Source organism: Pelecanus crispus, chromosome 4 (assembly GCF_030463565.1).
Source record: "Pelecanus crispus isolate bPelCri1 chromosome 4, bPelCri1.pri, whole genome shotgun sequence".
Classification (NCBI taxonomy): Eukaryota; Metazoa; Chordata; class Aves; order Pelecaniformes; family Pelecanidae; genus Pelecanus; species Pelecanus crispus.
The window spans coordinates 50229267-50297137 of NC_134646.1; the positions used below are offsets into that span (position 1 = coordinate 50229267).

At 46.4% G+C, this 67871-nt stretch overlaps 1 protein-coding gene across 1 annotated transcript; it reads right to left on the bottom strand.

The window, feature by feature from the left end:
* Positions 1-7682: 7682 nt before the first annotated feature.
* ENPP6 (ectonucleotide pyrophosphatase/phosphodiesterase 6) lies at positions 7683-38742 on the bottom strand. Its single transcript, XM_075709609.1, has 8 exons — positions 38487-38742; positions 27356-27535; positions 20922-21033; positions 16270-16411; positions 15060-15239; positions 12588-12725; positions 8629-8752; positions 7683-7906 (listed from the first exon to the last, which is right to left on the bottom strand). The coding sequence occupies exons 1-8, from the start codon at positions 38740-38742 to the stop codon at positions 7683-7685; spliced, it is 1356 nt and encodes a 451-aa protein (XP_075565724.1).
* Positions 38743-67871: the final 29129 nt, after the last annotated feature.

Here is a 67871-nt window from a genome sequence, read left to right on the forward strand (position 1 = left end):
GGTCCTGTTTCATTTGCCTCAGCTCCTACACCATTAATTCCTCCATCCTCCTCATTTGTATTAATTTCTTAAGCTGCTCTCGCTGTCACATTTGTGCACTCACCAGCTGGTTTCCCATTTTTAATTGCCCTCAGAGGGCTTCTTCAAGAGCCACACCTGCTTTTGTATGGGCCTTAATTTGTCACTGTCCAAAGGGGAGCAGCGGGCATTTAAAATTCAGCCTCTATGACTGTGTTGTATTTCTTCAAATGTGTGATTAATTGCTGGGCCTTTACAGGCTGCATTCAGCTATTTCTTCATAAAATGGTCTTTCTTTTGCTGGAAAGCTCCCCACATCATGGCTATTAAATATCTTCTTGTCAGTGGGACTTGTGTTTGTTTATCCCATTTGTTCTTGCAGGAAGAGGCCATAGGAAATGCAAAGAGAAACCTCAGGGCTCTCTCCATTTTATTCTGTTTAGAGAAAATAAAAGAAGTTATTTGTCTTTGTCAAAACTGTTCTTATAAGGAAACATTTGAGATTAGGGCAGGAGGGGACTTTCCAGGTCATCCCATCCAGCCCCCACAGTGGTGTAGGCAAGCAGGTCCTATGATCCAGCTCATAAAGTGCTTGAACTCCACCTTAAAAGACATTAAATTTTTTTTGTCCCCCTTCACAGCTGTTATGGGAAGGCTGCTCGAAAACATTATTTTTAAGCACAAAGTGATTTGCTTATTAAATCCATGCTCATAGCAGCCCTCCATGGCTGGACAAGGGGTGCTTTCCCTCTCTCTTACAGCATCTTCTCAGCCAAGACGTGTGCGGGGCGTGGGATGTGGCCAGCCGGGGTTACCCCTCTCCCACTCCTGGGATCCATGGGAACAATCAATGAGCTGCAAGCTGAAAACCACAGTGCTACCTACTCTGGCAAACACAGAAACAAAGTCTTGCCCCCAAAAGTCCTGCCAGTATGGCGAAGACATGGAAGAAGTAGCAAGGGAGAGATTTAGAGATGGATGGATGGATGGATGGATGGATGCATGGATGGATGGACAGGCAATTAAGCACTTTTAAAAACAAAATTCTCAATTTGCCAGAGCCTCCTTGTGCCCAGAGGTCATGTAGAGGGTGGGAGGCTCCTCTCAGAAATCAGAAGCAGACCCCTCCTGACTCATTTTGTATGGCCATGGCCTGCAGGGGCAAAACTAACCTGAACAGGGGAGCACAAACCAGTGATTGCCAATGCACTGGTTATTTTAGCACTGCCGGATGAGCAGCACATTGGACCATGGAAGGAAGGCTAAAACTGCCTGTTACGCACAAGTGGCTCGGTTGGATACATTTACATGCAACGCAGTGGCTGGGAGCCCTCCCATGGAGGCAGCTGGGTGCGAGTGGCCGGTGCCACCTTGGCCTCCCTTTTTCTATCCGTCAAGGAAGCAATGCCAGTGTCTCCAGCTGATTTTGAGGCTTAATTAATATTCACCAAGTGATATAGGTAAGTGCTGAGTAATGTTTTAACGTATTATTAATTTCTCGAGAACAACAGAAGGCTGCTCAAGAGCCGTCAGCCCACTCCTGCAATCACAGAAAATTGGTCATGCAGGAGATGCCCACGCAGTCCCGGCGGAGGATACTGATGTTTGGGGGCTGGCTGCCTGCGACCCCTCAGTGTAGGGCATGGGTAGCTCCTGTGCACACACCAGTGCCCCTCACTCCTGAAGGCTGCTACAATCCTGATATTAAAATGCCTTGTTTGCTGCGGCCAAGGGAGGAATGAAAGGAGCTCCCCGGAGCTCAGCTGAGCCCTGATCCGTGCTGGCACGGGAGGTGGGCACCACTTCTCCCCTGCCTCAGCTCACCCTCCTCAGCCTTCCTTGCTGTCTCCTTGCTGCCTTTTATTGCTTTAATCAGAGTCCCCCTGAGCTGTTGAAGGCTCAGAGTCCTCCTGAGCAGCACTGCTGGGACTGCCTGACTGGAAGGTGCCACATTTAACCTAGAGCAAAGCTGCGAGTGAGAGCGAGTAACGGAGCAAGGACCTGCATCGCCGATCCCTGCCGCTCTCTGCCCCCCTCTTTTGCATACATATTTTGTTTCCCACTAGTGGGATCGGGCTTTAATAACAACAAAAGCAGCTCTAGATGCAGCACAAGTCCTCTGTATTTGGAAGTATATCCAGCTGATTGCTGTCAAGGATCATTAAGGGCCATGTAAACACCCACCTCTCTCTGAGGCCACTCACCCTCCTATGGAAAATAGGGCAGGAGCAGGCAGGAGGCTCACTCAGGATACTACATGGAAGCCGCAGGTTTGGGGGGTGAAGTGGGTGGGGGTGTGTGGGGTGTGTCTGTCTTGGCGTTGCAGGAGGGGGAATCAGCTATAGAGTAAAGGGCAACAGAATTAAAGGGGAGAAAGAGAAAAAACTGCAACGAGACAACACAGACTGAGAGAAAAGTCCCAATTCCTACTTTGCTCACTACAACCCTCCTGTCTAAAACTTACTGATTTCTTCCACCCCCTAATCACCCAAATTTTTTTGCAGGAAGGCCGCGTTTTCCTCCTGCTCTCTGCTAGGAGGCAGCGGGCGGTCGCGGGGCGCCCCCAGACTCCGCCGGGCGGCCGGCAGGGGGCGCTGTCGGGCCGTGGGCGGGGCCGTGGGCGGGAGCCCCGCCCCGCCCCCCCGAAAGCCGCGCTCCTGCCCCGCCAAACCCACCCGCGATTTCGGAGGCTGCACCCTTCGCAGCCACCGCCTTGCTGGCCGTCGACCACCGAAAAAAAGGGGCAGACAGGGCCGTAGAAGCAGCGCGTGGGGAGATCTCCACTCCCCGGTCCCGCAGGGGCCTTTCCCCCCGCGAGGGCCGAGCTGCCTCAGCCCGCCCACGACAGAGAAAATCCCGGTATTTCACTGCTGCTGCTGCTGCTGCTGGTCCACGTCCTCCATCACGGTGGCCATCAACCAGACGCCAGGCAGGGTTAGGGGGAGATCAGGGCAGGTCTGCTGGCTGCTCGCGGTGGTTTTCTGGTGAAGTTGGGCCGGTAGAGGGGAAACTGTGTCACCGATACCGAGTTGCCAGATTTGGGATAACGTTATACCAGTTTGCAAGCCCGTAGGGACTTCCATATAATTCGGATTTTATCAGAATAGTCTATACAGCTATAAACATCTGTACGAAGCTTGAGAATTACGGTGTCCAGTCAACTGTAATTCTGAAATGTTCTTATTTTTGAGCGCTCCGCAGTAACCTTCCTTTAACATAACTGTGTTTCAGTACCTACACCAAAAACGTTTTTCCATGTAGGTGAAAGTTGTCTTTCAAAACAGCTATTAAAGACTCATTATGCTAAAATGGAAGGTTTCAAACTTTTCCCTTCATTAGGCCATGTTTTCTTTAAAAATTCCCATTCAATTTGCAGCGGCTTGCCCTCTTGCCGCAGCCTTACAGGGAAAAGGTGTGTGGGGGGGGAATGTTACATGGAGCTTTTCTAATGCTTTTCGCTTCACAGTGCCCAGAACTCATCTGGTCTGCACCTCCCCCTGAGGTGTAGAGTTTGACGTCTGATGGATGTTTTCACTTGTACTGAGCAGTTAGGAGACAAGAAAGGTGGCCAGAACCACAAAAATCTCTGAATTCACCCCTTAGTTGATGAAGTCCTGGTACTTGTGGGGGGCTCTGGCCAGCATCTGGACGGATGGGAAGGTGACAACGTGGGCTGCATCCTGAGGGATGCTGGAGGGCTCATCTGGCCCTCAACCCGGCCAGTTGTACCATTCCCACGGCTCCCAAGCTCACTGGTAAAAAAGGCGCAGCTTATTTAGGTGGGAAAGTGCCATTTTTGGCACCGCTGTGCGGAGCTGACCGAGGCTGACTCCCACACTGTCCCCACGCAGGCAGGCCCTCAGCACCCTCCTTTTCACGGGACCCACGTCCATGGGACACAGGGGGAGCATCTCCGGGCAGACCTTGGCAGTGTTCCCAGTTCAAAGGTATTCCTGCTGTGAATTAAAGGGCTCATTGGTATACCTGCGCTGCTTTCCCAGACTTGGCTTCTCTTCCATCATCCCCTCCCTGCCCCTGTGGTCGGTTAATGCAAGGAAAACAAGATAAATTCCACCGAGTAGCTCTGGAGACTTATTTCTATTAAATCATGTTCCATGGGTTGACAGTTGGACTGATGATCTTAGAGGGCCTTTCCAACCTTAGTGATTCCTAGTTTTACTTTCATCAAAAAATAATCCAGCCACCAAGTCAGGAAATATGAAATTAATTATTACTCTACCCTTAATTGTTTTACTGGTGGACTTGGTAGTGTTAGGCTAATGGTTGGACTGGATAATCTTAAAGGTCTTTTCCAACCTAAATGATTCTATGATTCTGTGAACATTGTTGTTGGTTTGTGGACCTTAAAGTGGGAGTAGGGCCCCTTGTCCTTGAGGCCCTCAGTGTTGGTTTTCGAGGTCTCGTTGCCATCTGCACTGCCCCGTGCTGGGAAGCAGGGTGTACAGTGAGGGATCCGGAAAGCCCAAACCAGCTGAACCCTGGTACCAGTGACGATGCCCCTGATGTGATGGTAACAAGGTGGGCTTGGAGAAGTGGGTCTGCAGAGAGCATCCAAGGCTCGCTTCTCAGGAGAGCAAAATGGTTTGTTGTGTCCATTTGCTAGTGTGAATTACATGTCTGTGGATGGATGTCCAAAAGGTTAAATATTGAAATACAGCTGGAAAAAAGGACTGCATATACAAGCTACAGTATCTCGTGTCACCTATTTAATGTCCCTAATTTGCATGCTGACAACTTTGCCATTTCTAAACAATGTTATCATTAATCTTTCTGATGATTAATCAGCACAAGCTTCAAACACTGTTTATCACACTTTGATGCAGCAATCAAACAAAAAAGGCAAGGCGTTACAGGGGTGGTTTGGGTTTTTTTGTTTTGGTTTTTTTGTTTTTTTTTTTTTTCCAAAATCTTACAGTATGTACAAAAAAGATGCATATTTTTTTTTCTAACACCATTCTTAGAATTATTCACTCATTCACAATCAGTCATTGTATAAAAACATCATTCAGAAATAAGTTTTAAAATACACCCACCTCCATTGCATAGTATACAGAAAAACAGGCGAGAGTCAAGACACTTGATTTTTGAATGAGAATATGAACTGATTCAGAAGTACAACATTTCTGAGGAAGAAAGATGCACTTCTGAATAAAATAATCAGCTGTAGTTCTGAAGCTAATGAGCTTCTTGTAGGTTTACCATCAAATTTCCCTTTTACAGATCAAGTATCTTTTGAGGTGTATTGCCATGCACACAATGCTTGCATTAAGGACAAACAAATCCTACTGCAATTAGAAGATTTACTCTGCAGTATTTGCATGTGGACACTGACAAAAATGAGTTACACAAAGTGCTCCCAGGGATCAGCGTTGGTTTCGTGTGTCATGGCCCATCCCTGGAACAACTCAATGGACCTGATTTGTTATTTCCAGACTCTGCTTGTATGATTGAGAATCTGAATATAGCATTATACTTTTAGGATCTTTTCTTCTGTAAGAGGACCTTGGGTTCTGTTCAGTGTAAGAGTTAAAACGGCAGGCTGTGGAGGGATTAGCAGGTATTGACTGTTATCTATCCTGTTGATTTTCAAACAAAACTTGGTAATTTAGTCATTTGGTTATCTTGAATACTGATAATTTTTTCACTTTAGAAATGTACTGCAGTGAATTCATTGAGCCTGGTCCATTGAAGAGCAACAGGGAACCCTGAACAATAGGTGCTTGTTTTACAGCTACTTGCAAATGCTTCGAAAGCACTAAATTGCCTTTTATACTCAACAGTCTAATAACAAAGACTGATTTTCTCCCTTTTTTTCCCCAATTGATTTGATGGTTCACTTGAGCTTTAAAAACACATTACATAAATCTTTACAGCTATTACAGAAGTCTTTTGTCAAGTTTAATTTGGTGTGGGGTTTTTTTTTTCCCACAGTGTAATCATTCACCCTTAAACTCACTGTACCACACATACCCAGGTGGTGCTCGACTCCGGATCCACAGGAATAATAAGTCCTAGAGGTTTTATTTTGCATGGGGAGGGACCTAAATCCTTCCAAAGGCAGTTTGTCATGGAAAGCTCCTGGTTCAGAGGTATATCAGAAAAAGCGCTGAGCACTCCCAAAGGCATTGCCAAAGGCCACAGCCTCCCGAAGAGGAAAGGGCGCTTTGCAGGATCAGACCCTTACAGCCCTGTTTTAGATGAGCTTATTTCACAGTAGAAATTTAATGATGTAAAAAGAACACCTCTCTAATGACCCACCACGGCATCCATCCATCCATCTCAGTGTGTAACACTGTGACAACTAGACCATTTAACAATTAAGTGAAATTAATCTTCTGAGCTAACAGACCATGGTGGTGGCTTTGCCGCCAGCCCTGTGTTGAACATCGCCCCAAGGTGGATCCATGGCTGTGCTGGAGTGAGTGAGTAGGGGCAAAATCAGTTTTTTCAGGGATTTAATATATGTGCCATGTTGGTGTTTTCAGGATTACATCATCCATTTGACTTAATCTTCAGAGGCATTACCTCTGACAACAGTTCCATCCTCTCCTGCTATTTAACTTAGCTGTTAACAACTTTGTCATAGCCTGTGGCGGAAATAATAACTAGGATTAACTGAGAGGGTAGGAGATCCATCGGTGTAGACCTCTCTCCCCCTGCTGCAGAATAGAGGGGCATGTACGGCTCACTGGGCAGAGGTGTAGAGAGCAAGAGCTGGGAGAAAAGCAGTAAGTGTTGAAAAACCCTCAGAAATGCAATTGGGTACAAAACCCGCAAACCTGAGCCGATGATATTATCTCCACCAGGAAAAGCAGAGAGGCTGTTAAATGCCAGGCTTCCTCATCCTACTTTCTCCTGACCCCTGTGTGTCCAGATGCCGTTTCAATTTCCTCCTGGCTTTGAAGTGGAGGATTTCTATCACTCTCCCCTTTCCCAGCCCCTCCCCACCCCACTGCGGTCTGTGAGGAAAGCCTGGCCCTGGAGGTGTGCAGGGCCAGGGCTCACTCTGGGGAAAATGGAGAAGGAAAGGCTGAGAGAAGTAGGATGCTCTCACTGCTCTCCTGCCGATCCACCTCTCTCGGCATTATGATCACTCAGCAGAGCGCTTGGCTCTTTAAAGAGCGGGCCAGCATAGACAGGGCTTGGCCAGCCCTGTAAGGAGAAGGTGGGGCTCTGCTGGTGATGGAGCTGGAGATGGAGGAGTGAATCAGAAAAAACCCAGTTAAATGCACAGGAGTCTATCTCTGCCCCGAGCTTCTCAGTACCCGGAGCCAGGGTGAGCCTCTCAGTTAAAGATGCTGGGGTAAGGTGCGTCTGATGCTTGGCAAGATCCATGTGCACCCACCAGAAAATTCTGCGGATAGGTGGCTGGGATTCTGCTCCCATTGGCAGTGCTGTAAATCTGGAGTAGTAACCCCGACTTTTCTGGCTCTGTTTGGAGCAGCACAAAACCTGGCTTTATGTTATAACCACTGTAAAAGCAGGATAGGTCAGATTGGCGCCTGGTGGAGCATGATGGAGGAGTGGGGGACAGCACTCTATTAATGAAGTTATTATTCAAATGAAGAACTTAAAAAAAAAAAAAAAAAAAAAAAAAAGGAAGGATGGAGTTGCTGGTGACACTGACCGACATTGTTCAGGGATCACAGGAAGGAGATCCGCCCGGCGAACAGGGAGAGCAGAGCTAGCGCAAGGGCGCAGCTGCTGCACGGCGGGAGTGGTGCCAAGGGGGCCGTGTTTCGGAGCATGCACTCCACCCTGGACCAGGAGCCATTGTTGGGCAGCGGCTGTATTCCTGCCAGCTTACACATGATGTTGTAAATATCCACGGATCTGATGGGAGGCGCTCGGAAGTTGGATCGGAAATCTGCAGGGAAAATGGGCAGAGAGGAGTTGGCATCGTACGGCGGGCTGTGGGGCAACATAGCTCAGCAAAAATGTTTTAAATGTTTTAGTTCATTACTTTTACTTCTAGTCCAATTTTATTCTAAAAACTAAAAAAGAAAAATAATTAAATTGTTAAGTACAGGAGCTACTTTACTGTGTATGCTTGGTAGATTTAATAGCCTGAAATAGTTGTATCGCACACTCTGCTTTGCTTTTGCTCCTGTCTGCAGCTGCAGCCTGGTGCTCTGCAGTGTTTTCCACTGATGAAGCAGAAATCGGGGGTTTCACGTCTGCCCATCGGATAGGTGGGCAAGGTATGCTGCAACCTTCCCAAAGAAAGTGCTCTGCGCTAGTGAGTCCAAATCCACCGACAAAAGGAGGATTCATGTGTTTCAAAGAGAATTAAAAATTTAGGTGGGTCTTGGAAAATAGGGCAAAGAGTTACTGTGCTGGGATGTCAGAGAGGGGCTGACCAAATCCCTGCATGTTTCTCTGCCCTGTTTCTCCAGCTATAAAGCAGATATAGAGCTAGAAACCTTCCCAGCATCCTTCCATAGTGAGGAAATCCTGCCATCTATTTGTAATTTTTGGGCGTCGCAGAGTGCCACATCAGGGTCCTGACATGCCAAGAGCGCAGGGATGCTGGGGCAGGGGCCGTGGGGCTGCGAGGGGAGCGGGACACCAGGGACGGTGGCGTTGTACCTGGCCCATACGCGAGGAAGAAGGCTCTCATGTCCATGAGCTCGTTGTCGTAGCCGTGCCAGCCATTCTGCCAGGCCTCCTTCCTCCCCGTCCCGTTCTCCCAGAAGGGCAGCTTGTCCCTGCTCTGGGCGACAACAGCAGAGCGCGGTCAGCGCCCGCCTGCCGGGCTGCGCGGGGTGTGCCACGGGGCACCGTGGTGTGCCGTGCTGTGTCTCCATGCGCTGTACCACCCCGTCAGGCCCCCGTGCCGTGCCGTCAGCTGCTCAGGAGGGGTGACCCGCAGCTTTGCCATCTCAGGGAGTAGCCATGTCCTAGCTGAGCGGAGGAACCATTTTTGCTCCGTTTGACTAGTTCGCCTAAACAATACAAATATCACCCCTACTATATCCTTTCTAATTATTATTATTTCTTCTCCCTGCTTGTTTTAGTATTAAAGCAATGAGGTTCCTTCCAGGGAACGCAGGCTCAGACCTAAGACGGTCCCCTTTTCCCTGGCATAGACCACTCTCAGTTTTCTCTCCCCGCTCAGTGTCCATACTTTAATAGTTTGTCATCATAATTCTTGTTTTTCCTTGCCCGTATTGCACTTACGTCATACTTTTAAATTCCTTCTTTACTTTCTCCTGCTCCATATTAACAGCTCTTACCAGACTACCTTCAATAGTGCCATATCCTGGCTGACTTGGGAGCAGTGGTCCCTAGGGGCTGCTCAAAATGCTGGACCAACCTTCTCCGTGAGTTTCTCTTGTCCCATGCTCGCTAGGGATGGCAGCAGATGTGACACTCCAGATATCCCCAAAACTATGGCAGGAATTTCACTTAGATGAAGAACATCAGCTGACAGTTTGTTAGACCCCTGGCATTAATTCATCCAATGGTTGCAGAGGAGCTACGGTTCCCTAGAGCGGCCAGGTCTGGGCTTCACATTCCATCACAGGAGCACAGAAGATGCCCCAACAGAGTCTCCCACATTCCCACCCTGGGCAAGTGGTGCTGCAACCCCTGCTGATGGTGATGCAGATTGACCAAGGCTCCTTTTCCTTTAACAAACATTTATTTTGTCTGATTTTTGTTCTCCTCCTCTGCCCAAGAAGAAAATTGACTGGGCACAGGAGCACTGAGGATGGCAATGATTATGGCTACGAGGTGTGGCTCTTCCCACTGCTTTCCAGAAGAACCCCCAGAGTATACCTTATGTTTCTTCACATGTAATAGTCAGCAGATGTACCAGATAATTAAACAATTTTAGCTGACAAATTAAATCTCTTTCCTTGTCCCCATCTATTTCACTGACAGCTCTCAGAGCAAGCCAAGGAGAAAATAGACTCTTTCCCCTTTTCCTACCATAGCACCTCCTTACGCTGTGGCTCTGCTTACTGCAATTCCCGGGGACTAATTGTCACTGGGCTGCTCACCATTAGGCAACCTGTACAGCGTTTGTTAGCATCAGCTCCTGACAAGCCAAGTCACATCTAATTTGCGGTGTTTCTTTGGCAATATCATGACATTGCCAAAGCTACACCCCTCCAGAGTCCTGTCAAATGTCGCAGACTCAGCTGCTTCCCCAGGAATGTCCAATGCAGGAGAGAGATAGTGTGCCTTTCATCACCCACCCAGACACTGGGATATACCTACTCACAGCTAGATGTGCAGTCAAAGGCACAGACATTTCCATTATTTTTGCTGCTAGTTGGCTTAAAAAACATACTACTTACTTTCTTTCATAACTGCAGCTGAAGTGAGAGCTCGTGAAATGGAGCCGTTAACTGCAGTAGCTTGAGGGAAAGGGCTGTGCAAGCATCTCAGTGCTGCTCTTCTGAAGCATCAGGCTCTGCCTTACAGCAAACTCCACAAAGCCCTGGGGCTTCTCTGGGGCCAGGGCACCCCGACGTGCCTGCCTCAGCAAGCCCAAATGGGACAGAAGACTCAACAGAGACATTCATTTTTCATGCTCAGCCTAAGCCTGGGCTAGCGCTGCTCCTCAAAAAAATGAAGCAGGCATGTCTGGGACTGCTGACAATGGACTTTTCCCTGCATGGGCATGTTTAGAAGGTGTACAACAATTGTTCCCTAAAGCTTGGGAAAATACACTGGGATGGGTATAGGGTGAGCATGCTGCCCTGAGGGCTAACACTGTTGTTGCATGCAAGGAGAGCAGCTGGGGGAAGTTCTGCTCAAAGGACGGGGACCACTCGTTCATGTGGAGGGAACAAGATAATATTAGCAGACCAGCTTCAATACAGCCAGAGGTGCCTGAAATCCCTCCTCATCCTGCTTTAAGCAAAATGTGGATGGGCTTTTGTTCCCATGCTCCTTGCTGGGCAAAAACCCAACTTTCTGGATACATCCCCTTTGTCTCTAAAAAAAAAAAAAAAAAAAAACCCAGCCCCCAAAAAACCCCCTTTTTCAAACAGCTTATAGCTATCCACCAGCTGACAGAGAGTTAAAACACCCCATGAGCATGATAGGGAAGAGCTGAACATCCTCTCTTCAGTGGTTCGGGCAGGAAGTATAATAGAAGGCTCAATTATTGCTTTAAAAATATGACAGGAAACGTTCATTTTCACATCCCATTCACAGATAATGAAAATGTACCGAGGAGAAGGAAAATCTGACAACATTAATGAGAGGACATTCTTGAAAATCAGAAACAATGGGAAGAAATGGGCAGAAAGACAGAAATAATTACCACAGCAGCAGTGTTTGCTGCACTGTTATTAAGGTTTGTCAGAGTTTCAACTATTTTTTTAAAGTGCATTTTCTTTTTTTTTACAGAATATGTAAAAATGTTCCATGTTGAACTTCTGTACAATAGAGTTTAGTTTTAATTTTTTAAAATAATTTTGGCAAAAATGTTTCAGATTCCTACTTTACGCATCTGAATCTTAACTCTGGCTTTTTTTTTTTTTTTTTTTTTTTTAAACCAGGAATGTGGTGCTCACCCATCCTTACTCAAAAGCAATCGGGTTTTTTTAGAGGTGTATTTTTATTCAGCTGTAGAAATTATTATCCTAAGGTCAGGCTGGCTAGTGAGAAAAGTGGTGGCATGGACCGTCTTGAGCAAAGCCTGGTGAGCAGCAGCTCTGAGGGTCATTAAAGAAGACACTCAACTGAGTTACAATAATCTGCAAGGCAATGATGGGCAATGACTATGCTGGGACACTGGAAAAACCCAGGACTCCTTTGTTCTGCTGCCAAGTTACTGACTTAATGTACAGCCTTGGGCAAATCACTTAGTACTGCTCCTCAGTTTACCCACTTAGAAGATATATATGTAAGTTGCCTCACCCTCTGAGCTGTGGTGAGGTGCGGTTAATATCTGTAATGTGGAGATGCTCAGTAGTGATACCAGTACAAAATAATAACAACAACAACTTATGTAACAAAATGTCTTCATGTGCAAGTCTAATCAATTCTCTGCTTAACAAGCTTCTCAGATTTCAGTGTGTGCACTGGGTATCTCTGAGGAGTAAAACCCCAGTCTGACCCTTTTGAGCCTGGAAGACTTGGGAGAAATGGGACATTTTTAGGACAGAGTCTGGTGGGTAGGAAGCCAGGCAGAGGGAAAAGTGGCCACAAAGTACTGCTGAATGGAGGGATAGAAAGGTCTTGAAATGGAAACACTTTTTTTGTGTCTGAGATGAAGGTAGATGGGCTGGGGGAAGAGGAGTAAAGCCACAGAACTGGAATGGGAAATACAAAAACTCCTCCTGCTTTATGATGATGCAGAAAAAAGAACCGTCCTGACTATTTAACTTTGTCTAACTTCAGCATAGCTGCCATGCCCTCAGGCTCTTTTAAGAACACAGCAGTATTTGACATTAGTTTTGTAGTCAGCCCAAGTAAATGGTGTAACACTTTAACTCAATGCCCAGCATAGAATTGTGTATTTTTCTTATTGTTTTCATATGTTGCACCTTTTCACAGTCATGTCTAAGTATTTTGCTTCTATACTTTACCTCTACTATGAACCATCCTTTCTCGGCCACGAGAGTTAGAGGAGACACAAATTTTCCTTTTTTGTAGAAAAACCTGTCTGGAATATCCTGTTTGTTATAAACGTTCATGTGTTCCACAGCTTTCAATTTTTGATATATCTGCAAAGAAAACAAACGTTAGGACACAATATACCTGTAAAGAGCATATATGCACTTAAGGGTACATGGAAACACCTGAATTTGTAAAATGGCTAATCCCCTTTAAGGGCTAATCATCAGCATGTTCAAGCTGGGACTTTGCCAGTCCAAAGATGACAGCTGTGCAAAACCTGCTTATGTGGTTTAGGAGGTTCCAAAAACTTGGGTCATAAACACACAGGAAGGCACAAATTCATGTATTTTATATATGTATTTATAATACATGCACTCACAAATGTATGCATGTTAGTATATCAACCTACAGAGATAGACGAGCAGAAACCGAACCATCACAGGACATAGTAAGCTAAGTGGTGAAAGATGCTCAAAGGCACCATGTGGACGGGGTACAGATGCAGAAAAGGGATATTGTCTTTGGCCTGTGCCACTCATTTCCTCTTTGTGCTCGAGTGAAAAATTAATGTCACCTCACCTGAGTTTCTTACACTTAAGCAGCCAACCCCTATCAAAGGGATTGATGGTGCTTAGTTATCTGCTTCATAAGGGTGCTGTGAGATTACTCAGGCAATGCCAACACCTATAGCACAATGCTGTACAACTGGCTTATTAATATTAACCATACTGTCTAGAATATAATCACACAAATGTGGTTAAATGCCAAATTATTCAGAAAAATATTTTAAATACCTAAGGAAGATGTTCATATGCCATAAAGAAGGCAGTTATTGGAGTCCCCAGAGTGTATATCACTCTTTTGCTTGAATATAAATAACCTTCAGGAATAAACAGCTCAGTTCTGTACAGAAAGAAAGGTCCTTCACCAGCCTTTTAGTTAAGTCCCCCTTGTGTGTATATGTGTGCAAGAGATTTGCATTGATATGCCGTCGCCATAAGGATGGCACCAGGTTGTGATGACGCAACTCAGCCAGACCCTCCCACCATGACCTGGACTAGAGGGTGGTCCTGGTGTTTCTCCAGTACTTCTGGTGCTTCAGAATGGGATAACTCTTAAAGGTGATAACCACTATGTTACGATATGACCTAATTCCTGAACATGGCTCTTTGAAGTGAATTGAGAATAGAGGAGTCTGGCTACTGGGAAACAGAAAATCAACCTTATTTCATTTTAAAAAGCAGCACTCCAGTAAGAAGTCCTAAAAAGAAATGAAGGAAGAAAACAAAACCATGGTGCAAGTCATTGTACTTTATTCTCCTTGGGGATATTAGGCTGTTTAATGAGAGAGAAGCATGTGCTTAAGAGCTTTGTCAGATGAAACCCCATGTCTGCGTGAAGTCAAAATTTACACTTGATCTTGTTTGAAGGTCTGGGCTACAAAAATAGGGATCTCTGAGTTAAGGCCGAGGAGAGCATTTATAAACGCTGTGATCCCCTACAGAAACTCTGAGTGAATTGCTTATGCATGCCTCTAAGATAACTTTGAATTCTGGCACTAATTTGAAATGTTCATAATATCACAGCTATACTATTCCTGGAGAGCATGTTTGGGTGCAAATATTAGCAAATATTCTCTTAAAAAAAATTGCATAAGCTACAATATACTGGAACTGGCTAAAATACAATATAGGAAACAAAACTATTCACCTGGAGCATGGACTTCCCATTTTGTGCATCCACTCATCTATATTCTGAGGACAGCAATAATGACTTCTCAAGCATTGGTCTCTGGTTAAACTATAATGTACTAGTCTATTAGTTACAGATGCTGCATTTTCATTCTTTTCAAGTGGTTTCCAAATTTTTTTCTGCAGTGTTTTAATTTGTCCCTCAAAATGCTGTAGTTCTAGCCTTGGGCTTTTATGGTTGATTCAATCCAACACACTTACTCATCAAAATTCTTCAAAGGAGAATATTGTAAAAAAACATAATATTTTTATAATTCTGGTCTAATGGAGTTAATTCCTCAAACTCTATGGGAGTTTACTGGAATATGAATGCCTGACCTGCTCCAAGTAATTTGAATATCCCAGCTAGTCAATAAATCAAGAAAAAAAAAATCCTAAAGATGGATTTTGAGCTAAAAATCTTTTAGCTAATTGTCAGAAACACATAGTGGTGGTGTTTGAAAGCACGTATCTGTGCCAAATAATGGTGAAATGTCATGCTTTTTAATTTGCCTGGTGTGACTTTACTTCAGAAACCAGCATCCCCACAGTGTCACAGGATCCAAGTCTGACTTCTGGTGAGAGCCTCAGGTCGATTTTTACACACATCTCTGAGAGTGGGACTTGGATGTTATGAGCAAATAAAAGACACGATTGTCATAAAACACATGGAAACACAAAACTAAATAAATACAAATAAGCTGTACTTACCTCTGTGTGCTTCTCTGGAGCTGGCCAGAGGCTCACAACAGGACCTCGGTCCTTCATTTGTATGGTATCACTCATATTGATATAGTTTTTCAGCTCAATCACTTTGTCCGCCCAAGAGATGTCTGTCATCCCGTGATCAGAGAAGAGGAGGACGTTGAGGTCATGCTGAAGGCCCTTGCTCTGTGAAGCGAGTGCATGACAGCCATTACGGATGGGCAAGAGCTTCACACTGTCTGTGCCCACTGGAAAATTTTAATCCCCATTTGACCTCCGCTGATTTAGTGGAAGTTGGCCAGAAGGAGCGTGGCCGCAAACGCCCTGCGATGTGCTTTGCCACCACCCGTAATGGGGGACAACCACTCTCACTTGCTGCCCTGGAAGAGTCTGAGAGGCTAGTGCCGAAGAGAGATTTTCCAAAATAAATCCACCCCCCTGCTAAATAACCAGATGCTACATCCCAGTCCCACAAACCAGTTGTCCCAGTTGGTCTTAGACAGGATTTTATCCAACTGTTCTTCATCTGTAGGCCAAAACAGCTGGGGAAGAGCAACTGTGTCATGGTACCACCTGTGGCAGGGGCGTTTCTCTCTTCCCCTCCAAACACAAGCACTTAGCATTAGAGCTTTTATAATGTAATGAAATTGGAAATACATATTCCTCTCCTCACTGAAGCATATAAAAAACTCCAATGTGCATTTATCATTGTCAGAAATATTCACAGAATTGACACTTACCCAAAAGCTTGGTATCCTCCTTTTCTCACTGCAAAATCATTTAGATAAAGTTTTTTAAAATGAAGTTTAAAGTACAAAGTTCTGAATGGTGCCATAAAAACCACCACAAAAGTTAATTGTCTGATTCCACAAACCTTAGGAAGCAAGAGGTTTTGATTTGTTCACCTACCGTAAAGCCCAGCCAGCAACACAAGTTATAAACCAAGCAACATGTATATTGGTTTATGGCTTCCCAGGGCTATCGGTATAATAATCCACTAGGAGGATTATAACACCATTGATGAAAATAAAAATCAGGGGAACAGTGCCTTGACTTTCACATGATCTCGGTAGCCTCTGTTTCTCAGGAAATAAAAGTTTACAGCCAATGCATCTAATTAGCAGGCATTAAGTAGGCTCTCTGCGGTGCCACAAGGAGCAGTTTTAAAAGCCTTTTCCAAATGCACCCAGGAGCTGGGTTTTCAGACGCCACTCACCTTGATGAGCGTAATCATGTTGCTCAAGGCTTTGTCCACCTCCTTCAAAGCATTCTTCCGCTGCTGGGATGAAGGGCCGTAGTGGTGGCCTTCTACATCGATGCGCTCATAGTACACCGCAGCCATCTCAGCGCTGCCATTGCTGGAGGTGGAAGGGAGGGGAAGGAGTGAGAGGCTGACACACAGGGAGACCTCCTGGTTGCCGGCGTTATTGTCCTCACGGGCATGTAGAACCACAAAACCCCATTTTCTGCTTCCAGCCTGCGCTTTCCTACCCACTGTTGCATGGTTGGGCTTGTTATTCACACCTAGAGTCTCCCAAGTTTCTTGAGACTCCCATCGGAGGTGCCAGGTAGAGACTGCCATGTGCAAGCACAGGCTGGCCTGGCAGCCCTCTACTACCTCTTCAAATTAGGAAGGCGGCTTTTCCTTTAATGACAAAGACAGACCCAGAAGAAATACTAATTTCTGTGCTGAATGTCCTTATTAAAAGGACTGTGGGAATTACCAGTCAAATGTGCTTTAATTAAAGTTTGGCACTTCTGGCTTTCTCCTGTGTGAGGTCTTCCAAACCACTGAGGTCAACTCAGGACGGGGTCTTCCATGGCCTTGCAAGATCCCAAGTGGTATGAATTGGGGTGAGATGTTAGATGGGGTTTTTATTTAGGAATATGACCATAGGTAAGGTAAGGTAATCTTAGGTAAACTAAGGTAATCTCAGAGTTGCACATGTTTAGCTTATCACATGTTTCTGCACTAAATGCCCTCAGCCTAATTAGTGGGGATTGCGCAAATGACAGTGCTTAATTACTTTTTCATGACCACTTTACGGCTCATTGTAAAGCTCCCTGAGAGCAGCTGTGTGGATAAAATTGCAAATCTATGCTCATGAAGTTCAAACCCAGTCTTCTTCTACTGTACTTAATATATGACAGGGTGTGCCATCCATAATACATGCCCTCATCCAGATCAAGATCCCTACAAAAAGACTTTGTGTGATGTCCTGACAGGTCCAGCTTCTCCGATTAAAGGCACCCAAGTAGTCTGGTGTAATGAGGCAGAAGAGAAAAAATCAGAGGTGAGGGACTGAATGAATGAATTAGGGTCTGTCATTTGCATTTGTAAGTTTGCTGAAGGCCTCAGAGGAGCAGTCCTGTAGGAAGCTGAAGGTCTCTGCTGTGGTGGGAATTTCTCCACTGCTGGCCCTGCAGAACAGTGTTCTTACTCTTGATGATTTTAAAATCATTCAAATGAAGCAGCCCTTCCCTCCCCACCATTTCATTTTAAGCATTACTTTCCGTCTGTATTAGGCATAAATTAATTTCTGAAATTTAACCCTGTAATTTCTGTATTGCATACACACTCACTGAACCTATTGAAACAGCTTTCTTCTGCTGCAGTGCCTGTATTAAATAGCTACTTAGACTGCTTTGTGTCTTCTCACCTGTAACTAAATGATCATTTTGATCAAGATAGAAGCTAAGAAAGAGATTTATTGCATAAAACAAGTGGTCTTATTTAGGCTGTGGTGAGATTTCTCAGTGAGGGCTCAGTGCTGTAAGGATGAACGTTCAACTTTGCACATGACTTCAATGGGACAAGGTCCAGTTATGCAGCATGCTTAGGAGTTTGCAGGATTGGGTACAGCACATCCAGAGCTTTTAAGATTGAGTTTGACATAGTGTCCATTTTTTGCCTGTTTTCCTAAGAAAACTAGGCATCTCTGATCATGGCTTGCACAGGAGAAGTAATCTGTCTTTCTAACTGTGTGTTAGTCCTGTCTTCTCCCATCACCAGTAACTTTCAAAAGAAATGGCTAAGGAAAGCTTGCTGAAGAAAGCTGGATGGCATTGATGCCAATACCAAAAAGGGTTTTATATTTTATCAACACACTTTGCAAGTACTGTGCAAACTTCATGACAGCTGTCCAGGAAGGTAGGTAGATTACAACAGCCCTTTAATTATAGTTGTGGAAAAGGCATACAGGAGGTTTTAGTTTTACTTGCCAAAAACAGGTGCTTGACTTAGTTTTGAATATTTTTGGTCTAAATGATGGTCTCAAAGCACCTGTTTGAAGAGACTGGCAAATATTCCTGAAGGATGGTTTCCTTTGGTTGTAAGAGGAGCTCAGTGGCTCCCTGATGAGTTAGGTACCCTGCCCTTGCAGGATAAAAATGCCCTTGCATTGATAAAGCTCCCTTTGACCCTAGTGAAGTTAAGATAGGTGAGGACATTCCAGTGTCCAAACTCAAGTTAACCCCTAGCCCACCGTGCCACAATAAAGGGCTTACTCTCTCTACCCTGAAGTCCCAGTAAGGTTTGCTAATGGTGGGAGCATAAGTGCGGTTCATTAACTACTAACACCTGCCATTAGGGAAACTGAGCAAGGCACTGCTCCAGGACAGACTGCCCTTGCCACAGGCTGTTTTCCCACATATAGCTAGTGCCAGTCTCAGCCTAATGGGCTTTTCAATTAGTTGGGGTGTGGAAAGGAAACACACTGGATTTGCCAGCCTTTGAACAGCTTCAAGAGTCAGAAGCTCTTGCAAAAGAAGCAGATGACGATAAAATGCGGGTCAAGAATCTACCCAAAGATGCTAACGCCTGCTACATGAATACGCCTACAATAAAGGCATTTCTGAAGCTTTACTTCTTATGGGCTGGCCCAGCAGCACTGAAAATTGTTTGCTAAATTTTAAAGGACTAAACGAAGAGGATGCATGAGAGAAAGGATAAGGAAAACCTACCTGATTTTTAATCTGTTCATTCTCTACCCTCCTTTCTTACTGTAAGTCCCTGCAGTATTCACACCCACAACTGATTATTAATTTTATCAATGATTGTTCCTTTTTCCTCTTTCCTGCCTTGCTGCAGACAGGGCACTTAAAAAAAGGAAGCCAGGCAGAAATTCAAGAGGTATGGTGTGTAAATGGACACCAGAGACCTGACCTCCCACAGCTCCAGTACGATCTGTAGGATTTAGGCTCTTCAGCAGGGTGTAGCTGGTGTTTACAGCAGACATCCTGGTGGCAGGGATTTGATCTTTTCCTGAAGTCACCAGCTTTCACCTCTTGCAAGCTGCCCCACCAACAGTGTTGTGTCCCTGCCCTTTTCTTCTTTTCCACCGAAGGCAGCAGCAAGCAGCTTTGCGACTTGGGGTGAATTAGCTATTGAGATGTTTTCAATGGGCTCCAGCTACCCAAAAAAGCAGCTTGAAGGACTGGAGCTTTTAACAGTTTGTGCCTCACTTTTAATCATATTCACAATTACAAAGCTGCAAACTATCCTGAGCAGCCTTATGCACCTTGCTTCATAGAAACCAGGCAGGAAGCTTCAAGCATATCTTGACCCATCCCCAAATGATACCCAACCAAAAAGCTTTCTATGGTAATTCTGGGTTTCCACCAGAAGTCAGAGTTTGTGTCTGTATTCATTTTTCCATTCCCCTCTTTATTCACTGAATTAAAAGCATCACAGGAGCTCCAGAAAGCCTCCTATGACACATATGACCTCCTCATGTCACATGCAGATAACTTTCTTAAAATCTAAGTTAAATCATTTCAGGATCAAATGTCTCACATGTTCTGAGACAGCTTCTCTCTAAGCCCCATGCTGTAAATGACACCGTGATTTGTGAGCACCTGTACAGCAGGACCCAGTGTGCAACTGGGACCAACATCTCCAGCAGCGCTCTCATAATTTTGGAGCCTTTACTTCAAGTACAATCAATGCTTAGCATCTGAATACGAAACTTTTCAGATTCAAATAGCTACGGCAGTTCGCAAGTAGTAAAGCAGAAGTGTATCCTAGCATTGGATAAATTATGGAACCAATAAGATTTTAAAAAAGGAAGCTTAGATGTAGTTAAGGTAAGGCATTGGCTCCACACATGGCAGTGCAATCTTCCCTGATTTCACAACCTATGTGGAATTGTCCTTTGTTAATATTTGGATGAGAGATGGTGGAACTGGAAAGCTGGGTGTGGAGCATATGTTTTTGCTAGGAGTTGTCTGAGAGATACATTCCCATCATTCCCATCAGTTGGGCTAGATGATCATTGTAGGTCACTTCCAACTGAACTATTCTATTCTATTCTATTCTATTCTATTCTATTCTATTCTATTCTATTCTATTCTATTCTATTCTATTCTATTCTATTCTCATATTTGCACAAAATGAATGACTGCTCCAAAATCATTGTGCCTGAGATGTTCTAAAATGCAGAACGAGCCAAAGCATTGGTCTTGTAAGCAAGTGACTGGAGCTGAATTTCAGAATTTCCAAATTCCCAGGAGCTCTCTCTAAATCCAAGCATTTCAAAGTCTGCTCTTGCAGGTCATTGAACAGATACTCACAGACTAATCTTGAAGTTGTTTGAAACAGCAAATTAAACATAGTAAGTCAGGGTGTCTCCTCTGTGTTGTAAACTGCACATGAAAAGGGGAGTAGTTCTTTCTCTTTGATCTTAACGTAAGGGCCTATTTCTGTTACAGTCATGTTTCTATCACTATGAGTACTATAAAGCAGTCTCGGCTCCCATCTTCCTACCTGGGAGCCAGTCCTGAAAATCTCCCTAGAGCAAGGCTGATAGTAAACCCAAACACTCATCCTTGGGAGAGGAAACCCCACACCGCAGAAGTCTAGTGACATACCGCAAAGACTCGAGAGCATCGCTGATGGCATCCGCAAAGTTTTTGTCTGTTGGGACGCTGAAGTACTCACGGCAATAACTCGGTCTGACTCCAAGGATTTCGACCTCACAACCTATGAGCGAAAAGTGTGGTAAGCTCTGCTGTTTCACCTTGACCACAGACCCCACACTGTGGGGTCCAAGTTCAGGTTTGTAAATTCCCTGTGACATTACTTACCTTACACATTCCCTGCAGGAAACGTTGTGGTTGGGAAGGGAAAAGGGGAGAGAAGTTGGTTTGACAACTGCTTGTAGCAAACTGTTACATTGGATCCTTTTATTCCCCTCTCTAAAAAGAAGGTCTCTGTGTGACCTTCCCTCAAGAAAACTCTTGATTCTCTCATGGCAGATAGTTTCCACCTAAATCGCTAGCTTGTTTTCATTTTAACTACTGCAGCCACATAGCCTCATTTCCAGGCTTCCAACATAATAGATTTACATATTGTTCTCTGAAAGTTCAGCAAATACTTTCCAGTTAGACACTCTGTATCTTACGTCGTAATATCCTCTATAAACTGTATTTTATTATGTGATACTGGCAGTCCTCTATTCAATCTGTTTCCCAGGAGGTCTTATTAAAACAGTATAAAACAATTAACTCTCTTGGTAACTTGCAGCCTTCCTTGCAAAATACAGTCTGTTTTGTGGCCCAGAAATTTATGGCAACAAATCCTACAGGAGAACATGGCCCTGAACACACAAAAACATGTTTTTGTGGGTTTTTTTGCCCTTTTGCTCTCTGGTTACTATGCTGCTGAATAACATTAATATTTAAAAGAAGTGTGTTTTCAGAAACACTGGATTCATGCAAATTATCTTTCGAGAGCCCCAGAGTCATCCCATCATAGTTAGGCATTTTCTGGTGTATTCCTGGGAACAAGGAAAAAAAAAAAAAAAAAAAAAGAGATCTTTTGCAAAATGGCCTCTGTATACAGCAATACAGTCAGGTCAAAAAGGCAACTCTAAGCCATAGCCTGAATCTGCCTACATTTGGGTCCCTTTGCTTTTCCTTTGGGATGAAAGGAATAGGCATTAAGCACTGTCATAAGTTGACTTGTTGCTTGGGGGGGGAAGAGGGTTGCACAAGAGGTGTAAGTACAGAGGGGGCACTAGAGCAAGCAGAGCTACTTTCAGAGGTGATTTACAGTGGTTTGCTTACTGGGACACTGAAGTACAGAGAATTTGCCAGTGTCTTGCATCTCAGCCCGCATAAGCTCACATCACTGAGATGCAGTATTGGGACACAGGGAAAAGCACACTGCTTGTAGGATAAACTTGGCTGAAAGACTTATGATCGTGACTTCTCAGGAGTACCATGAAAGGTTAGAAAAACTTAAATATTTAAGCTTAGGAAATTTTAAAAAAATCTTCACTGATTTGCAGAAAGCCAGGTAAGTCAGATGGAGGTTATCCTTTCCAAAAGGTAAAGAGCCCTAGCACACATGACAGATTCAGTCTCTTCACCCAGTGGTCCATGGTAGCCGCTCCCAAGTCTCCACATTCTTTGTGTGTTTCAAGGGACCCCATCTATTATGATTAATTGTTTGTAAGAATAATTATTTGCAATAATAAACAGAAAATGTAGTCCACTAATTTACTTTTCTGTAAAAACATATTTACATAATTTTGAACCTCTAATACTTGTTTTTATAAAAATTGTGGGAGTGTGTGATGGTGCTAACTTTTCGTTCTTCCCCTGTAGCCACAAGCTTATATGACTTAATCCTCCCCTTTCTGCATGGAGATCCTTTAGTGTTTACTTCTCCACCATGAAAGTAATCTGCAACCTGGATGAACCAGCCTGCAGAGTACTTGACAAGAACTGACTACCCATACCATCCCACAGTAAAAACCTCTATACATCTGTAGACAGCACCTTCAAGAAATTGTGTTGTGCAACAGAGATGGGTCACAGCTGCTACCTAACAAAAATCATCAAAAAACCATATTCCATGAATGACCTGAAGTCATCTCTAGGTAGCAGGAGACCTTGCCCCCTGCCCTGAGGGCATGCAGCTTCAGTCTTTTGCATGATGTCCTGGGTGCTACCAGCAGCAAAACAAGGGCTTTCAGCTACCTCGGATGCTAGAGGTGATGCAGTACTCCTCTGTGGGCTTTGCTAGTATTTCAGGACTGAACTGGAGCTTCGGAGCCAATTTCTCCTCTGACAGTTGAGTCTGGGAAAAGATGGGCTCCAAAGCCAGGCAAGAAGTTAAGGATGCGTTTGGAAACACGTTGGAAACGCCTAGTATTTTAGTTCGGGTGGATGATTGCTTGTAGCCAATGACTAATATGATGATTTTGCCTCTTTCTTTCTCTTCGAATGCTGACATCAGATTATAATTTTCTCAGATAAAATTCCTCAGAATTACTCATGAGATAATTTTAACTGGAAGCATTAACCTCTTGGGGATCTGGGATATTTTAGTTGCTCAGATATCTTTGCTATTTCTAGACTGTCAAGTGATGAGCACGTCATAAAAGACTACAGAGGCAGCAACAATTAGAAATCATTTTGGCCACTAAATATTGGTCTTCAAGTGTGCAGTTCATTGGCAGTAACACTGAAAATTCAGGCTGCTTAGATACCAAGAGCTTCCTTTTTTTTTTTTTTTTGTTAGCGTCTGTGATGAACAGAAATTAAAATTGGATTTTTTTTATGTTAAGGCTTATTACAATTCCAAAATACTGGCCATGAAGACCCTTTAATATTTAAACTTCATTTTGGTAGAGGCCAGGACAGATGGTAAATTTTCTCGTTTAAATATTATGGGAAAGGAAATTTTAAAAGATTTGGCACCAGACAGAGGGAATGTTAAGTTTTTCTTAGTTAAATTACAAATAGATGAGTTGTATTTACTAAGATGTAATGTTAGATACCTTTCTGCAGAGTTTTGCATGATGCTAAACCTTTATTTAAAAACATGAACTACTGGAGCAGGAATAAGGACTTCTTTTGCAGTGATATATAGGGTCCTCTTTATCTATCTGACATGGAGACCTGAACCTTTGCCAGCTTTAAATTGCCTTTCTAAAAATTGATTTAACATTTGGACACTTCATGTCATAACAGAAGGTTTTGAGAACTTTCCAGACTAGCTCCACAGTCTGGTAAACGTTGTGTTTAAATGGCGAAAAGTTGGGTTTAGAGTCTTTTTTTTCCCCTTTCTCTCATTTCAGTGTTTAGAAAAGATGCCACTGCACTTCAGCTGAAGCACTTGCATAGGCTGCCAGAAAATTAAGGAGTTTGAGGGTCTGGGGTGACACGACCCATTGGGCTGAGTGTGAGGAGTGCTGTAAAGCTTTGACGTCGGTGGTACGGCCGGGATGCTGTTGCACTCCTCTGGGGCTTCTCCATCCGCTGGAGCGGCAGTGCTTCAGACAGGCAAGCTGGGCGTGAGGCTGCGCATTTCACCCCACGCATGGTGTTAGCTGTTGTGTTCTACTTAACAATCAAACAGTCAGAGGATATATGACTTTTTCCCCAGGAATGCCTTGAAGAGCAGAAACTGCCTAACCAACACCATTAAGAAAGGAGGAAAATGTCCCTACAAGCCAAGTGCTGGTATTTTGGCAGAAATGGCAGCTGGGACCCCCGGCACGGTGGTATTTTGGCTCCTCCTCTTCTAGAGGCTGGAGAGCCCAGATGAATTCTGCTCATGAGTTTTCTTTGCTGTGTTTATGTTGGGCTCACAGATCAAGCTGTGATGGATGGGTGTTCACATCCGACAGCCCTCCTGCTCTGTGCCCCGGTTTGCTGGGGTCTGGATTTTCTTCCTTTAAGCACTGACTACGCATGAGAGAGGAACATAGGGAAGAATACAAAGTGGCAGAGTTTGGGTTCAGGCTTTGCAAAGCTTGGAACTGGCTCTGAGGAGGAAACGGCAGTCGTGTAAGTTAACCCTGGGAATTAGCTCACTGGTATTTACAACATGTTTCTGCTATGTTTGATCAGTCTCGTTTGTCTTCACTGCTGGCTAGAGAGAAAACAGCATCTTCCAGAACAAAGTGTGATGAATTTGGCTGAACATTGCTATTCCTCCTAACAGTTTCCCAAAATTTTCCTGTTTGGATCTTTATCAGATTTGCAAGATTCATTACTAAGCAGCCATATAACCTTAGGCTGGGAAGTTAATCACTAATAGTAGATCACACCTAGTGCAAACGTCTGTGGGACCTTCACCCACCTTGGTTATTAAATGATTATTTTTTCTTTCATTTTGTTTGACATTGCTCCCCAGTCAAATGCCTTTTAAAAAATCAAAGCTTTAAAATAATAAATATAGAAGTAAGGATTACATCCTTACTATGGAACTAGAAAACACTTCCAAAAAATCCTATAGGGAAAATGTAATAAATACTATTGCATTTGGGGTGACTTCTGTTTACTCCAGTTACACCTGGAGTCCTACCACAGCCCAACTGCCCTTTGTTTTAGTTCAATAGTTCTATGTTTCACCCTGCTTCCTACCTGTGCCTGAACCTGTATGGCCAATGCGTCCTTTGAGACCATGAACACTCTTAAAATAAGCATGTGCTTAAGCGTTTGCTGAACTGAGGCACTGACGACTTTGCCAAAGGTCATCTGTCACAGATAAATAATTAATGACAGACAGATGTACATGTCACAGTCCACAGCTAAAACACCAGATCCACGCAAAAAATTCCCCCTCTGTGTTGTAAGAGAGTCAATGCATGTACTTGGCAGCGTAAGCACTGGGAAAAGGGAGGCTCTATTGTTCCTTGCAATTTTCCACTGGAAACAGATAAGTGTGAAGGGTATACATATGTATACAGGGATACACAATATATACTCGTCCTATGTCTTCTCCCTGGGAGACACTGCTCAAAGGGCAACATGAAGGAGTTAGGTAAAGTCCTTAATTGGTTTAGTGGTGGACTTGGTAGTGTTAGGTTAATGGTTGGACTGGATGATCTTAAAGGTCTTTTCCAACCTAAATGATTCTATGATTTAATGGAAATTGATACTGGTCTTCTGGATTTCAGTAGCTCTCTGTAAACTGTTACATCTATTCAGTACGTAATTATACTTATTTGGTGCAGTTACATTAGTAGTTTAAAATGAATAGTCTATAGAAACAGTTCTTTTTTGTAAATCTTTAGAAGAATTTGTACATTCTTGTATAATTTCTATATCCTACTGTTAGGTCACTTGGGTGATCTCCAATAAGAAGCAGCTTTTTTTTTTTTTTTTTTTGAGGGCTGATCCAAGCCATTATATCTAGTCTGCAATTCCTTGGTCTGCCTTTGAGTCCATAAGGCAATAGTGTCACCCTCAGATCTTTTCACTCTTCACTACTGTAGAAACACTCTGGATGGCTTTTCAATATTTTTCATCTTGGTTTGCTCTTTCTTCCCTTTCCTGAGAACTGTGGCCTTTTTTCTGGGATCCCATTAGGCACAATGGCATGGGAGGACCGTGACCAGGCACACATGCTTCGGGATGCAGAAGACGAACTGGCTGGGAGCCTGCAGCATGAGTCAGCTGCTGCTGCCCTATCCACTGGCACTGGCTGTATTCAGTACAGCTCTTCTGACATGCAGTCCTCTGGCTTGCAGTTACACATATGAGGACATTTGCATACTGCTTAGGTAGCAGAATTAAAAGGTCAAAAAGTTGAGAAGCTGGGTACCTTGCAAGGGATTTGGTCTGGCTGCACTTCCACGTGGGCCCCTAAATGGACAGCCTAAGGGTATACTCTAACTTGTTAAAAAAGACTAATATTATACATCCCTAGTGATGTCAATGGTCCAATATCCAACAAATGAGGAACAGAAAGGCCAAGTCCCTCCAAATGAACAGATCAGACTCAGAACAACTGGGAGCTCAGCTGAGCTAATGATGAAGGCAGACAAGAGTGCTCACTCCAGCTCACCAAAGGATGCTTTGCTTTCAGCTGGATTTTGCTGTTACTGCAGAGTAGATTGTCTTCAGCTCTCAGCTACTAATTTGCAGGTTAAAATCAAACAAGCACTGGGGGAGGATGGTTACTGTTTAACTTTGATAATTGATGTGGTCTACAGTGTTGCTCCAGGAACCATTCCTGGAGCAACCATTCAGCACAGGAGAAGCTACAGGTGGGCAAGAGGAACAAGCAGTTGGTGGAGGCGGGGATGGTCTGCAAGCCAGCACCCGCCCTGAAGGTAACATTTGGTGGAAAGCTACCTCCAGTGACACTTCAGTCTTTTCCTTTCTAAGCATATGGAAATTGTCATGGCCTAAGAAAAGATAATTCGTTTCTATGAGTGGTTAGTAAAGCACTCATAATTCTTGTCTGTATTTCAGAACTGTATTAAAGAGCCATCCTACAGCATATGGAGTGCTTAGATGTAAAGATGCACCGTTAAGATGGTAGCAATTTTTGACATACTAACCTGGCCAGTAGTACATGGAAATGTTCTTTTTTTCTTTCATCATTGTGACCCACAAAGGCTCTGATCCATTCCACCAGAGAGGCAGCAGACTTTCTTTATTCACTCCAATATCAAAAGATACATTTTTCTTTTGGTCCCACATGTAGTTTCCAATCATCTGATGAACCTCACAGTGGCGACCTTTGGGGGTGGAGAAAAAAACCAGCACAATCAGATTGGTGTTCTCCAGCAGAAGGATGCCACCAGTACCACCACTGCTACCACTGGATCATCCAGCAAATTAGCTGAAAAGCCCTGATTTGAACTCAGGAACCTCTTACCTTGCAACCGCTCATACGATCTTCTTGACTCTGTTACCTTTTATTGAGGTACCTCTAGGTAGCTCTCTATATCCCCCAGTTCAGCCACCTAAAAGTTAGTTGCTGAAGCTTGTCAGTGACCTGGGTTCCCTTCACAGTCAATGAAGAAGAAGAGGCACCTCTAGAAAGCAATTCATGCCATCCTAAGATAGGCATCTAAGGTATCTGGGAGGACTTACCCTCTGGAGGTGCATATTGCTCTCTATTAATTGTAGAGAAAGATCGCGTCCTTCACTTAGCTTCAGACAGCCAACCTTTAGACAGCTGAAGCCAGAAGAAACAAATCCCACACCCCGTGGCCTGTTCAACATGCCGTACCCAGTCCACACGCACATACCATGGCAGCAGCAGCCTGCGCGGGTGCCACATATTTGGCTGACGCCTGGCTCCTTCTACACATGCAACATCTGCCAAGTCTGAGGCCATTTTAAGGTACCCACTAGCACACAGACCCAGAGGGCTGCGGGAAGCAGTTTGTGAACAGGAAGGGATAAGAGCACGATCTGGAAACACGGAATAAAGTCTGAGAAACTTGCATTTCCCCTCTCCTTTATCCATAGGGCACACTGTTTTCCTGCAAACAAGCAACAGCTAGGCTAAACCCTTTATATATTACTTTAATTTTCTGTTATTGTTAGCTTTTTTTTTTAAAATGAACATGCTTTGTTCTTGGTTGTGGGTACAGCAATCATTTAATCAGACATTTTCAGCCCTCTTACTGCATCTTGGGGACCCTCGGGCAACTTTATATTACAAGAAACTAGTATATAATAGCCGAGTGATGTCTTCCACTTCTTGTCGTTGTCCGAAGAGAAGATACTGTATTTTAAGAGTTAATTTGCAGGTGAATTAACAAAAATGGGAAAAGAAATATTGAAGATTAGGTTGTACTGGGAGTTCATGATTTCCATATCTTAAAAAGCAACGACTGATGCATGTGTGATGCATGCACTGTCATCATTAGCTGGTGAGTCACGATATCGCAAGAATCCAGCTAGCAGGCTTTGATTATTGTGAGACTGAGCATGCTGATCAGAACTGAAATCACCTTGGTATGCTTGTTTTGAAAAGGTGTCATTTTGAGCAGGGGACTGTATACTTTGGGTACATGTAACCTGGAAATGGATTTTGAACTCTCCTTCCCTACAACAAAGTATTGCCATTATGCAAAACATTCCCTCCTCCCCAGCAGAGAAGAGCAGTCCCAATTTGTGGCAGTCACTATTCACCATATTAAACCAAACAGGTTTACTATAAGAAAACTGCTAGATTGGATGGGCAGTAATCTGTCCTCCTTAGGATACCAAGTGCTTTCTTCTCTGTAAGTCTAAAAAGAGCTAGAAGGAAGCCTCTACAGTGCATCAAAAACGCAGCCTTCCTACTTAGAGGACAATCCCATCGCTTCAGCTTCCTGAAGTCCAGGTACTCCTGAGCATGTATCAACCTGCTGAACTTCAGGCAGGCAACTGGTACCAGCCTGGGAAACCTGCAGGTCAGTGCTGAAGCTATTAGGTCTCATACTTGCGTGATGTGTAGTGTAGTCTTCTACTAGAAGACGACTCTTCTAGAAGTTCTCTTCTAGAACCAATGAGCTCCAGCTGCTGCTGACGTGAGCTCCCTATAGGATTTAAGGTCTGCTGTCAGTTTGCCCACCTCTTTAAGGAACAGAACAGAGATCGTTCTTTGTAACGTTGTTGGGAAGTTTAATTAACTGTGTGCACTAATACAGAGGACCGTATTCCTCTGATCACCACATCAGGCGAGTTCATTCTTCCATGGACACCAACTCTCTTTTTTTATATTGAAAAAGAGGCCTAGAAGACTATAAGGCACCGATTTTCATTGCAGACATCCCTGGTTCACAGGGCCAGAAGAGAACATCAGGTAAGCAGACAGACCAAAAGTCATGACCATTTAATGCTGCCTGGAGCCATTCACATCTGCTTGCCTGAAGCCTGTGTCCCAGAAAGACCCCAGACCTCCTTGGAAGACATCAATACCCAACTAATCAATCTCTTCCTTGGGTTGTTCATCCCAATATTTATCATCAGTAAACAATGTTCAGAAAGTATGCCTCGTCTCTAATTTTATTTTTCACCTTTGTTAATCTTCAACCATGGCTATTCTGTACCTTGCTCACTAGATTAAAAAGCCCTGTGATAGCTGGCATTTCTTCTCCTCAGAGACACTCATACACAGAATTAATGTCACTTCTCAAATTTCTTTTGAGTCACCTGTACAACCCGAGTTCTTTACACCCCCTGTTGTAAGTTATTTTCTCCATCCAGAGAAAATGACCTTTGGTGATCTCCTTTTTAATGATTATCGAAATAGCAACATGGTGTTAGACAGTCACCATAACATGCTGAATTTATTATTGCTTCCATTACTGCAGCTTTCCTCTGTAATCAGACATTATCTTAAGAGTTACAAAAGTAGAAACAGGGCAAAAGGCAATTTCAACATACAGATGTCATTAAACTCACTGCAATTGTAGTAGAAAACACCCCTTCCTCAAACAACAGAGGAAAACAAAGAGGGTATAGTTTCCAGGAATATGATAACTGCTGTATCCTTCTGGAAGAGAGCCAGCAAAAGCATTTGCAAGTCTGCGTGCTACAGCTTACTTGGACACTACACTTCTTACAGCATTGGCTTTGTCTAAAGCACATTCCCATGTCTCCAGGCACTTTTGTCAGCATTCAAATGAATCTATGCAAAACAAAGATGAAATTAAAAAAAAAAAAACCAAACCCAAAAAATGCAGCCACTTGGCTACCCACAACAACAGCACAGTAATGCTGAGTGCTGTGCACCCTACGTGAGATCTGGAAACCAGAGCATGCGCTCCTGTAGCATTTGCTACAGGAATGACCTCTTCTTTCTTTGGTGGTCTTTCACTGACTGCAGGGACAGCACATAGGATCACCAGTAGGCACAATATATCATACAGGGACCACCTGCGTCTGAATCTACAGGAGAAAATGCTCTCAGACACTCAATGATCTTTTTTCACGAGAGGCAGAGTGTGGCAATGCATCCTGGTGCGACCGGGTGCATCAGGCAACAAAACAGAGGTAAACTGTCTCTGCAATGATCAAATCAGATTTATCAGAGAACCCATGGTGTGTCTATTAGCCAACGTGGCAAAGGTACCATAATCTGTGCCCATGCAGTATCCACCTGACGACGAGCATAAGTACATGCATTTAGCTAAATGTACTGTACTATGTAATATTACACGCATGCCTTGCTGCTATGGTAAGACCTTTCCTCCTATGTCCCACCATGATGTCGCCACTCCCCGGGAAGTGACAAGAGCCAGGAGGGCAGATGCAAGCACAGGCTGCCATGGGCCTATATAGGCTGAGGAGGAGTTAAGTTCCTCCATGCAAACAGCTGTGCACATCTAAGGTAGGTAGGTTTTCAAAGCTGAAGTGAGACATGCAGTTCCCTTTCTCCCCTTCCTTCCTTCCCCACAATGTCTTTCCTCCACTTTTCCCTTGCTTGAAGAGTCACCTAAATGCTGACCCAGACCTGCTTGTTTATCACCTCCTCACCCCACTTCCAACCTCCCCCCGGGGAGACCTGCTGGATGACTTACCCTGGGAAACACTCTGCTCATGCTGCCTGCCATGAGGAGGAAGAGAGCAGGACTTTAAAGTCACAAGCACCGTATTCCCACTCCGGAGCAGACATCATGGTGTTGCTGTCCCCAAGGACTGAGCCCAGCCTGCTGTGAGCAAAGCATCCTGAAGGGCCCAGCTCTGCCCACTTCGATATATGCCCTGCTCTGCTCTTCCCCTGCTAGGTCTCATCTGTCCTGCTTTCAAAAGAAAGACCTCAGGTGAAAAACAAAACCTGTGTGCTAAACCTCAAGTGGCCTGGACAAGACCAGGGCTCATGAGAAGTCAGGGGGGAGCTCTGGTCTGGGCAAAGTGGCCCTGCCATCTGCACGGTCCCAAGCAAAAATGGTACCTGCAAGATGTGCATGGCAATTTATGTCCCCAGAAGAGCTTGCTGGCAAAGTCTTTCCAATTTTTTATGACCTCCAATACCAGGCAGATCCAAAGCAGAAACAGCTTAGCCTACATCAGGAGAGACTTTGCAATCCAAGTAGGATCACATCAAAAGGCACAGAAAAATCTCTGCTGTACACAGCATTATTTTTTTTTCCTGAAGGGGATTCATTTAATAAGAGTGTGAAACTCTTAATTCAGTGCTTTCATAATGGGGCCAAGGCTTGGGTGCACAAAAATTGCTTCCACAGCATCCAGCTTAGGCTTTGGAGGCTTGCTTGTGCGGGAAGGCAGGTCTTGCAGCCCTGGAGAGCAGGTGATCCGAGCTGTCGGTCACTCTCCTGAACTGAGTGGCAGCAGTGGGCTGAGGGACCACGCTGGGATCCCTGACCACCCACAGCTGGGTGCAGCTCGAGGGCACTGCATCGCCAAACACTCCAGAGGACCTGAACAAAACGATGTGCAAAGCTGCTGCCTGCACCATTAGAGAGGGTACGAGCCTCTGGCAGGTTTCTGTTCATCAGCTGTGACTTCAGCTCTGGGCAAATACCTTGGCACATGAATGTCCACTTGCTGCTGCTAATAGCTGGTAGCAGGTATACTAGTTGTGAGCTGTGAGGCTGCAGCTAGTAAGAAGGGAAAGACTCTGCTTCAATTTGTAGTATATGAACTCGTGTTAGAGAAAACTTTTGGTTCTCCACTTTGAAAGTGTTTCCACTTTTTTAACCGGTAGAAAGCAAACACAGATTTTTACAACATTTTGTGTATGTGTGAAAGAGAAAAATCTTGGCACTTGGCATTGCAGCCTTCCTGCAGGCAGGGAGTAAACAAAGCGTGATGAAGAATGTGAAAATGAAAAACCCTCCCAGTTCCCAATCTCTTCTCCAGCCTGTCCTTGCCAGGGTAGTACCCCTTCCCTCCCCATTAATAGTATTATCACAGACTTCTTTGTGCTCTTTTGCTTCCCAACACACAATTTTAGAAATGGAAAGCTACTGAATCCAAGAAAAAGAAGGGACTATTGATTTAAAAACTGTATGTCACAAATGGAATCTTTTAAATCTTTGCTGCTGCTGACATCTGTGGTGGTTAAAAGAGGAGCAAAAAGAAAAAAATCCTATTCCCTTGTCACTCATCATGCTCTTTGTGTCCCGGCTTTTTTCTCGGCTTGGACAGTGAAGTCAAGATAGTTTTCAGGTCATGTGTACTGATAATAAATTTCCCTGCTGTACTCCTATCCCTCCATTTTTTATGCCTCAGACAATATGCCAGGTATTTTTTATGTAGTTAAAAACTTGCTTAACTGCTAAAAAGACATTGTCAGTGTCCTTTCCTGGACCATGCTGGAGTCTGGATACCATTAACCGGGCAGCAGAAAAGAGGCATACACTAGAGCCATCACCAGATGGGGCTTCCTCCGGGCACTGAGTGGATGGAAAGTGGAGATGCTGTGCTGTAAACCAGGAGACCTCTCACAATAAACCCCAAACAATAAATGTACTAATACGTGTGCACATCAGCCAGACCCCAGAGGACTCCAGGGGTGGGAGCCCAAAGGACCTTTGCTCCCAGAAAGCGTGGAATAAACGGAGCGCGGTGTACGTCAAGATCTGCTGTGCTCAGGGGAAAACAGAAGCAGACTGGCTATTTATCAGACCGCAACATCATCCACCAAAGCCCCTCAGCAGTCAAGTACGCCAGCACTGAGGGTGAGGGGTGGAGGAAGGACGGTAGAAGCAGAGGAGATGGGTGAAACCTTCAGTCTGGCAGAGCAGACATTGACCAACTGGGACCTCTGCCGTGCTGCCCCTCTCCCTCCTGCCGTGCAGGGACAAGGCAATGGCACACGCCGGGCTCAGCTGCAGTGGCTGGGAAAGCACCACACACCACCCCTGTATATTAGAGAAGACCCAAACATGCCCTCGCTGAGTTATGGCAAGTGTGGGACAGCCCTGCAAAGAACACAGATCTTACCTTGGGGTTCAGGAGACCTGAAACATCCTCTGTTCAATCTCCTCCTCCATCCCACAAGCTTCATGGGACCTCGCAGCCTCTCTGTGTTTAAGACGAGGTCTTGTCCAAAGAGGAACATGGAGGCCCCTCACCAGCTCCTCTGCAAGCAGCTCCCCACCCACCCACCTCTGCAAGCAGAGACTCCCTCCGCTTCCCATGGAGGCCAAGAGAAATACAGCTCTTGGATGCGGGGCCACACAGCTGACTGGGCGGCTGGCGCGTCCTCGCAGAGGACCTGCCAGAAAAGACCTCATTTGTTGTTAGGATCTTGGAAACTAAACCCTCCCTGAGTTTCCAGCTCAGATGTGATACTGTCCGCCTGTGTTTATGCTGGCTGGGGCTGGAAAATAAGGGGCCCCTGCATGGCCTGAGCTGGGGGGGCTTCAGGGAAGCTGGGGTGAAGGGGGTCCCCCAGCAGCCCCCCAACACCCACAGACTGGAAGGTGAGGCAGACCCAAACTTCTCAGCATGAGCAGCTTTTCTTGAGAGACATGGCACGAAGGGCTCTGAAGTAATAACTCGTGCTTGCAGCAGTTACGGGGAGACTTCAGACTTTCCATTTAGCTTGGCGTGAGAGCTCCCTGCAGAGCCAGGCTGAGGCAGGGAAAGAGAAACATTACAAGCTCCTGCAGGATAAAAACCCAAGGTGGCTTGTGGCCTTAATTCCTTTCTTTGCAAAACAAATGGCACATGGTGTGATTAAGTGAGCCTTTTGGGATCCACATATTTGGACTTCCTCTTCCCTCCCTTGCCAAGCCCATGTCAAGCCCCACAAAGCCCTCTCAAACACACGTGTCAGCAGCAACTGCTCCTTTTACTTAATTTGTCATTTTATGCTACACCTCCTAGGTCAACAACTGCAATATCATAACTGGAGCATGGAGAGAGACACCAGGTAAGATTCAGTCTAGCAGCTCACAGAACAACCCAACCACCCAAGAACCAGCCTTTATGCCACTGTGGAAGCCAAAACTGAGAAACATGGCACAAATGAAGTTGTTAGAGAAGATTGCTTTTCAAAGAGTCAGTTTTCAAGCTGTTACATTCTTGGGCTACCTTGCACACCACCAGAATTTTGTAACAAAACAACTTCTCCAGTTGCACATCAGTGAGATCCCTTTGCTCCAGCAGTGTCTTAGCTGTTGTTTGGTGCTTCTTCAAGCAAATAACAGGTTATGATGCTGTGCCCTGGCTTGCGGGGAGACTGGAGCTTCTCCCCGAGCTCTGAATCACTGGGTGACTTTACATGAAGAAGCCAAACCATTAGCATTCGTCTTGTTTCTATGCTCTGGTTTTCTTTCTCATAATTGCTGTAGATGTGGAGGAAGGGAAAAGACCTCTAGGCAGGCCCTGGGCTTTGGGTTGAGGCTGTCTGTGTCTCTCAGGGAAGCTCCAGCAAATATCTTCTCATAGGTTAACAGCAGCTGCAGATTTAAGTAGGAGGGAGACACTTGGAGAGCTCTGCCATCACCCTGCAGCACTGTGTGACGATGGGCGAGTCACTTCCCTCCCCCAGCTTTCCTTCCAAAATGTATCTGTTTTGCTTACCTGGGTTGGGCTCTATTCCACTGTGTCTGTGCTTCATCTAGCAGTCTCAGCAAAATGGGGTATGCTTCACATTAGCGTTCATTAGTTAGCTGGTTTTAGATACATGGCTCTTGGTCATCAGCTATGGTTGCATCTGTTTGGTTATAGCTCTGAAAATCTCAGTAAAGGTGCTATTTCTCATGAACATTAAATTGTTAGGCTGCCCTCTTGAAATAATCAGTAAAGTAAAATATGATGACTAGAATATTCTGCAGATAATTGGGCAGCTTGCTAGTTGCCCATTGCAGAGGAAAGCTACCTTCCGGCAGGGCTGAAGGGTGCAGTTTGGCACCTGCACTGAGACGCGGTGGGGCAGACCTCCATAACCTCCGCCTACAGGTCTGGGGAGGGGGAGGAGGTGAGTTCACATTTGAGGGGACTGACCTGTCCCAACAGTGATGCTGTCTGAGGAGTAGAGTCCACTGTCCTCCTCCAAAGCCACCAAAATGAGGGAGAACTTCCCTCTGTAACAACTAAACCTCTCCAAGTCATGAAGGTTGCGTGGATGTGGGGCGAAGGGCAGTATGCAGAAAGGAGAGGCCTTGCTCACATGAAGGGATAGAGGCAAGAGAGAAATACATCCCAAGAGCAGCGTTTTCATGCACATGCTGTCCTAGACCTGGCAGCCATGTACACTCCTGAATGGATGTGGGGCCACAAGACCTTGTGAATGAGCAGAGAAAGAAGAGACGGGAGTGTTGATCCAAAGAAGTAGTGGGATATAATGAACAAGCCAGGAGTGGGAATGTGCAAGTGAGGCCAGGAATTTCTTAAGCTGATTTAGCTGAAAAAAGCCAATCTACTATGAAACCGCATTCACAAATGCTAAAATATGGCAATCTGGAGGTTAAAACATGAGTTTCTTAACAGCTCATGAAGCAGAAGTGTAGGACAAGACATAAAGAATAGCTTGTCCTTGTAGTCCTTGATTTCCCAGAAGAAACTGTGGCAACATTTAAGTCCCACACATCCCAGCTGCAAATGGAAGCAAAACCAGTTACAGTCATGTTCCCCCCGCTGCAGATGAGATGCATCACTGGTGAGATGCGATGTAAGCTTTCCTGCACCCATACAGTGGCCATGGGGAGATGGTAACTTGCCAGTCCCTAAGCAGGTCACTATGGCATGATGCTATGTCACCCTGCCGTGGTGTTTTTTTTTCCAAAAGCTGTCCCAGCTTTGCAAATCAAACATGCACAGAGTGAACACAACTAATGCTATGTCTGCCTCGTGCCCCACACTCCTAACCCCACCATCACCTAAAACGTGACGCCTCCTTTCCATGGAGACTGCACCATGGCGTTGAGGCTAGGAACAGTGCAGCCATGGGATTTATCGTGCTGTCATGCCAGGACACAGCCACAGGGTCCACTAACATCCCGAGGGTTCAAGTGCAGTCTTGGATCTTCCTTTGGGCATGTTCTTCACCTAAACTTAGTCCTCAGTTTGTTCCTGGCCTATTTAACACTGCTGTTACTCATGTGTTATGAAGGTGAATTGTTATTTGCAGTTAAGTTGTATTTGCATTGAGATCCTTATCATGAAGGCCAAGAGACTTGCAAGAAGAGTTGAGTTTGGTGTCATAGATTGTCTCATTGCTTCAAGCTGGAGTGTAGGAACTCTGGTACCCTAAAAGTGTGAAAAGTCTAGTAGTGGTGCTTCATCATCTAAAACAAAACTCCTTGTGAGTACAAAATAGGATGTTTTCAAAACTCCTTGAAAGGCTGATTATAGACTTTGCTCTACACATACACACTTAATAGGAGTGATGATTAAATGTGGTAAGGGGAGAAAGCAGTCACTTTCCCTGTTGTCTTTAACAGCTTCATCTGAAGGCTTTTTACACATGAAGTGCTAAGCTGGTTTGTTTGCCTACATACACCTAAAGCACAAGGTCCACAGTGGAGTGACACCTCTATTTTCAGTTGTGACATTTGCTCTGCATTCATACATTTGCACCAAGTCATGAAAAAAAAAAAAAAACCTGTGACAGTTTTGTACTCTTTTCTGACCAGAGACGAGCAAGAGAAAGGCGTTCCTCTCCCAAGAGAGGGAGGAAGGGGTTAAGCGGTTTCAAAACAAGCTGGGCACAACTGATGTCAGATTTTTGTCTTACAATGGCATCTCTTTGCTTTCCCAGCAAGCAGTATATGGACTGCTGGGCATTGTATTGTTCCGAGGACAGCAGAAGATACCACATATCTTCAGAGAGCACAGATTTTCTCATTCCTCATTAGCTAGAAGTTCTTGTTTGTTAAATAACTCTGCAGAAAAATCCAGTCAGAAACTCCAGAAAAACTTGTCTGGTTTTTTTTTTTTGGTTTTGGGGTTTTTGGGGGGGTTTATTTATTTATTTATTTAAATGTTGTTTCCAGGGTGTCTTTCTCTGATGTGAAGGGCTCAGCTGTACTCTGTAAACCTTCCCAGGGTCACTGTAATCATCTGTTGCTCTGTTTAGATTAAAAGGAAATCAGCTCCGTGAAAGCTACGACTATCCTCCCAGCTTTCTGAAAGCGTCTCCCTGGGCAGTCAGAAAAAGGGAAAGCGTAGGGGTGCAAAAGCAAAAACCCTTAATGTTTGGCTATTTCAGATTATCTTACAGATATAAGGACTTAGGGCAACGTTAAGACAGGGACCTGTGAAAGCAGAACGTCTGTTAAGTTTAAAAAGAGATTTAACGCTGAACTTGCCAAAACAGACCTGCTGGCTGAAAATAAGCTCTTCTCTTACCCCCACCCACCCACCCCCCCGAGTTTACACGCTTTTTTTATGAACTGGAAAGTCTGTGAGCAGGCTCCGTATTCGCTTCCCGTGCCTTCCCCCCCCCGTTTTGGGGTTCCAGCGGCAGCAGCTCCCAGCGGGGAGCCCCGGGCAGCCGTGCTGCAGCGGCGGCAGCAGGCAGGGACCCAGCCGCGCCGCGGGAGAGCCGAGAGGAATTTCCAAAATCAGCCCCAAGCGGCGTTTCCAAGTTCAGGGCAGGTTTGAGACAAGCCGCGCTGAGCTGTAATGCTTTTAAACTCTCGGCTAGAAGCACGACTCGTGTTATTTTTGTATCGTCTTTGAAGGAAAAAGTCACGGGGAGCCGCCCTCCGCGTCAGCACCGGGAGCGGGCAGCTCCGAGGAGCATCACAGCCCAGGAGCGCAGGTACTCACCCGTCATCAGCGTGTAGTAATTTGGGTAGGAGAGACTGGGGAAGTCCGGGGTCACGTAATCCACCTTCACCCCCATATTCACAATATCCCGAAAGCCCGGCAGCCCCTCCAGCTCGCTGTCGTCGATGTAGTCGAAGCGAAAGCCGTCGAGCAGGAACACCAGGAGCTTGCGGTGGGCCGAGGGGGCGGCGGGGAGCGGCAGGAGGGAGGCGAGGGCGGCGGCCAGGAGGGCGGCCGGGAGGCTGCGGCCCCCCATGGCGGGCAGCGGGGCCGGGGGCCGGGGCCGGGCCGGAGCAAGGGTTCTGCCGGCGCTGCGGGGCCGGCCCTGGCGCTGCTGTCCTCCCTCCGCTTCCACCGCCCGCGTTAAAGCCACAGCACGGCCCCGCGGGCGTGTGGGAGGTCACAGGTTAATTGCAAGCAGATGATTAACCTCCATCCCGCCAGCGAGCCGAGGGAAGAGCTCTGTACTTCCCAGCTGCAGAGAAAAAAAAAAAAATTGCTTTGCAGCGATGGGAGAAACGCGGCGCAAAAGTAGCCGGAGCCTGTCTGGGCGCTCCAAGGCCCCCCCCCGTGGGAGGGCGAGCGAGGGGACGCTGCCTGCTGGCCCCGGGCGAGGAGGGAGCGCAGCGCCCAGCCACGCTCCCACGGCTGCTGGCAGTGAGCAGCGTGGGCCCCCCGGCCAGCCCAGCTCCGCGGCGGGGCTGCGGCTCGCAGGGGTCTCACGGAGAGGGGCCGCTTTCTTTAAAAGAGAGCGTTTCGTCTCCAGCCACGCAAACACGCGCCTTCTTCTTATCTTTCTGGCAGTGGCCTGTGATGGAAACTCGGACTGAGCTTAAGGCAAAGCATCTCCACGGTTCAGGAGGTGGGCTACGTGAGTGTTTCGATGGCGCAGCTGCACCTGAGCGCTCCGGCTGAGCGAGCTCACCTCCGCCTGCACCCGGGCCCCCACAAGGGACCCTGTCCTCTCCACTCACTCCGTGCTGCCGTGCGACTAATCCAGCTCCTGATGCACTAGTGCAAAAATCTGGGTTTCAACATTAGACAGAACAAATTATACGTTTATTTTCTGGCTGTCGATATTATTAAGATGTTAAGAGCTGGGTGATGCCGAATTTCATATTAAAATTGAAAAATTGTTCACATTTTAGTCATGAGTCACCACCCGTTTCTTCTCCTGCCAGCCACAGGAGCCTAAACCATACCTCTAATGCAATGCCAGTCCCTGTTGTACACTACAGTTACATATTAATTTGCTTAGATTGTGTTTGTTTTTCCCAAATAAAAGAAGTTCATAGCGCTGTATTAACTCTGAAACGCTGCAGGTGAGGAGGAGCTACCTGCCCGACAGAGTTGGGATGGGGAAAGGGTAACCTTTGAATGTCTCGGTGCAAGGAGGAAAATACAGCCCTGGGCAGGGGTGTTTCCAGCCCGTGTCTCACTCATTGTGGGAACAGCCCCTCGCAGATGTTTGCACCTGGGGAAGGTTGCAATAGCTGACCACCACCCCGATGTGGATGTCTGAACCTCTGTTTCCTCCTTACAAAAGCACGCCAGCGTGTCTAGTCACCTCTTACCAAACACTGGGCTGACGCAAGCTCGGCGAGATGGCCTTCAGCCTCCCTTGCCCCAAATGCTTATTTACACCTGTGCAAACCTGCCTCGCGTCCTGGCCTGCCTTTTGCATGGCTTTGTACTGGCTGCCAGTGCCCGTGAGCAAGAGCAGCTGTCTGCAGGTCACCGCTCCTGGGACATGGATGGAGAGGTGCTGTCCCTGCCCTTCTCCCACGGGGCTTCCAGCTTCGGAAAGAAGATGTCCTGCCAGAGGTGCTGGCATTTTCTGAAGGAGAGAGTTGTTGAAGGCAGGTGGAAGAGGACAGAGGGGGAGCCTGCGGTCGAGCAGGGCTGCTCGGGCTCTTCAGCTGGCGATGCTCGTGTTCCCCTTCCCAGTCAAATTCCTCACATTTCCTCCCTGCCAGTGGACTAAATGCACTCCTCATGGACATCAACCAGTCCCTTCAGGGTTTTATCCCTTTTCACATAGCATTTACTTTTGGACTCTTGCCTTGCTACCCGTTATCATCTTGACAACTTGAACTCTGTCTCTGTTTTGACTTTTCTTATCTTGCCTGCCTTTATTTCATGTACTTTCTCACAGTGCAGCAGCAGTTTTCTCAGCAAAACGAACCCAGGGTCACACAGCTGTGCTGCACCTCGGGTCAGAGACAGCCGAGCCCTGGGGCCATCCATACAGCCCCGTGCCCAGGAGAAGGACAGATGGACTCGTAGCAAGCGGTCAGCTGTCCCCAGTCTGCTGGGATGATGGCAGGTCCTGAACGCCAGGCCCAGCCCCTGGAGCAGACATCACCCAGGAGAGCCGAGCAGCACCGGTGTGCTCTAGCCTGAACTTTGAAGGAAAACACCCAAATCCTGCAGTGTGAGAGGAAAGCTGCAAGGCTGCATAACCCGGGCAGTCGGGCTGCGTTTTGCTGGCGTCCCAGCCTGTGCAAGGCTGCTGCTGCCCTGCCCGCCGGGGACGAGGCTGCAGCTGCGTGCCGGGCTGGCGGGCGACGTGACGGCCCAGGCAGCGGCGCGGGCAGCTGCCCATCTGCAGGATGGCACGTGCCGTGTATCATAGCTACGGAGAGCCACGCTCTTATCGGCCATCTCCAGGCTCCGTGGGGTCTCAGCTGAGGACCTGCCTTTTTATCACCTCGTGAAGGGAATATGCACATCCTCCTCCTGCTGCCCCTCACCAGGCCTCCAGGATGGGAGCTGGCCCAGCAGAACCTGTGCTCAGAGCCAGCACTTCTAACAGTGCTTACGGGGGATTTTCACTGCAACAAAAACTGTATGTAATGGGTTTGGAGCTGCCTGTAGTGTCATGTGATAATTTACTATGTCCATATTTAGGTTGAATGAACTCAGAAACGTGTCCAGAAGTGGTGAAGGTGATATGATTGTACACCTCTTGGCAAACCTGTGAGGACATTCATGTTGATGTCTTGGCTTGTCCTCTAATAGGTGGCCTCTGGGCTTTCCAGCAGGGCTCTGCAGAAGCAGCAGCTACCACTCATGAAGGGACAGGATAATCAAGGAGAGTCAATAAAGTGTCCAAGCTGGACTCCCACGTTGAAAGGATGACCAGGTTTTTGAGGTGGTTAGGCCAAGAAACTAGGCTTCCATCATGAGATGGTACAAAGATAGGTCTTGTTATCATTTCATGACATTAAGAAATAATGCCTTCCTTTCAAGAGGACTGCAATCTACTGGTTGACAGCTCCTGAGGGAAAGCTCTACCCAAACCAACACAGCGGCATGAGGGACAATTGGTGCAAGGTACCAGAGCCCGAGGTCTGCTTTAAGAGTTGGAGATTCACAGGTTTCCACTCAGCAAATAATAAGAGCGTAAGGCCTGAGAGGGGTTAAAGGAGTAGTGAGCCATGTAACCATGACACCGTACAATACCAAATTGTGTTTTGACAGACAATCCCCCAGAAGAGTGGGACTGGAGCCAAACAGTCTAGCTTGGCAGAGACAGACCCTAGCAATACATTTCATCCCTGCCAAGCAATGTTGATTTGCTTTGGTTCACATTCATTTGTAAGCACTCTGTCTGCACAAAGCCCCAGATGGCCTTGGAGACTCCAGCACAACAATATTTTGATACAAATGCTCTTACAAAAGCTATCAGAGCCTGAGCTGGTGTCCAGGGACAACAGTCCTCACTAGTTAGCTGTAAGAGCAGGTTTAGGAAGAAGCATGCATAAAGAAAAGAAAATCCCTCAGCCCAATTTGTGTACAAGGAGATACCTCACGGATCCAAACTTTGTTTGAGACAAGATCCTCAACCACTTAGATTGCTCAGGAAATCCTCTTGGCAAAAAGCAGGTTTCCATTTTTGGAAAACTGCCTCCAGTGTCCTTGAATTTTTTTTTTTTTTTTTTTTTTTTTGGTCCTGCAGAAATCACAAGCACAAGGATAGAACTGAAAGAAAATTGTCTGGGCTCACACCAGTGTTTCAGTCTGGCTTGTCAGATGTACCAGCCTCCCCAGCAGTGCAGCTCTATCTGTGTCCTTAGGCCAGGAGCACACGCAAGAACAAAAACTCCTAAAAGGAAAACATGTTTTCCCTTTTCCCCAGTGAATTAGAGAATCTAAAGGGGAAACTTGTCCTTCTTTCTCTTCTGGAAGAAAGACAAGAAGGCATAACATGACTCATTGTCGGCTTGTAATCCCTCTTCAGTTCCTGTTCTCCTTCACACACAATAGTAGTTGAACACTTTGGCCAACACAACCTGACTTACTTGTTTGTTCTTTTCTGTCATTAGAGAAGGAGGCATGGCCACTTCCAGACATAAAAGCCTTGAGGGGAATGATAAGTTGCTTGCATTTCTTTGAAGAAGAGGAAGAGGATTTGTGCCAGTCTGAAGTTTTAAGGTCAGAGCTCTGCTGGACTAAGGTCCTTCTTCCTCTTCTCCCCACCAAACCCAAGCTGAAAACACCACAGGTGGTACCAGCCCCTCTGCTGACTTCCACAGAAAACCTCTGGTAACGTGTGTATCTGCCTTCTGAGCTGACAGAAGGTCTTACCTTGGTAGAAGTCATTGGCTGCAGAAGTTTAATATCAGCTGCTTTGCTCCTGCACTGTGCATTCTCACCCATGCTCCTGCATCGAAGGGCACATTAGGCAAGGCATCTGCTGCTCCATCAGATCTTCCTAGATGATATTTAACATGAAGTCAGTTATTTCTGCGATCTTTTGGTGTGCAGTAGTTCAGTCATGAGGAATTCAAGACAGAGGAAATGGGTTGCTCTTGCTGTCAATCGTGTACAGATGTATATGATAAAAGTCACACACTTGTTAGCTACAGAGCATTTCAAAGCTAGAAACTCTAGCTTTCCTGGAGAAAAACAGTGATCTTTCATAGCTTCCTGAGGCACAGTTTTCCTCTAACATACCTGGCTGGTGTGAGACTTGCCTTAATGGAAGCATCCACATGCTGGATAATGAGTACATCAAAGTGGGACAGCGGTGGCCTTGATGGACAGCCAGGGGCTGGTTAAATGTGCTTTGAGGTGTCTCAGTACAGCCAGTTGTGATGTTTGGAGGGCAGCTCTCTGGATCTCTTACTCTACCCTTCACTGGAACAGTCACGAGTCGTATTAATAACTTTTCTATTTGAGAAAAATCTAGTGGAGATGAAGAAACTTAACGAACCAGTGGAGTCCCCTAAGTGGCTCCCAGTTTCCTTGCAAGGAGCCAGATGTGCTTGGTGCATCATCGCCGGCACTGCCCTTCCCTGTGAATGTTCCCCAGCTGTTCCCCTTGGGGAAGAGGCTGTGCTTACATTAAATGAAGCTAAATCAGGTTCAGAATGAACAAAGGAGGTGACTTTTCACACTGAAGGTTCATTGAGGTGTGCAACATCTTGTCCCTGAAGACCATGACAATTCAAAGCATGTGTGGGACAAATTCACAGGAAAAAAGTGCACCCAGGGCTGCAAAACATGAAGAGCACCAGCTGGAGCCATCCTAGCACTTTGTGTTCTTACAGAGGGTGAAGAACAGGAGTATTTATTCAGCGAGAGAACCTTTAAAGTGTTTTGCTTAGTACCTCTCTTAACCCAGCTGTTATATGACCAGCACCCAGGCCTCCAAGAGCATCTTCTCTTCATGTTTTTTCTTGGGCAGTAATTGCAGCTCATTCTCCCCCCTTCAAAAACTGTCTGAACTGCTGCAGCAGACTTTCATAGTGAAGGAAAGATGAAAAGGGTTGGGGGGACGGCATCAGGGAGTGACATGTCTCCAACAGGACTGAACACGGTCAGCGATGCTCTAAATCCATCAGCTGCTGCTGCCTAGCAGGAGAGGCTGCACATCTGCAGGGCTGAGGTGGGAAGGAGGCTGCAAATATCACATGGAATAAACCCCCAAAAGATGCCCCTAAGGCATCATTTCATATAGCTAGTGTGGGTTGGAATAACAATTTTAACCTGAACACTGCAGAGCCATGGAGATTTATGAATTACTTCCTAGTGGTCGTGAAGGCAATTAAGAAAAATAAGCTGATCACCAATGAGCTTAAACTCACTATGCAGTGAGCCTCTGCCACTGGAAGACACGTAGGAGCTCAGGTCAGGAAAGACTGGGAAGCCTGCAGCAGGTGATGGCATCTCATGGCTGCGTGTGGCAGAAGACCACCTCCTCCCTCGCCCCGTGGTGTGTCGGCCGGAGCACAGGGCCGTCAGGCTCAGGGAGAGGGTATTATTGTCTTGGACTGGAACCAGTCTTCACTCCTTTGAAAAGATTTGAGTTTTGCTTGGATATCAACCCATCTCCACCTTCAGTACCTCCCCAACCTTTCTAAATCATGTCCCTGCAATGTTATTACTTAATTAGTCCAAGACCGTGCTTGCCTGGATGCTGGTGTCCTGTAATGCAGGAGTTTTTACCTCATTGAGGAAACCTTGTGCAATGCATTTCTCTGTCGAAATCACCTAGTCAAGTTTGCTAGATGGCAAAACCAGATAGTCCTAAGTAACTGGATACTGCGTTTTCTGCTTCATCTCTGCTGTCTGGTCGTTTCCCTGTATGGTGGGGGACTGTGGTGAAGGATTTTACTGCTATTCTAGAAACAGGGGTCAATGTGCAATGGTGTGGGTGGGGATGGAAACTTGGCAAGTTATGCAACTGGATCAAGATAAGTTAATTTATTTAGTATTAAAAAAACCCCATAATCAGCAAAATAAAGTAGGTGTTACTAATCCTGCTGTGCTGTGACACTAACATGTTCCTCAGGACACTGAGCTCAACACAGTCATTTGTATGCCAGTGGCTCCTCCAAGAGAACAACAGCGTATTCTGCATGTCCACCAGCGCCTTGCACAGCAGTTTCTGCCAGTTTATTACCTTGCTTGAGCAGCAGTCTTAAAAGATGAAACTATGAACTTAAAGTCTAACAATCTTACAGTCATCTAGTGCTAGCCAAATGTAGACCTATTTCAGCAAAGTATTCAGATTTCAGATTTTCCCATTAAATGAGGCGTAATTTGAGAGGCTAAATATCTGGTGAATCTGTGCCCATGTGCCTACTTTCCAAGAATAAAATAATATTCTATGTTTGATCTTTCTGCTACACTTCTACATGGAGCACAAAAGAGACTTACAACGTTGGCTTGAACTTAGTAGAGGTACAAAGTAAACTATCCAGGCCTAGGATAAAATGTCATTTTAAAACTCCCATATATTTTGCATTTGGCATCCTTTATAGCCCAGAGGTTATACAGAGTTCAGCTTTAACTTCTGACATCAGTGCTTAAGGACTGTGGGAGATGGGCTTGCAGCATGACCTAACGAAGAAAAAGGCCTTTATTCTGACAGCAGTTATTTAAGCTAACCTGACAATATTTATAATTAGTCCCCAAAGGCTGGCCTCTGCCAGACTGCCTGCAGCGAGCATGCCCTGTATGGCAGAGAATTTCCAAGTTGCTGCCTACAGTTGCCATTGCTTTTGTCATGTGTCACTGCACTTCATTCATTTTGGCTTTCCTATTTTTGATGTCATCAATCCTGGCGTTTAGTTACTGTATCTCATTCATCAGTAAGGCTATGCTGGAGGCTGAAGCCCTCACCTGGACGACACAGATTAAAGTCTCGGCTTTGCCCATCATGTAGAAACCAATGAGTATCTGGTTGTCATCTCCCTGACTACTGAGTCACCTCTGGAGAATTTGCTCCCACAGAGAAGAGGCAGTTAGTTTACAACCCAACCTGTGCTCTGGGCAGAGCAATATTTACACGATGTCTGTTTCCCACCTTTGGGTGTTTCTCCATCAGCAAGCTACAACTTCTCAAGCAAAGACAGATCTGCGTCAGATTTTCTTAGAGGTAAGGTTCTATCCCTGTCTAAATACCATCGGTGACGTCCTTCCCTATAGGAGGGCAAGGTCATATCTTTACATCAGGGTCAGCATTACTTTCTCTCACTAGCTGAGTGCTCAGGTTAGAAAATCCTAACATACCGCTTATGGCTTGAGCGGTTCTCAGTGACTGCAGGAACCTCTTATCTGAGGACAGGAGGTAGGACAGCGCTCAACCCTAGGGGGACCTGATCTGACTTTTCCATCTGGGTACTTCACAGGTCTCTGTCTGAGATAAATTACCTTGATTCCTGTCCCCTTTATCTCTGACTTAATGCAACCCAAAGCAGACTTCAGCAGGACTTCAGTGGGATGTGGACAGTGGCGTAGTCACTTTAGCCTGCTCTGAATTCACTATGCCACGTCCACATCCTCTTTCTGAGTTGCCTCGACTTAGTGGCTTTAGATCACTGCTCTTCTGCCACAGTCCTGAGATTTATAATCGCATCTTCCAATTCCAGTAGTGGAGACAATCCATTGTTTGACATCCTGCTCTTCTCTATTGAAGGATCTTATCGTACACTTGAGTGAAATTATACCTTTCTTTTCCCTGAAATCTGTCCCCAGTGTGGAGGCTCCTCTTTAATGCTCCAGCTTTAGCCAACTGAATAATGCTCTTTGCTTCGTATGAACATCCTCAAGTCAATACGTTTGCAACCGACTCCACCTTTCCTAGAAATACCTAAAGCTTCCCCCTCCCCTCCATGGTGCCAGGAGAAGCTGGAAACATGGACACCCTGCCCTCTCCTTTTACCCTTGCTCTGTGAATGGCTCTGGACTGCTGGGGCCATCTCCTGCCTGCGGAGAGACCTCGCTGCCTCCCGCAGAAGGGATCCTGCCTGTGGTGATATTTGCCCATCTTCTGGCAGCACAGCTTTTCCTCTGGCCCAGCTCAGCCCATCTGTACACTGGCAAACAAGCAAAGGGAGAGCACGTGTGAAGCACAGCTGTACTTGTATGCTGTCGCCCCTTCAGCCTGAGTGGTTGGCCACTGCAGCATGCTGCTCTTGGGTTGTTCCCTTTAGCAGGAATGACTCAGGAGAGTTAAGGATGTAGGTAGTTTTGGGTGGCTCTCTGGTTTTCTTTGGGAAGAAGCTAAACAAAGCTCTGATCACCTGAAATGAAGACAAATAAACAGTAGAAAGGCTTGCTCCTTTTTGGGCAACCATCTTCCCAGTGGGTCCTGGGACCCACTTTGCTTTGCTTTCTGGCTTCAAGGCTCTTCCCTCAGGAAGTGCTTTTCTTCTGGGACTCCTCTAACCTCAGCTGCCTGATCACTCATCCTTTCAGGGGTGTCGTGGCTTAGCCCCAGCCAGCAACTAAACACCACACAGCCGCTCGCTCACTCCCCCTACCCCGATGGGATGGGGGAGGGAATTGGAGGAGTAGGAGTGAGAAACACTCCTGGGTTGAGATAAGAACAGTTTAATAATTGAAATAAAGTAAAATAGTAATGATAATAATAACAATATAATAATGATAATAATAATGATATACAAAGCAAGTGATGCACAATGCAATTGCTCACCACCTGCCGACCGATACCCAGACAGTTCCCAAGCAGCGATCGCTGCTCCCCAGCCAATCCCCCCCCAGTTTATATGCTGAGCATGACGTCATATGGTATGGAATAGCCTTTTGGTCAGTTTGGATCAACTATCCTGGCTGTGCCCCCTCCCAGTTTCTTGTGCACCTGGCAGAGCATGGGAAGCTGCAAAGTCCTTGACTAGCATAAGCAGTACTCAGCAACAACTAAAAACATCAGTGTGTTATCAACATTCTTCTCCTACTAAATCCAAAACACAGCACTATGCCTGCTGCTAGGAAGAAAATTAACTCTATCCCAGCCGAAACCAGGACAAGGGGGCAAGGAAGGTTACCATGAACCCAAATCACTTTGGGGCTTGTTTTCCCATACTGTCCCCCATAGGTACAGCTGAAGGCCCAAGGCTGACACAAGGCAGGGAGGAGTAGTGGTGGTGGGCTGGAAGGCACCACACTGACCACCGACAGAGAAAGGTAGGTGGAAACGTGCCCTTTCCACTGCTCAGGCTAACTGGTAAAAACTTTCCTCTTTTATCATTCCTCCTTTAGCACCAAAACAAATAGCACATGCATCCTGACCAAAAGGCTTGCCATTCACTCCCAGCAGTCAAGGGATGGTCCAGTCTGTGAATGTCATGGAAGGGGATGGCAAAGTGGTGGTTATCCTGCACTGAATACGAAACTTCTGCTGCCTGACTGACCAAAAATAAGCTCTGATCCCAGGCCTTGTAGCCAGGGGCTTTGCTCTGTGGAGAAGTTCATGCTTCCCTTAATTCATTGTCACCTCATTTTCAGGGAAGCACGGGCTGCACCTGCAAGTGCTGGAGACCACCACTGCCTCCTCTGATGATACCATGTCAGAAGCAGCCGTGGCTCCCCTACATTTTTTTCAGTCCAAACCTATTTGAAAAAATTGCTTCTTCTTCACCCCAGGCCAGGGCTGACCAGAGCTGCAGCACCGGGCTCTGCACTGTGTCCTATTTGGCATGTCCCTGGCTACCCTCCATGAAGCAGGGTGGAAAAGCATGGCCGAGGCCACATAGGCAGAGCAGAGGCAGCCGGTGGCCCCGAAGTGGAAAGCATGGGCTGTTCCTCCAGCACCAGTCCCCCGGGGTAGCCTGACGCCAACAAAGCTCTCTGTTTAATCTGTTTTAATAGCACAGGGGTCATATTTTCTACGTTTTCCCTCCTGACATTATGCTCATGTGCTAATCCACTGTATGGCAGCAAAAAACCCTCTGAAATTTCCTGCGGTGCTGTCAGCTGCTGGAACTGGACACCCTGTAATAACCTCCAGGGCCGATGGCCCGCTGCCTCCAATTCCCAGTAAGGACTTATTTTCCTTGGCATGGCCAACATGTGCAAAACCCCGCTCTGACAGTTTTTTAAAGGAGAAAATAGGTGGTAAAGTACTTAGCTCTTTCAAGGAAGTTTGGAAACGATGGAGAGCAACCTCATGCCATGTGAGCACTGAGTGTGGCTGTCCAGCTTCCAGCACAGAGCAGTAAATCATCTCCTGAATGGCTGTCACAAGCACACCAGATCACCACAAAGAAACTATTTTTCTTTCATCGCGGCTGCCCATTCGAGATACAACACTGCTGCTAATGCATTTAGCAGGTGCAAGAAACGTTTGAAAATTGATATATTTTTTTCCAAGAAAAAAGGTTAAGAGCTTGTTTGCTTCACTTGTTTGGAGTTTAGCTTATTTTGTTACACTCCTGCACAGCTGCAGTTTCCTCCACATGCTGGAAACAGTTGCACCCGCTCAGAGGCATCAGTCTCAGGGCAAACGGGAATATTTCCAGTACTGCAGGCAGGGATTTATGAGGTGCTTTAATGGGGCATCCCAGACTGCATCCAAATGTTACTGCCTCTGCCCCAGCTGGACTGGAGACATACCATGGTCCCCATGCCTGGGTACGAGGCCCAAATCCAGGAGACTGTACTGTGCTGTGGAAGCACCGCCTGTGCCCAGCTGCTCTCCATGCTCTGTGCACAGCACTGGAGTTATCCACTCCTTTGCCTGGAGGAAAGGGTCAGTGTCACCATGGGTGACACCAGCTCGGGTCTCCCTGACACGGTCTCCTCTCATCTGATGTACTGGCGGCTCCCGCTGACCTTTGCTGGTCACCGTGCTGTTCCCCAGGAGGTCTCTCGTGCCCAGCATCTCCAGCATCCTTCATGGCTCTGCCTTTGTGGCAGACTGGGAAGGTGATTTCCAATTTCTGTTCTCACTTGGGAATTAGTATTGCACGGGGGTCAAGCACATCCTTTGGGAGTGCCATGGAGTCGGGTGCCACTCCCTGCTCATTCAGTCCTTGCCAGCAATAGCACTGTTGCCACAGGAGTAACCTGAGAGTGGAAAACCAGTCCAATACTTCTTAAAGACGAATTACAAGTGTGTTATTTTAAGACCTAAGACATGAGCATCTGTCAGGAAGACGCTGGATGAATAGTAATTAAAGATACATTGCATGAGCCATTAAACCCTTTCCTAGTGACAGTGCTTTGAGCACATCTGAAGCCAAAGATGGGAAACGGGAGGGGAAAGGCTGCTCACACCCCAGCATGGGATGGTTTCCTTAGAAACCAGTCCATGCAGGGGGTCCCTACCACAACAGCATCACTGCCACCAGCCAACACACAAGAGTCAAAAGCGCCCTGGGAGCAACTTGCCGTCTCCCAGCAGCTGAAACACTGGGCTGAGCAACTTTATCCACGGGGTACCGATCAGAAGAGCTTGGGAAATCTCTTCTGAAGAAGAGAAGGGAAGCAGCAGTTTCTGAACCAAGTTTCGTTCTGTATAGCCCATAGGCAGAAACTCATGATTACTCATCCAAAGCTGTTGCGCTTTGTGTGCTGTTAGTATCCCTTTCCTCAAAACAAAAGCATTATATGTTTTTGCAAAATATGAAACCAGTAGTGTTTTATAGCAATCACTTTAAAAGCATAGATTGTAACAGAGAGGTGGGTTTTGTCTTCTTCATCTGAGCCAACACATCAGATTTTATAGTTGAGGTGTGCTCTCAGAACAGCCTCTTCTGCTGTGGTTTGCCATGGCAAAGGCAGTGTTTGCCTAAGTGGGCACCTCCAGCAGCAGCTGCCTCAGGAAGAAGGCTTATGGAAAGAAGACTATAATTCTTCAAGTGCTAAGATGGCCTTGGCATAATGGAAGAGGGTTATGAAAACCCAAACCCTTGATATTACCCTTCATGTATATTGCTTATGCCACGTCAGACCCTTTTCTCCCCAGGGGGTGCACTGCCGTAAGAATGTACCCCTGAGCCAGGAGGAGGTCTGTCAGAAAGGATCCTCTCAGTAACTGCAGTGGTTGGTGTAGGGCTTCTTACTCTTCAGAGGTTTGTTTGCAGTGGCCATTTCTGCATGCCAAGACCAACTCTCTGCTATTTTGGGTTTATGTTGGGGAAGGGGATTGCATGTGACGTGATGGCAGCAAAGAATAATATCATTAATGTGGTCATGAAGAAAAAGAGAGGGACTGCACCAAATATAAACAGTGGCCATAAATGCAGATATGTATATATTTGAACACGGCATGAAGTAAAATATACTATAACTAAAACAATATGAGGGAATACTTTGTCCTTAAATGGTTCAAAGTTATATAAAGTATCTCCATATGCTTTCTGGAGTTCAAGTGTGTGTACAGAGCAAATAGTTTCTGGTTGGACAAGGTGCCCTGCACAATCTGAGCTTAAGTATGAACTCCCTGGCTGTCTGAAACACGTATTTGATGATGATTGATGAAGCTGAAAGGAAAGACCAGGTATTTAAAGGTTAAACAGTAGCAGGGAACTTCCTGAGCTCAAAACTTCAATGGCAGGGTGCCTGCTCTGTCAGGATGATCAGATGTGCTCCCTGACTCCATCTGGCCCTTTCAGCAAAGCCGACTCCTGTGTAAACACCACCAACTTTGACCAACAGCACTTAGGGAGCCCTCTCGCAGACGACTCCCTCCCAGTTTCATGGGCAAAGTAGAGCATGAACACATTTTCCTCTTCCTTCACGTATTTGTAAGCCTGAAGCCTGTTTCTGTGGCTTTGGATAAAACGCCTGTTACAACTGGATGGAAACCTGCCCAGAAAAAGCTGGGTGAGGAGCAGAGATTCTGGGGAACTCCAGGTGGGACGTGGTTATCATTCCTGTGAAGCTGTCACTGGGACCTCAACCCTGCCATGCCAGGCAGGTGGTGTAACCATAAGGAAAGCTGACGGCCTTCATCTGCGAGAGAGATACGGGGGATGGTTGAGGTGGCACTGTTGAGACCATCACAGAGAAACCAGGTGCATAGGGGCAAGGTGACCCCCAAAGGGCACATGGGAAGTCAGGCAAAACTGAAGCCAGGTCTTCCGCTGATACTTAGAGCAGGGGGGCAGGATGTGACTTTCTGTGTGAAATGGCGACATTCCTGCTGGCAGCATCAAGGCAAAAATAAAAATGAACTTCCCAAGTGCACTCAAAGCAGGTTTGTCCTACGTCCCCCTCCTCTTCTGCCTTTTTTTCCCCTTTTGCCAATTTCTGCAGTTCCAAAGGGCCTATCCAGCTTTCAAGGTAAGAACAAGGGAAAAGGTATATTTAGGAGAGAAAAAAAAAAAACTGCTTTTTTTTTGCAAAAGTACGTTTTTCTGCCTCTGCCATGTGGAATGGTTAGAGCAGACCTAAGACAAAAATAAAAAACCACTGGTAAATGGTAATACAGGGTGAAACCTGTACAGCCCTCCTGGGCCCAACCAACGGGTCATCTACAGCCCAGCACCCTCCCTCAGACAGAGGCCAAAACCAGATGCCTACAGGGCAAGCACTTGTTGGTACTTCTCCCAGATACTTTCCCAGCTTGCAACAATTCAGGGACTGTCTGAGCCCCTTTCTGCACTTGGTTATCCTCAGTTAATGTCTCTTTCTCAAACTTTTTCAGTCATTCCTCTGGCCCTTGTGAACTTGAGCTTTTGGGTGAACTTGAGCACCCAAAGCATCTTTCAGGAAATACTTTCATGGTTGAGCTGCATGTTTTTTCCAGTTCATCCTTGGATACAAGATTTTGAGAGGTATTGAGTATCCATACGAACAGCTTCTCTCTTTCTCCTTATGCCAGATGCTCAACATCCGTCCCTGTCACACTCCACACATCCGTGGAGGGGCTGAGTCCACGAATGGCTTCTGACCAACACTGAAGGTCTCTGAGGAAAGTGTCTCAGGAGTGAGACAGCGTGACGGTGAACTGACTTGAACTTGTGCGCTTGCTTTTGTGGAAAAAAGGGGGAAGATGAAAAGGATGAGCCCACATGAGATGTGTCTGGCAAGCAAATAATGACACATCAAGGCAGCAGCAGTGCGGTTTCCTGAAGCTCGTCATACCAAATGCTTTTGATGGGATAAGTCCCTTGAAACATACCCTACCGTTCAAGAGTACACCATCAAGTGTCTTCCTCCCTACAAACAACCTCTGCCCACTCAGGAGCGGTTGTTAGTCTTTGTGATGCTTCCAAACGAGGAGACAACAGCATACCTAAGCATTTTGAGCTGGTTTTGTGATTTCCAGGCCTAAAACTACTCATTCACTTATATTTTTGAATGTCCCATTATTATTATTATTTTCTTTGGTAGTTAATGGAACAAAGATACTCGTGGTCTTACGGGTCAGGTCTCTAACCTAATTAGAAGCACTAAGCCAAAGAAATGTCATCTTCCTTCTTCCTTTCAGGTCACCACTGACACTTTGGGAGAAATGAGTCAGCTGGTTTCTCTGGCCTCATCCATGCCGACACTAGATGTCAGCCCAAACACGCGAGTGCTTCTGCTCTGAACTGCAAGCAGGTTCATGCAAACCCATGGAGGAGCTGCCTGGGCGAGCCTTCAGCTGGCTACGCTGGCAGTCTTCACCCCTGAAGGAAGGGGAGTTGTTGCATTGCAACAGCAAGGAGAAAAAGGAAGGGTAAGCTCTTGCATCTTTGCACAAAGTCCCTTTTATAATAAACATGTTTTTACACAAGCTGAAAGGAGCCATGTTTTATGGGGTGAGAACTCCCACCTGAAATTCTTGCCCTTGTCCCAGAATATGCTAGAAGGGGGATAAAGTCTCATTAGCAGCAGCATCCCCGGTCCTTGTGCGTGGCTGCAGCTCTTTGGGCAGGCTGAGGCCATCCTGGTGGACCCTGCCAGGGAAGACTGACAGCTGTGGGGGTTTATTTCTATTAAAGGAGAAAGCAACTATGACCATTACCTCCAAGAAGCTACAAGCTGCGGGCTGTCCCGAGCTCAGACCATGCGGCAGAGCAGGCACTTTTGGTTTTACGGTGAAGTGAAACCAGTGGCAGGGAAACAGGACTGAGCAGGGTACGTTTTGCAATTAGTTAAAAGCTCTGTTAGCATGTTTTCTCTTCACAGCACTGTTGCCCCAGAGCGCTTAGCTCACAAACACTGGTAACCAAGGCTCATGTTGACCAAAAGCCCTACAAAGACAACAGAAACTGCCTGGGAGAAAACAGCTTTTCCTCTTATTTCCACTCTGGCTGGGTACAGAGGCAATTTCCCTTTCCCTTGTTTAGAAAACAGCGTTCCTTCCCCATTTCCCCCTCATTCTCCCAAACTCCCACTGTGCCAGGCCAGCCTGTCAAGCGCTGCAGGCTGCAGAGGCAAGATGCCCTCGTGGAACCCAGGGATTAAAGATTAAAGGTTAGCAGTGAGCGCCTGCTCCCACACCTCTGTTCCTGCATTCCCACCTTCTGATTTTTAAAAAATGAATGTATCAGTTTCTTTGCCCAGTCCCTGCCTTGTGCCTCGCTGTGCAACAAGAGGCGGGCAGAGATCACCTGGCCAAAACTCTTCTGGGCTGCAGCTCCGCAGGGTGCAGCGTATTTCCAGCATGCTTGCCTGGGACACCCCAGGACCGTGGGACTGAGCTGCCTGGCACAGAAAGGGCTCAGGCACCCCTGCACCCAGCCCTCCTGCTTCATCAGTGAATTTGCCCTTCGTGGAGACAAGCTTAGAGAGACTTGCAAGGTCTGGCATAAAAACACCTCTGTCTTTCAGTGAAGGGATTTTTAGCAAAGCAAATGCAAACAATTCCAGCTCAAAATAACAATTATTTAAGCTGCTCCAGCTTGGCATTCTGCAATACGTAGCCTGTTCTGTCAGCTTAGCGGCTTCATGATATGTGGTTCATTGTCCGAGCCACTTCCTTAAAGAACAACTAGATGAGCAGTGGATACACTTTGGTCTCATTTATCACAGGGGAGAAAGAAAACGGCAGCACGAACAAGCACAAGCGCTGGTCCGAGCGGTGACTCTTCAGCTGCTGGGACCGGGGTCAGCCGTGACAAGGCTGGATTGCAGGGGGCCAGCCTTGAAAAATGCGTGTGACGCCAGGCGGGAGACGTTCTTGGATTTCAACAGCTTGACATCATACCTTTCCCTGGTTTGGGGTGGGTGTTTTTTTTTTTTTTATTTCCTTTATGAAGCTTTGCTCCTGGCCCGGATCCTGGCAACACTTCATCACACGACAGTTGCCATGGCAACTACAGGGGAGGCAGCAAATGGCACTGCCGCAGCACTGGCGGGAGCTGCTGCTGCTTCCCAGGTGCACTGACTCATGGGTGCATGGGTACGTGGGTGCACGGGTGTGCAGGTGCATGGGTGCACTGGTGCGTGAATGTATGGGTGTGATGGCAGCTCACGGGTGCGTGGGCGAGTGTCCCACCGGGGGCCCAGCATCTCTCTGCTCACTTGCAGGCATGAGCATCCCCCAGTCACCAGCCACAAGCAAGCTGTGCATCACAGAAAAGCTCCCATGTGAACGTGGTAGAGTATTGTGCATGGGTTCAGTGTGGGAATCTGCAACTTTATGTGTGCTTTAGAAATGGGGATGAGTGTTAGAAAGGGAGGGAGTGGGCCTGCAAGGATGCTCGGCTCGCTGCCAGCTCTCTGTGCATGTGCAAGTCATGAAGGTGATGAGCAAAAGCCAGCAGCACCCAGCAATTCAAGGAGGAGTGGGCTTCCCTGCAGCAGCAGCCCACCCTTCCTGCTGGTCATCTCTCCTGCTGTGCACAGGGCTTGTGAAGGAGTGGGAGAGATCAGCTGAAGTCATTGGGGCTCACACAGTCTGTCGGCACACTGCAGGTAACAGCTGAAGAGGGAAGCGATGACCAGCAGTGGGTGGCCAGGCAGTCGTAAGGAGCAATCAAAGTTGTGTACAGTACATTCCGGAGCCGGCTGTACTGAAAGGAGGGTTTCTGGTGTGGGACATCCACCCGAGTACAGTGCATATTCCTGTTACATCACCTCCATACGGATTTATTGAGATCCCTGGCAGAGGAGTGGCTGCTGGGGGTTACTCATAGCCACAAGAAATTCTTGCTGGGGTAGCTGTGGAAATTGCCACCCACTGTTGTCTTTTCGTCCCTCCGCTGCTGGGGATACTGGGACAGGAGCAATGGTAGCAGATCTGCACCAGCTACCCGAGCTCACAGTTTGGTGTGCACTTTTAGCCTGGAAGCAGTGAGGATTTAATTCTGCCATGCAGTGCTGCCAGTGGAGGGGAGGCTGCACTGCCTGCCTTGCTCCTGGCCCAGTTGTAGTAGAGATGCAAGAAAAAGGATGGGTAACTTAAATCGGTGCAGAGAGACCAGCTAGTATTAATTTTCCAGAGCCCTTGGTTACTCATGGTATGTTCATTTTGTTTATATTCTGTTCTGTAAAACTAAATAGTTTCCCTCTCTTGGTGGCTTTATACTCTCTAAATAGCTCTAGCACGTTTTCCATCCCTGGTTTTACATTTGCTTTCTTGTTTCTCAAGCCAGTTCTTCCAGTGTCTCTTAAATCATGTCTACTGTTGTTTGAATCCCTTCCAGTTTCTTGCCATCTGTTCAGTGCCAAAGTGAACAAAATGTTCATGGTTCATAGCGATATCCACTATGACACAGAAACAGGAGCCTTGTGCATCTGAAGTTTTGGGCCTCCCCAGTCAAGTAACATCAAGATTAATGCATTGATCTTTGTGCCTCTAGTGACTGCACCTTTCTTCTTACGCTTTTAACTTACAAGAAGTACATAGGATTTCCTTGGGTGAGCTTTTAGACCTTCTCCTCTCCTCTCCTCTCCTCTCCTCTCCTCTCCTCTCCTCTCCTCTCCTCTCCTCTCCTCTCCTCTAACTTGACTTCTCCTCTTCCCAGAATCCAGGGTTTGCACTTGTTTTGAGTTAACAGCCCACTAAGGCAAAAACTTTAGACCTTAGCTCATTGCCTGTCGTGCCATTTAAGATCTCTGCAACATGATCACTTATTTGGATAGCGGTATTGTGCTCTGTGGTCTCTTAATTGTAACACTTCTTCATGGCATCAGACAAGAAGTGCCCTGAAATTGATCTCTGACCTCTGTGGCTCAAAAAATCCAGGTGGACCTTTCAGTTGCTCTGGATTCAGCCAGGGTCCTGGCTTGTTGCATCTGATCTTTATTTTGTTTTCAGAGTCTCAAGAGAAGCTGTGCCCCTTACAAAATCCTGAGCAAGCCACTCTTTTGAGTCTTCAATCATATTTTGCTCTTCCCAGATGTTAATAATATAATGTTCACAAAAATCAAGCCAGCTGATCTTACCATTCAGCATTAATTCCCAGAAACTGGGAAAATCACATGTTTTCCTTTAATCCAAGAGAGATAATTCTCCCCAGGCCCTCTGCCTAGTCACATCTCCCATTAGGCAATAAAGGACCTTCTTCACACCCAGAGCAACACACCCTGTTATCAGGCTCCTGATCCCTGAAGCACCTTTTCTGGGAAGATGAGACACAAGCCTTCAGATGTCACTGCTCTTACCTCAGTCAGCTAGTTAATCTTCTCAGCTGTAGATGAAGCTCCTCAACCACACCGACTCTCACAATGTGGAGTCAGCCTTTGTCACACCTTGCAGCAGGCTGAGGCTGACCCATCAGACAGCAGCTTGAAGCAGTCCCTTCAACACGCACCAAGGAGAAGCTCTAGATTTTGTTTTTCTGAAAGTCTGGGGTGCCATAGCTGTTGTAGGGCCAGGCAGAAGTCTCTGTAAATGTTATTTACCATTAGGTCTAATTTATTTGACAGCAAACAAAAGTCCAAATAATAGTTATCCTTTCCTTCAGAAGACCATGTTGATTCTTAAGCCTTTGCCTCACTTAGCCAAGACTTTCCCCCCGCTGCTGCATGATACATGGCATTTTTCTCTGAGGTAGGTCACTTTACAGTTTGTTTGCTAACCTTGGTGAAAACCTTTTCTCAGAAAAGTTTCATCATGATTCACTGGCATCATCCAGAGCACAGATTCTCCTGTTTAAGCAGCTCACCCAATGCTGTCAGCAACGTGTCTGAACACCAAAAATTGCTGGGTGATGAGAAGCCCGAGAAGGGCTGGTGGGATTTGTTGGCAGGGCAAAGGGTTTTTGTGTCATGTTGAGGTTACAGAGACTTTGGTGTACCTGTTCTGGATGCACAGCTGTAAATCTCCTCGTGAAGCTGCTTTTCTCCCAAGTAAGATCATATTAAAAAAAAGTATTGATCAGAGTAACAGCGAACAGGTTAAAGCTATACTGCAGAGCGGGGCGTTGGAAGAAGCCTCAAGCGAACGTCCACACTTGTGTTCAGGGTCCTTCTGCTTTTGTTTCCTCCTGTCCTCAGCTCTGCAAGTGGAAGCAAGGTTGATGAGGTTCAGTGCAGACATCAGACGCTTTGTTCCAGATATAGCTCCGCATGTAGGTGGGGAAGGGGCCAGGGCTGAACTTGTTCTCTCCGTCTCTATAAACAACCTAAACACCTTGCAGCTGTCAGGGTGCAGACTGTAGCATCTCAAACCATCTGCAAACCTTTATGTGCGGGTGAATATGGAAGGTACAGAGAACAGGCTGTGTCTGCCAGCTGAGTTCATTAAACCATCTGATAGCCAAAGGCTGATTCAGACTGTAGTTTTTCCAATTGTATACTGGTTTTGGTGTATGTCAATGGGTCATTGGGTAGTCTCATGCTTGTATGGCAAAAACAAATACTTTCCTTGAGAACATGCATTGTAAGAGTGATCCTAACGCTTCCTGGCTGCCTGTTAAAAGCCCAGCCTACCAGGTTACAGTAAGAAGTCCTTGGACTACAGGCCAATAACTCAGTTTTCTGTGAAAGCTGAGCATCACAGCCTGAAATCTAGGAAATGGTAAAAACTTTCTGTTGTGCAGGGGGGATGGAAATGCACCCACCTCAGGATGGCCATACCTATTTCTTCCTTACACCTCATCTGAGGACTGCTGGAGGGGGGCTGTCGCTGCTGGGTCTGTCTCTGCTCATCGCTGTCACACAACCCATTTCTGCATCCTCTGGTCCAGACCATGGAGCATCTGCTTTGCATCCAAATCCACTTTGCCAAGGAGCTCACAGCAGCGCAGGTCCCAGTGTTTCTTCTTCTCCGCACCCTTTTGTTAGAGATAAATTTCAATTCCAGAACACAGGTGAAACCAACTCAAGACAGCGCCTTCACTGGCACCCTGTAAAATATCTGCAGAAACTAGTTAGCAACAATTGCTCAGTTCACGTTCTGCTGGGCGATGCTCTTGCCTGTGCGCCCATCACAGCCCGGCTCAGACATGTGGCCTTGCGCAGCCCCCTGCACATGGCAGGGGGATGGGGGGCTTGGGCTCACACCAAGAAACCTATTTTTAAATTGGGTCTACTGCATAACATAATATGCGATTAAATTGCATGTCAGTTACTTACTGATTGCTCACAGTGAAGCTGCTGGAGGCTGGAGGGGTGGGATTGGGGTGCCCTCCCACCCTCCCATCCACCCACCACCTGCCCAGGGCTGTGGAACAGCTCCATCGCCTCTGAGCTTTCACAGCGTGGTGCTAACACCCAGAGTTTCAAGGCCTGCCCAGGAGCAGGTTTTTCACTTTCTAAGGCGTGCAGTGACTTTTCAGCAAGCTTTTCGGCATGGTTTGTACTTTCTAAGAAGTGAGCTGAAGCGAAGCCCGCCAGCCAGCCAGCCAGCCGTGCTGCTTACCTGCCCCAGGGACACCGGGCGCTATGTGTACGCAGGGGAAAAATCCCTGCAGCTCAGGAGGAGACGTAAAAACCCCGTCAAACTACTCGAGAGAGGGAGTGAGACGTTTCTTTCTGCAAGAACAACTTGGATGAGATCTCTTTTAAACTTCATCTGAAATGAAAAGAGGGTGGGGGTTTTTTATTGCTACTAGAAGCGTTTTTCAGTCTGACCTAAAAATGACATGAAACTCCAACCTCAAAGTACATTTATTCACAGGCTTGGGTCTAAAGACATCCCTGTGTGGGGGAGAGAGGTTATTTCTCAGTCAGCAGGCAGAACTGGAGCCTGGGGGATGGATGGTGCTCCCAGCTCCTTAGGTATGAAGTAGTAGGTTGGTAACTGCAGCCAAGAGTAAATATCTGGGGGAAGGAGCCATTTATTGCAAAGAACAAGGCATGTCAACTAACCCACCATAAGCTGGGTCTGGACATCAGAAAATATCAGGCATGAGAGATTTGGGGTCCATCTTCTCATGAGAGCCAGAGGGATATAACTGCTTTTTAATATGCAGAGATTATAAAACTTCTTTTTAATATGAAGTTTTATAAATTCATAAAAAGATGAAGTGGCAGCATGCTCAGGAAGCTAAGGGAAGGGGTCAGGCAGGGTCTTATCTGGCCTTACAGTGGTGTGGAGACTACCAGAAAGACACAAGAGAATGTGGGGGACATTACCATGGACTTACCTCTGCTCTGATCCTGGCTCCATTTTTGCAGAGAAAGACCAGGTTATGGAGAAATGACAGTGGACAGCTAGAACCTTGGAACAAGGAAAGGGAGCTATGGCCGGCCGTGGAGCAGTCAGCAGCAGCCCTCCTCTCTGCCCTGGCCTTTGCCTAGGGAGCAGGGGTTGGGAGCCAAAGGCACTTAGTGCCCTCGGTGGCTTCTGGAGCATGTTTCCAACAGGAGGCACGGTCTTTCCAAGGTGGCTTCAGCTATGCAAGGCAGAAAAGCCTTGATGTCTTCATGGCCTGACGCCATGAAGCGAAGAGGTCTAACAGCACACAGTGCTGTATTTTGGCCAGCAAGCTTTCATGAGCAATCTAGCAATGGCAGCTAAACCTGTGTCTTTCAGCAGTGTTGCATCAGTATCTTTTCTTTCTTTTTTTTGTTTATGTTTCGGGTTTGCTTGGGGTTTTTTTTGGTTTTGGTTTCTCTTTAAGCAGATAGAGTGAAAGAAGGTGGGACTGTGTGGGAAAGGAAGCTGTTCCTCGCTGAAAAGGGATGAAAGAAAGATTGCGAATTACTCTTGTCCAGACTCAGCCTGTCACTTCTATAGCTGGATGAAGCACTATTTTCATTTCTGCCATGTGCTTTGCTGTGCCATGGCACCCACCGTGGTGACACTTGCTGAGACATGGCTATCTGAGGTTCTCTGATCACTCCAGCTGTGCTCAGAAAGCTACGCTCGGCAAGGGTATTGGCCTTACCCTCTGCAAACTGAAACACAGCTCCAAATTCAATGCATCACAAATTATTTCTGTGCAAAGAAGAAATCTATGATGGAGGCTGGAATGCCACAGTACAACCTTGTTGTTTTTTTTTTTTTAAATGCTTGTAAAACCTGTCACCCACAGCTAAGCAGTGGTACTCATCCATAACAGAAGCCTCCAAAGTTGGATTCCCCCTTTTGCACGATGTTTCCCCACCACCGCTGCTTTCATTACAGAAAGGGTTTGGCAACTCCTTTGCCAGGTGCTGCCATGCTCTGAAATACAGCAGGATGTGGGGTCCCTGTCCATGTCAAATTCAAAGAAATAATTGCAATAGCGATCAGAGAATTAATTTAAAAGGCAACCATGCCCTGCAAGATTGCATCTTGCTCTGCAAGATAGTTACATACTGTTTTATGTACTGTTTGGGGAGGTAAAGTCTCCCTGCACAGCAGTGCCTGGACCCACAGGCAGTCCTCCGGGCAACTCTGCGGTTCACCTCCGAGGTGGCTGTGGCCAGGACTGCAGGTTACTGTGACAGCCAAATACCAGTATTATTTGCCATGCAAACCGATTTTGTATTGCAAATGGACCAGGTTGTCTGGTTGGATAGAATCATAGAATCATAGAATGCTTTGGGTTGGAAGGGACCTTTAGAGGTCATCTAGCCCAACCCCCCTGCAGTGAGCAGGAAATGTCTGAATATGAGCAAGTGCATTTCCAGTTAGGATCCTGGAAATAGTTTCACCTTCAACAAGGTCAATTAGTCCTCCTGGTGATGAAATTTCCAGAGTTGTATTATACGGCAAATCCTGTATTTTTTTTTTCCCCATTTACTACATACTCAGTATAATGCAAATATAGCTAACGAGTTGGTTTACTATGATTTGGATGCATTCCAATCCTTATTTCAGTACATAGGGGGTAACTCGGGGATTTTTAGAACAAGTTGTACAGGAACCTTTTACAGCGCATGACAAAAGACAACGTCTGGTAGGGAATTAAACTTATAACCATCTCCAGAAAAGAACAGGGTGTGATTTCCTCATCTGAACCAGCAGCCTCCGAGTCCTGCGGTGCTTGCTCATTAACACCAGTGCCACCAGCACCAGCCCACTTGCCATAGTGGTGCTTGTTCTGATAAACCAATATCCTTCCAAGCACAAAGGTACATATCTAATGCTCAACACAAGAGAATTTCCGTCAGTCCAAGGACATGCTGAAGTGATTTGGTGGACTGGGACGAGGTTTGGTGGAAGGCGTATAAAATGCTTTCATTTAATAGATGCACTTTTTTAATAGGCAGCTTGGCAAGTACATATTATGACTTAATACCTCTTTCAGTAGTGGGTAGCTAATTTTAAAGCTTTGCTCTGTTTTTCAGTTTCTTTTTTTACACTGGACCACATAAATGGAGAGAAGATTTAAGTGGTTTTAGTTCCTGTATAAAGATGCTGTAGGTGAACTTGCTTAATATAGACCTAATCACAAATTAGAGGATTTGGATGGATGTGCTCCAACGTCTATACTGGCTAAGATGGAAGAGCTCCAGGAAAATATCTAGCCCTGATGAAAATAAACTAACACCATTTTTCACACATACTTTCATGTGAACATGAAGAAAATTCGGATTTATATATATTTATATAATATGCATTTGTAAAAATATCTATGTTTCTATATACCTATTTAAACCAACCTCAATCTTTGCACTGTTTTGGTTGATCATTTTTTACTCAGTTTTAACTTGCACCTTTTTATAAATGACTTCTAGTTCAAGAACAGGAAAGTAGACCTTTATTTGTCTGAAATATCATCCAGGACATGTCACCATCACCTTGCATTTAATAAGCTTAATAGTGAATGCATGAGATTTCAAAGTCTTTCTCTTACTCTTTATTCTGTGACACTTTTGACTGCAGGGTAATCGTTTTTGGAAGGATTTGGCTGGGACGATCATGGGCCTCCTTGTAGTCATGTTCTATGCAGATGAAGGGGGGGCATCCCATGAAGTGCTGCCCCAAAACAGGGGGGGCAGGACTACCATCGCACTCACAGAGGCACCATCACCCCTGCCATGCTTGGCTACCCGACCTCGTGGCTCCCTGTGTTCCTATGTTTACATTTCCATTTAAATTTACCTGCGAGTCTGATCTTTCCCAAGTTTTAGCATGCTTGGTTTTGATAGATAATTGCTACGGTCCCGTAATATGTTTTACTCGGAGTTTATTAATCTGCTCCCAGCTGTAATTCCATCTTAGCCTAGTTTTGTCCAAGGAATACAAAATGTTCTCTTATTCCTAGAGCAACAGATGCAAATACCATCCTGAGGATGGGAAGCTTATCAAATGCCCAATACAATACTTTTCACTAATATTTCAAGAAATGCTTTGTCCTGCATTTCTTTGAGAAGAGACACAGCTTTCCGACCGTTGGATCACACTGAAGTTTTACCTTATGGAAGCTAAGGGGGAGGGTGTCATAGTTTTTATTTATTTTCCTAAAGAAATTGTAACTCAGTGCGTCTTTTTTATGGATTAGTCATAGACACTACAGAACAAGACTTGGGTTCATCCCATTTTTCCTCATTTACAATCTGCAAACAGGGTTTTCTTTTTTGATCAAAACTGCCTTTGACCATACCTGGCAGATGCAGTGATGAAACCAGAGGAAACCTCAGGGCCCTCTTCCCATCGGAGCAGAGTTGTCGAGTGCCTGGTGATACCTGCGAGGCCTCAGGTACCTGCTAGCAGGTTCTCTTCCTAGAGCTTTAGGAAGGATTTCAGGCCGAATTTGCCGAAAACTTCCTGACTTGCCATTCGGTCTCTACCATCTACCCACTTCTGAAAGTCCTGCTGGGTGTGAGTTCCCACTGTGCTGCTATCAGCCTTCATAAATTAAAATCATATGAACTAGTCATATGAAAATCAGGCCCATGTTGCTATTGTGTCAGGTGTTTCTGAGGGAAACTTCAGTTGCAAAGTGTAATTTCACAACCATATTGACATTTATTCTTTTTCCCCTTTCTTTCTTTCTCTTTTGGTATTGGGTTTTTTTTCTGACAGAAAAATAGTTAAGGTGTTATTGCTTTTTAGGCTAAGAGAAGTATGTCACTTGTCATACTAATGACAGTGGATGTACAAAGCTGCACCTTCTCTCATGTAACGCTTTACTATTAAGTCAGACACTGAGGCTTAAGCAGTTTTCTTTGGCTAAATTTCACTCCAGAGGCAGGCTGAGATTTCCCTGCGCATTGGAAGATAGCAAGGGAATGTTTCACATAACACTGGCTGATATTTAATGAAGATTAGTGACTGGAAAGAAGGAGTTGAAACTGTTGTACTGCATCCAGCCATTCCTCCATAGACCACAGCATGGGAACTGCTCACTGCAAGGTTAGCAAGTTCACTGCCCTTTACTAAAAACAGCCCTTTTTACTTAAATCTTGCTTCTTCTCTCAGTTTTGGGATGACACGATTCCAAAAAGAAGTTCCCGTTTCTTTTCTTTCCTCCCTTCCGTTCAGCGGGGCCCGTGCAAAGCAGCACCGAGGGGGGAGGCCCAAGCGCGCTGCCCCGTCCCCTGCTCATGCCCAGGCAGCCCCTGCGTTGAGCAACAGCAGACATCTGCAGGGCAACGGAAGCGGCTGCCGCAGACAGCTAAGAGTAAGCAGTGGCAATTTTAAAGAGCAGAGGCTTCACAGATTACACGCCAAAATATTGCAGGTTGGTTGCTTTCTGCTGAATGCATGGGTAATACACAGGTTTTGCGGGCCAAAATAGGTGCTTATTTCAGCGTGCTAGAGCATCTCCTGTCCGTGGAGAGAGCAAGCTGTACCAGCATGAACAAGCAAGAGGCTCAAGAACTTGCATGCCTATTCATTCCATGGGGCTTAAGGGAAGTAATAAACCCTCATGGGGTGCAGTTACCCACTCCTGAAGCATGAAGAAAATGCATGCTTCTCCCTTCGATAGGTAAGCCAGGCTTAAAAACAGGTGATTGCACGTTTAACGCGGATCAAAGGCTGCTGTGTGCCAGACTCCTCTCTTAGCACTGTCTGGGTGAAGCAGGGATGACATCTGATATATGTATCATATATCACATTCCGTTGCATTTGGAAATTGCCTCACTGCTGCCAGAAAAAAAAAAAATCAGCAATTCAGGTCTCAGCATTTGCTCACGAACTCTGGAGTCACAGCACAGCAGAGCAGAAATAAGGGACTAGCTCAGGGTATGGAGACTCCATCCCCAGCACAACACAGAGCTCGGTTCTCCCCTGGCTCAGCTTTCCGCAGGGGACAGGTGATCTCATGTGGGGTGTCAAGAAGGAGCCGACCCCTGCTCCTCAACTCTGTGCTGGCCTTGCCCTGAGGGTCCCTTGCCACTGGACAGCTGGGAAATCAGTCTGTCTCCAGCGTGCTCCCTCTCACTGACGGTCCCCAAGACCACATGGAGCATCTGTCTGGGCACAGGCGCCAGAGTCATGCGCGGGAAAGCCACCCTGGCTTGGCACACGTGCAAACCACTGTCAGAGAAGGAAAGTGAGGGTGGCTAGAGGGAACTTCCCCTGGGCTTGTAAATCCTGCGTAATGAAAGAGAATTTCATCCACAGCTGCTATGAAATGGTTAAAGTATCAGTGAAGCAATGAGATAAAATAAATCTCTGGTTAAAACTGATTACCTGTGTTTATTTCTTTGAAAAGCCTGTGAATTAGGAGGGAAAAAAATCTTGGTTTCAGCTTGGTTTTTGGAGAAGCAGCCATGCCAGCTGCTTCTCTGGCTAGTAAGTCCAGCTCAAAAACTCCTCAGCCAGTGGCCACTTTCATCCAAGTAGGAAAGAAAGGGTAGAAGTAGTCTGCAGGCAAAGAGAAGGACAGAGAAACAGTCGGTATTGCCTTTCTCTCCTCCCCTTTCTCTTCTCTTCCCATTCTTCTCTAGGCTTTGTAGCTAAAGTTTGCAAGACTGTACCCCAAGGTCCAGAGTACTGTATATGGCCCCGACTGGCAGTGACGCTTGTTTTCAGCTCCATTTTGTCACCTTAGAAACTTGCCTTTTATCTCTGCTTTTTGTCAGATAGAAAAAGTGAAGACGGCTTGCTGCCCTTCAGTTCGCTTTTCGCCACCTAAGGGTCAAGAGCGGGGACAGCCTGTGCACGTGTGTGCAGGCACGTGCGTGCACACGCGTGAGCATGTGTGCACCCCGGGTCGCCCGGGGATGGTAAGGCTGGCTGCAGCCTGCCAGCCCGCAGGCTGGGCTTTGGAGGGTCGCTCAGCGCAAGCGGCTTTGCTGCGAGCAGGGCTTTCTCAACAGGGCAAAGCGGGGCTGAGCGAAGGCCATGCATCCTGCAGTTTCCCCCCTGCTGCAAAAACAAATCCTTTCTAAGCACCTGCTTCCTCTTTGAACGAAAGTAACACTCTTCAGTGAAAACCAGACAACGGTATGAAGGAAGAGCTTTTTAAAAACCTCTCAAAAAAAGGTTTATTCATTGCACGCGATGGGCTTTTTACTTCGCACAGTCGGAATTACAGATGTGCAAGACATTTGCATGCACTGCCTCTTTGGGGGGTGCCACACCCCCAAGGTCAGGCAGGTAGCGCGATGGCAGGCAGCCCCGGAGCGCTTTCCATAGCAGCGGGGACCGGCGATGCACTTGGTCTCGCTCAGCTGCTGATGCTTGAAAGCACCGCTCACGCCGGCAGGCATCCTGGCATCGGCAGTGCTTCTTCCAACCCTCCTTTCATACAAACCCCCACGCACTTAGCACAGCACCAATTAGCTAGCTGCTATTTTTAGTCCCTTGGTATGGTTATGCTGCTCCAGTCCGTGCCTCAGGACCCTTAAGCAAAGGTCGGCCCCGGTTCAGGTTGGTGCCCTGGGAGGTCATTGCTGCTGCCACTGCAGTGCTGCGGGGCCCCTGCGCACCCACCCAGCTGCCTTTCGCCCGGGAGCACCCGCCAGCGAAGGGCAGCTCTCATGCAACTGTTGTCTCCATTTGGTGCCCCAGTGACCCGCGAAACCTAGTTTTTGTAGGTCTCAGCTGGGCTCCTGCAGCGTTGGGACCAGTTACATGTGCCCAGGGAGTGTTGCTGAAGACTTTCACTTGCTAATGCATTCCTCCAGGTAACTGAGATTTAACATGTGGCCAAACCATGTGCACTGTTCTGGGAAATCCGAGCACATACAGCATGTCTTCACTTTCCTAGCCTGTATACCTGATGAAATCAGAATGTTTGCTTTACGGTTAAATAATTAGGCAATTGCTCTGAAGCAGTTCAAGAGCAGTACTTTTTCACACAACATGTAGCTGGATGGAGAAACTCATTGCCAGGGGATATTGGAGTGCCTAAAGGCATGAACAAGGTCAAAAAGGAATCAGACACATTTGTGCAAGGCATGTCCATCGGGACTATTAAATAC

What these genes read in the sequence shown, in the direction of transcription:
- ENPP6 (XM_075709609.1), bottom strand. Translation starts at nt 38,742, where the DNA reads ATGGGGGGCCGCAGCCTCCCGGCCGCCCTCCTGGCCGCCGCCCTCGCC. An exon ending in ACATGATTACGCTCATCAAG is followed by an intron (nt 15,240 to 16,269) that starts GTGAGTGGCGTC and finishes CTCGCTTCACAG; the next exon opens with AGCAAGGGCCTTCAGCATGA. An exon ending in AAGGATGGTTCATAGTAGAG is followed by an intron (nt 8,753 to 12,587) that starts GTAAAGTATAGA and finishes GTTGTCGCCCAG; the next exon opens with AGCAGGGACAAGCTGCCCTT.